The sequence below is a fragment of the Archocentrus centrarchus genome, chromosome 17, assembly GCF_007364275.1.
Source record: "Archocentrus centrarchus isolate MPI-CPG fArcCen1 chromosome 17, fArcCen1, whole genome shotgun sequence".
Lineage (NCBI taxonomy): Eukaryota > Metazoa > Chordata > Actinopteri > Cichliformes > Cichlidae > Archocentrus > Archocentrus centrarchus.
In genome coordinates, this window is record NC_044362.1 from 12,104,535 (window position 1) to 12,165,482 (window position 60,948).

Sequence of the window (60,948 nt, forward strand, 5' to 3'; positions counted from 1 at the left end):
TATTCCAGCGTGTACCGTTCATGTCTTTGTAGATCTCACCGATATGCAGTGCACCATGTTTATTTAACAGTCACAAAGAATCCAAGCAGTTCTGTCTGTGCAGCGAGATGGAAGACTGACAAAAGGTTATGGATCACAGGTCACGATAAGACCTGTTGATGCATTTATGCAATCCTGCATGTTCCAGCTGTGGTGATCCAGTCCAGGCAAAGTGAAGTTACAGACACTGTGGGGTGGGTGAGGGAACAAGAGGCCATGGAGAGACAAACTGACTGTAACTCAGACAGAAAGACAGTAGACTACACACCGCCTGCTGGAAAGTGTTCCCACTCCTCGGCTCTGTATCTCCCACCGTCTCTGGGCTGATTTAGAAGCTAACAGCAGCGTGAAGAGGGACACGAGACTTCAGATCCTCACTGGGTCTCTGGAGAGGTGGCATTCTGAGTCCCTAATGCCACAGCTGGGAGTGTTTAGCCCTTTTTAGATCAATGAGTTGGGAGTCTACATGAGCCTGTCTGCTGGTTCATTTCACCCCGGCTCTGTGGAGCTGTTTACAGCCCGACGCCTACAGCCTTTTTGGAGATGAGATGGGTGGAGGAGCTGAGGGGTGTAGGGAGGGGGAAATAAGAAAGAGCATAACACTGAAGGTCCTGAAGAGCTGCAGACTGACACAAGCCTACTGATATATATATATCTGTGTGTGTGTGTGTTTAGACAGCTAACCATATGTTTCTTCCTTGTTTAGCTGATTAAAGCCTTTGGTTTGTCCATCAGGCTGCATGTGTCTGCAGCAAAGAGAGCGAACTTCTTGTCATCTTCCATTTACATTGTTGTTCCTCGGCGATCCGGTTGTTGTTCACAGTTAGTTAAGTGGGCAGCCGCTCCAGCAGCAAGTAAAATCCCATGATGACAGAGGCGGTTAATACTTCAAGCGCTCACAGGAGTGGAGTGCAATTTTACTCCAAATGCTGTTTAAGTAACTGCTGAGGGTGGATGCAGATTGTTTTAGGGAAATATTTATCTAAAGATATAAGTAAATATATAACAGCTTATAGAAAAGAAGATCCCAGTGCAGAACTAACACCAGTTAACTGAACAGAATGCATGCTGAACTAAAGCAGGGAATAATTTGGGATAATTTGAGCCTTCATCTTATGAGCAACAAAACACACTAACCACAAGTGAGGTAACACCAGAAACATGCTTTGATATTATATAAGAGTAGAATATGGGATGTATTGATGGGAAACAGCACCTAAAATGTCTAAAACAAATAAATAAACAACCATCTAAGGCTAGCCAGTGAACTGTCTTTCTCTTCATTTCAGTTTTAAAAGTCACTGCCGGAAACAGTTTTTATCACATGCACTGCATAAATACGCATTTAATTCAAGGTTAAGATATTAACCTACCATCTTAGTCCAAACAGATAATAAAACCTGAAGAATCCTTCAGCTTCCCCCCCCCCCCCATCCTCTTTGTAACATACTGTGAGAAATCTGCAGTTTTACTTATTGAGTCATAATCAGCCTCATTAGAGACATACCTTACACATCTGTCACACATTTGGCTCAAACTCTTTTTTTCTGAACTTTGCTGTAGTTATTCTCTGCATTTGTGAGGCAGTGTAAATATTACATTGATTTCCCGTCTATTACTCGCAAAGATGTTTTTCTGATCAGTGAACTGTGGGTTCACTGTATACTATTACATCCTCAGACCCGAGCTTTACCCACAGAGCCTCCATAAACCTCTCACCATTGTAAAGAAAAAAAGGAAAGAAAGAAAGCTCCAAGCTCTCTGCTGTTTAGTCTCCGATAATAACTTCCTATTAGAGCTGCTCTCTCTTCTCCTGTGTGAACGCTGGTAAAATGTTCTGACCTGCAGCTTTAACCTGTCACTACCATGGTGCCTGATTGCAGGGGCGAGGAGAAAAACAAGAGTACAGTAAATCACCCTTGGCTCAATAAAAGACACCTGCGATGTAAGAGGAGAAAGAGGCTAAACACCAGGAGAGCCGCCTGATCACTACCAGACACCGAGAAATCTGGGGAGGTCCCCCCCAAAAGGTAGCAGGGTATCAGCTTGTGCCCCAAAGCTCTGCATGTATGCATCGAACTTTACTTTAATCTTGCTTGCATCGCACTGTTGACAGGCTTTTCAGATTTTCTTTTTCATCAGTCTGTCCAACAAAACACTTCAGGGTGTTAAACAGTAAAAACTCATGTCTTCTGGGACAAATTTGTAATTCTGGGCTGCGTCTTAAACTCAGACATTAACGTGCCATTCTCCTGACTCTCAGCTCTACCCTTTGTTTCTCATTTTCACCCTTCTTATTAAAAGTTCACGCACATTAAATGTATTTTGCTCTTGATAAGTGTCCTTTCTTCTCCTTTATGACTAAACTAATTTCACTCTTCAGCAGTTAGCGACAGCATGCTTAAACAATGTGAGGCAGCCGTGAAGCCAAAGGAGAAAAGGCTAGGAGGAGGAGATGTGATAAAGGGAATGAGATGATAATGAACAAATGAGTGAGGAGAATTAAAAATAGACAATGGGTTACTTTCCAGGGGAAAGGAAAATTAGAAAAAGATAATTGAATGGGAGAAGTCTGAAAGCAAAGATAAGGGCGAACACGAGGAAGCAAGGGAATGACAAAATGAGAGTGCAGAAAGAGAGCGCAGACTGAAGCCCGGTCAGCCTGTAATCCCATAATCCCTGGCAGGCAGGCAGGATGTAATTGCTCGTTAGTGCCAGTTTCCACTCCTTGGCCTGACACTGCTGGAAAACCACAGAACGCAGCTAAAATGAGAAACAGATAGCAGGTCCCATGCCTCGGTTCAGACAGGTTCCCCACAGAAACACAGTCTCCCCGCCTGTTGGTATTTTCTCGTAATCCTTTCCCTGCAACAAAAACATGAACTATTTTTGCTAATTTTTCACAGTTCCCACACACTCGCGTGCACATGCGTGCACACACACACTTGAGGCCACACAGAGGGGGCCGGGGTAATCAGAGGTGTGGACACCGCAGTGCCTGGAGGAGGATGGTGAGGAAAGGAGTGAATCTGTATGACCTCACCCCATTTGCATCTTTATTAACTGAGCGACAACATCTGAACCTGTAGGTGTCTGAGAAACTTTCAGACAGGCAACAGCTTTCAGCTATGGAAATGGGTGGTACAACAAGACAACAAGAAGGTCCTGGGTTCGAATCTGCCGGTCAGTTGGGGCTTTTCTGTGAGGAGTTTGCAGGTTCTCTGTGTGTTTCCTCCAGCTTACAGTCTAAACACATGCATGTTAGGCTAACTGATGATTCCAAATGGGGTGTATGTGTGAATTTGAGGATGAATGGTTGTGTGTTTCTCTGTGGTAGCTCTTCAGTAGATTAGCAAACTGTACCAGGGTGTACCCTGCCTTTCACCCTGGGATAGGCTCCAGTCCCCTGAGTTGGATAAACTGAAGAAGATGGATGGTTCAGAGTGTATTATTATGACTTAAATCTAAAATAAAATTTATTTAATATGCTGAAAATACTAGCTTTTGTCCTGCATCCCAGAGACTAATCAGCTGGTTTAAGAGAGTTTCTAATACCAGGTTCCAATATTTTCTTTGATAGTTGATATCCTTATCACCTTATGTGTAAACAGGCAGCTGTCTGCTCAGATATTGGCCATATGAACTTAATAGATAGTGATAATAATGTAAAAATATACCGCTACACTGAACTCTAATTTAGATCAAAAAGTAAACAACAGAAAAGAAAACACTTTACTGGAGCAGTTAAACACCTCAACCTGGGCCTCATTAGAAGTACCGGTTGGAGTTAAAATTATTGGCTGCCTAATAGTAAACCTGAGCGATAAGTGATTTATTTCACTGAGCCAGCAGCTTTCTCTAAAGCGAGGAGCTCCAGAAAAAAAAAAAAAAAAAAAATGGTCTAATGGTTTCTCAGCGCGATAAGTGGGATGAAGCACTTTTCATGGGGAACAATGTGTTTGAAGTGGAACAGTTCTGGATTAATGCCCTCACACGTTTAGGGTCAGTGTTGCCAAAAAGAGTTACTGCAGACTGTCAAAGTGCCGGGATCAGTGGGTCACAACAAGCACGGTAAAATGCATTTTTCTGCGGGTCATAAAAGTGTCATCCACGTCCAGGGTGTTAACCTCAAGTGGCAGCCCCGATGGCTTTATTACCCGACTGCGCGAAATGGGGGGAGAGCTGCCATCATCTGAACACCCAAAGCCACCTGACTCCATGAATGGAAACTTTCTGTCAGTGAAGTAGAACGCTGAGGCTCTAATAGAGCCTAAGGAGATGAAATTAACAGATATATTATGGAACTAAGCAAGCAAAAATGCAAAGTGACCACAGCGGAGCAGTGAAATAATATAAGCTGCTCAGATGTCTCAGACACGCCCTTAATATTTTCTGGCAACAGCCTTCAGAAATGCAAATCAAGTTCCTCTATTTGTCCTTACATGTCTCATATGCTTTCTACATGCCTTACCAATTACACGTTCTTCGGTAAATTGGCCATACAACGGATGCCTGACGTTTCTGTTGATTGCATGTTTACGTAAATCTGTCAGTAAGATTTCATTATGAGAAAAAAAAGGCAAAAAAAGCATGTCACTTTGTTAAACTGGTTTAAAGCCTCCAAGAGCCAGAAGTACAGTGATGTCTATTGATGTGTAAGAAAAAAAAAAGAAGAAGGAGTAAATAAAAACTGAAGGATGAAAATTTGAATTTGGGGGAGTTATTTTCTTCACTTTGACCAATATTTCTAATGATGCAATACTCACCAGAATTACAGATCTTTGTAAGCACTGTGAAAAATGCTCTGATATGAGGTTTTGATCCATTATCACCCACTGCTGCACATATGTCAATCTACAAATTATCGTGCATGTTTTCACATTCTACAGTATTCCATATTTTTGAAAGGGGATCAGATGACAAGTGTGCAGCAGACTTGATGGTTCAGCTGAGCAGCACAAAGTTTAGCTTTATTTAGCTAACTGTGTTGATCAAATCTTTCAATTTACTCTCAAGTGGCGGGAGAAAGTCCAGCATTCACTCCTACTTCAGCTCAGGTTTGTTCTCACCATCTGAAGGAAATTTCTGCTGCTCTAGAAGCTAACTGCTTCAATGAATTCACCCTCGAGTAGCTAACTTTGCAGGACACAAACATGACTGAATGAACGCTAATGTTTCTCCACATCTGTTGGGTATCTGGGTCTGTACAGCTGCTTTCCCAAGAGGCCCAAAATAATCAATAACACAATGCTTGAAAAACTGTATCATTGTCTGACAGCTTGCGTTTCTTCCGAAATCTCAGCAGTTAAACTGGCGAATGCCTTGCTAAAATTAACAGGAGACACAGAAAAACAGCGGCTTTTAGTAACTTTCCAGTATAATAAGCATATAAACCTGCTAGACTTTTCCACATTAACTGGAATTTACACAAAGTTCAACTGCCTCTGGACAAGATTAAGTGTGCGGGTCACTGGAAAGTTTAGCTAATGTGCAGTTAGTGCTAATTATCCACGCAGAAACCCACAGCGCATCAGACTCGTGAGTGCCCGGTGACCTGATCGGGTAAATTAGACGGGGCACCGTCTTCCTCTGCGCACGGCCTGTTTTCCTATGAGTTAAAGGTGGCCTCCTGATGCGACACATCTGTCCTCACCGTCTCGCTTCCCTTCACTTTGTTTCTCACTAAGGCTGCTTCCCAGTGTCCCTGACCCTAATAACCCAAATTCCTGCCTGATTAAGTTGGTTTTAAAAGGAAGCCACACAGAGAGCTGTCGGTTGAGCCTCACCTTAAATGGGAACACATTTTAGCTATGCTGGAGCGATGATCAGAGGGTAGGATTTCACTTTCCGGTGTTTGTGAGGACGGCAGTGCTTAAAAGGCCGCGGAGAGGACAGTGGGGGTGGGGGGGCAGAGAGGGATGAACAAGATAGAAAACACACACACACACTTACACAAATACAAACATGCATGCATTTGCCACAAACTCCTCTTTTTTCCTATTAAAACACTGTAAAGCTTATTATTCCAGGAAAAACTGGCAGTCCAAAAATCACACACACACACACACACACACACACACACACACACACACACACACACACACACACACACACACACACACAGAAATTTCTTGCCTCCACTGCACCCTTGCAACCTTTTCTTGCTCCAGTCTCATGTTGTTATTTCTCCAAATTAAGCCCACACTGTGCCTTAGAGTAGCTCTCAGAAAAGTGGCCATAAGTGACACACACGCTCTCTTTCAGTTTCACACATGCGCGCGCGTGCACACACACACACACACACACAGGTCATTATTAGTGTGTCTTGTGTCTGGTTGAACCAGTGCTCTCCAAAGTGTTTCCGTGTCACCCGCTCGCGCCCCAGACAGACTGGCTTTAATGACCTGGCCTGATAGTTCAAAGCGGCCCTCAGACGCTATGATTAATGAATCTGACCTGCTAATTTCAGAAGAATACAGCTTATTGTATCAAAAAAGCACTCACAGAGACACAAACACAGCGCTGGGCTAGTTAACATTCTTCTGTATTTGGAGAAAAAGTTGTTTTAAGGGGGAGATTTTATGATAAGCACAGGGGTTAGCTTTATGTTTCATCAGCGGCTCCAAACGTATTAACTTTTGCTTTGTTCTAAATAATTTAAACTGCTTGAACTTGAAAAAAGCCAAAGTGCTCGACAACAACAAAACAATTCAAGATCAGAGAAAGAAGTAATTCCCCGTGTACTTACACGAGATTGTCCAATGCTACAAAAGCAGGGACCCAGAAAACAGAAGTAGCATGGGAAGCATTTGTCTGAAGGAATACATCTAACAAATTGAAATTCCTTTATGTCAGATCATGCCTCCTTCAATTTGCCCTGAAGGAATCACTGTGGTTCGCTGCGTATTCTAAGCACTTCCAGATTGAAGTTGCCCTGTGGCACTTCACGTTGCATAATCAATCTCTCTCACTGCACTCTCTCCATTAGTGCTGGGACAAAACACGCCAGAGTAACGTTACACACCGACGCTGAGACGCAGATGAAGACAAGCCTCCCTGCCTCCCTGCACGGAGCACACATCCATCTTTTACTGAAGGACATCCATTAATCTGAAAAGACTGTGGTCTGGTGTAAGGTTGAATATTGTACTGCATCAGCCTTGCTGCAGAGTGGCTAAAATGTTTTAATCTGCTGCCTGTGGATACGAAGCCAGTCGCTGTTTTTCATGTGCCCAGTGAACAATGAGTAGTTTTCACCGCTTGTGATGGGAATCAGCATTTCTCTTGTTTAAAGTACCAGACTCTGGGCTTTATCTCATTTTTAATGTAAAAAAAAAAAAAAAGTGCTGTCAGTATGATTAATCCTGTAAATATACAACAATCCACTATCAGATGATTAAGCATCAAAGGTATTTAGGTGGTAGTTTAGTAGGTCATAGTTTAATTAGTTGTACTCACATTATTTTTTTTTAATTCCCATGACAGACATACGACATGAGTACTTGCAGATGCAAAGCTAGTCAATATATTTGGCTACATAAGCATTTTATCATTTGACTTGAAGAGATAAAAAAAAAACTATTATAATCATCCAATAGGAACGTATTTTGGAAAGCACATATTGCTAATTAATTAGTAACATTAATTCACTGAGTCTTTTGATAACAATGTTGCATCATTCTCATGATGCAGTTCTAAAAGATAAGTGTGACAAGCGGATTTAAATGAGCCAATTTAGAAATCTGTCATCTACAGTTTTTTTTGTTTGTTTGTTTTGTTTTGTTTTTTTTAGTCAAAGTCATTCTAACCTGAGCAGCTGAATTTAAACCATACATGCTGGAATGAAAGGTGTCTTTTTTTTCTCCTCATGTGCTCACACATCACATCATTTATGAGAAACGGTGAAGATATGAGAAGCAGGATGTTCAGGATAACCTCTGCATGTTGTTAAATTTCAGGTGGATGCTGCTGTAATGTTCTGTATTACATAAATATTGTTTATTTGGACTGAATTGCTGAGTTCTCACCTACTTTACAGTTTGGGAGTTCAGGACGTCTTGATGTTTTTACTTTTAACAGTTAACAGTTTTTCCCTGGTAAGACAGGTATGTGACCATGAAACTTCTCAACATTATCAGATAAGAAATACATTCAAAAGATTTATGGTTACTTTGTTTAAATGAGGAAAAGATCTCCATAAAACAACTCTTCCCTAAATTTTTTTTTTTTCCACCTTCTGTTTTTTTTTCCTCACTTCATTCCCCTTGATTGTCAGGAGAAGCAGAGGTTGTGTTTTTCTTGGCAAATTTGAGAGATGCAATCTTGCTTTAAAGAAATGAATGTTTTTATCCCCAATACATCCCGGAATATTAAATTAAACACACCACGTAATAACTGAGGCATCAGGCTCTACAAATGAAAGCTTAGTGAGCAATAAAGTAGGAGAGGAAGACAAACAGTGTCAAAGTGGATCCAAATCTATCGACGAGGATGCTTTCATTTAAATTAACTTATTATTTAGTTTTGATTATGAGTGTTTAACTGGCTGTCTGCGACCCCGGCCGGCATCAGATTGCGAAAGAGTTAATGCCGTAACACCAACAAATGGCACGCTAAATTGTGCAAAGCCACATGCCAGTTCAAAAGAGCCAGACCACACAACAGCAGGCTGCTGGTAAAAGAGAGCATGCCGGCCGGCCCTACCTGGCCCTCAGCAGGGCCACTGACCCCGTGACCTTTGACTGGAGGAAGTGAAAGCTGTGGCAGCATGACGGGGGAGTGTGAGATGCCTGAAGCGGAGGCCATACCCTCATGGGCCTTCTCAGAACAATCTGGAGATTTTAAAACAACCAAGAGTAAAGAAAAATAGGGCTGCTTTACGACATGTTTTCACACATTTTACAGACATTTAGCAGGGGACCCTGCTGGGGATGTGTGACATGTCTCAGGTGATGCCAGAGCTCTTGGACACACAGAGATTCAGTAAATACTGAGTGAGAAAAATAAAGAAAACACTGCTGACTCTCTCAGCAGCTCTGAACATCAGAGGCCTGCCTCCCTCCAAATGGGCCTCATCTGTGAGTGTGTGTGCGTGAGCGTGTGTGTGTGACTGTGAGAAAGAAAGAGAGAGAGACATTGTATGTATATGACTGCGTGAGTCAGAGGGTCATTGAGTCAGAGAGTAAGTATGAAAGTTCATCTACAAATGCGTGAGTCAGTTAGGCATCATCAATTTTTTTTTTGTTTTTTTTTTTCTCACATATTTGAGCAGACAAATTTTGACATTTCAGGATGGAAAGTACCGGATGCTGAAAATCTAAACGTAATTAAGAAGACTACCTGTTAATGCTGAAAAAGATCCTGAAACAGCATCACTGCTATAAAGCCAGAGCGATCAACACAGTTTCATCTGAGACTGAAAGGAAATATGCTGAATGTCACAACACCTGAAAGCTTAAAGACTTCATCTGGCCATGATCCTCTCAAAGCCTCTGGAAAAGAGGATAACACATGCAGCACTCTCCCTGTGTGTGTGTGTGTGTGTGTGTGTGTGTGTGTGTGTGTGTGTGTGTGTGTGTGTGTGTGTGTGTGTGTGTGTGTGCGAGTGAGAGTGTGAGAGAGAGAGAGAGAGAGATGAGCACTTTGATATTTAGATTTGCAGCCCACCACAGAAGAGTGTTACACTGGAGGACTTATGACTGCCACTGTTTTCTCCTTCTCTCTCTCTCTCTCTCTCTCTCTCTCTCTCTCTCTCTCTCTCTCTCTCTCTCTCTCTCTCTCTCTCTCTCTCTCACACACACACACACACACACACACACACACACACACACACAGACAGACACCTATAATATCACAGTCACTTCAATTTATATTTTCCACAATTCAGAGCTCCCCCTTCCCCTTCTCGCACCTTGTAAACACTTCTGACTATAAATCACATAACTGAACTTTGTAAACAGCAAAAGAACAAACGCATCCACTGCCCTTCTACGAGACTGCGTTTCATTACCCCCGCCCGCCCCTCCAATAAACAGTGAATTAAGCCCAACTCTGAATCCAGGTCACAGTGATCCCGAGAGTCAGAGGAGTCCAAAGCAGCTGGCAGGTGCGTGCGGGGAGGTTTAGAGCTCAGCAAAGAGCGGCTGAGGTAAAAGCAAATCAAACATCAAACGATCATTTCAGTGTTGTCACAGCAAACACGAAGACAAGAGGTCTGGTTTGCTTTTGCAGCAAGCATAAAGATATTAACACTATGACTAGAAATAACTATGACAATGTCTTAAATCACTACTTGAGCAACTTTACAGACTCTGAATGGCGCCTTACCAGCTGTCCTGCGCGCATTCTGCTCCAAGCGCGCACTGGCGAGGACAGGGAAGCCGCTTCTCCCGCGCTGGGTGCAGCTCATGTTTTTGGCAATCCATACGCCACGACGCGTCATGTTTTATAACGTGCTGTCACGGCTTGCAAATGTTCAGAGCAGACCGTCTGCTCCGGTGCTGAAGCAGACATAAAGAATCCATCTAAAAACGTCTCAGCTTCAAGGCGAGAGGCGCCTCCTCCTCCTCGTCCTTTATGTGGGGCCAAAATGCCTTTTTTCTCTGGCCGGAGTCCTGTCACGGCTTCTTGTAGAGTCTCAACACCCTGAACAAGATCAGAGACAGTAGATAGTAAATACACAGTAATAACCAGTGAGTTAAATTAATTCATTACGTTGTATAAGGGTCTTAACGATGGAATAAATTATAACCAAAGGATGAGACAGTTTCCCATCTTGTGGTTGCTTAAAAAAAAAAGCAGCTGTGAAATGTGTGAAATTTGTGTGAAGTTTTTTTTTTCTTTTTCTGTCACGTCACCTCTCGTTCCAAGGTATTTATTTCTAGAAACAAGTCTTCTAATAATAAATTCTTTGAAAAGTATTTTAAGCTGTCTAAAGGACATTATTTTCTGAGGTGAAATACGAGACCGAATGACTTGTCAAGAAAGACATTTTGCAGGCGGTTACAGCTATTCAGGACGAGAAAAATAAATTTTACAGCTAACTGGTGTTGGCAGGGCACAGCCTATATAAAATCTAATTAGGTAGATGTTTGTTTGCGGTGACATAAACAATTCGACACGGAGAAAGAGAAAGCGAGGACAGCCAGTCAAACAGAAGTGCAAAAAAATGTTTGCCCTCAATCTGCTTCTTGTACTACGTCTCTGTTGACACGTTCAAGCAGCGTTTAGTGAAATGAAGCCAGTTTTTCAGGCACGGCTCTCCTCTTCTTACCTCTAGTAACCTGTTCGGTCTTGTCTCCAAACAGCTTTTATGGTTAATGACTATATGTTTTCAAAGCACGCTCTGTGTCTCTTTTACGACAAAACGTCCGAGAAGAGACTCTGTGGGGTAATAGTGTAGTTCAAAATCACATGGAAAGCCCTTTCTTCTTCTTTTGTGGATGAGCTGGTTTTGGATGGATTTGAAATTTGAAGTTCAAACCGAGAATACTGCTCCTCTGTCGGTCAAAATATCTAACTCAAAAAAAAAAAAAAAAAAAAAAAAAGTCCATGCGTCACGCCTTTACGCAGCTACAGTCCGCATCTCCAAAAAGCGCGTATCTTGTTTTTTCTCTTGGTAAAAGCTTTCGTACTCAGGACTCCAGCATCCAGTTATGAGATACCGCTGCTGTGTCCTCTTCAGAAATGTACTACGCGGCTACTTAACAATGTCTACAATACCCTGCTGGACTGGAGGCTATGCGTAAAAACACCGCGCCACTCCGCCTGTCAGAGACTTTGTGAAACTGGAGCGCAGTGGCGGCTGCACAAAGTGCTGTGAGTTTTGTTCCTCATCTGCATGGCTCAGATGTCTTTTTGTTCCTGCGCTGGGAGTAGGGAGGGAGGGAGGTAGGGAGGGAGAGAGTGGGGGAGACTGTCAGACGGGATGGTCATGGAGCGTTTCTGGAAAAGTGTTCCAGTGGATGAATCCAGGAAGATACATCTGCCCTTCATTGTTTACACGCTGGGACTGATAAATGTCGAGAGTTTCATTATATTCCAGCTGAATACGCACACTGAGACGGTGAGCGTGGATAGACATATGCATAGGTGGATTGTAACACTGGATACACGGACACATTTGGGACCCCATCACACACAGCCTAAAAGAGGTTTGTCACTGTTTTGCACTATTTCCTTGACCCGTTATGCCTCTGTAGTCCACTGTCATCTTTCCATGCACACAGTCACCCAGATGTTTGCCACCCCGTTCCATGCATTTGTCTGGCCCTGGCCTGTGTTTATCCTTTGAAGGATGGGAGTAAGTGTGACACTCCGCAGATCCCTGATCACTGCATCACAAATCAAGTGCCTTTCCCAGTCCCTCTCTATCCTATAGGGTTTGTCCTATTCCTCTCTGTTACCCCACTCCACCCACCCGCCCGCCCGCCCACCTTCACACGGAAAGGCCCTAAAGCAAAGGCACTCCCTGCAGGGCAAACACTGTGGCCCGCCAAGCACAAAGACTGGGTAAATAGCTTTCCTCTGCAGGCCCACTCTGTCCTGAGGCAGAGACAAATGCAGGGAGGTTCCCTGGTCTATGCCACAGTACTATTAATAGTAGCAAACCAAGAAGGCAACAATGCGCACAGCTGATGTGGCTGACATGCAGGAATGTACCATCAGATAAGAAAGATGTGCTCAATAACAGGAGGAAAGGTAGACATGTCAGGATCGTAAAATTCTGGAATATTTGCTACTTACTGATGTGTCAAATATGTCAAAACAAGCGTTATAAATCTCAAAAGCGAGCTTTGTTTGACTCGTTAAACTTATAATGGAGTTTTTTTTTTTTGGGGGGGGGCCAAATCGAAGTGTTCCTCCTCAGTAAAGCTAGTCACCACTTCAGTTGCAACAGCAGGCAGGTGGCAGTTTCAGCAGAGGGCACGACAAATCCAAGTGTGTCTAACAAGTGCGTCCACATCATCCATCACTGCGAGCCGTGACGATGAACCTGTTCAACGTTTTTAAAGGAAATTACAGCATGACACTGTTTGTACACCCAGAGTGAAACTCCATGCAAGCAAAACACACACATTTCCAGGCCATACAAACACACACATGCACACACTGGATTACTACACACCTCCTCCTATCTGGCAAGCGATGACGTGACGGTTGTTGTGGGGGTTTATTTCATGGAATTTTTCATTTCCTTTGTAAGAATATAAAACTGAATTTACGACGACAATATAATATATATATATTTTTATATTAAAGTGTTTCTTGTGTGTCCAGTGAAAGCAGATCGTTTGCTCACCAAAACGCAGCCCTGTCCTTTTGGGATGTGCACATAGGTTTCTATGGAGTCAGGATGCAGGTTTCTATCGCAGGAGCTGCTGGGCCCAGCCACGTTCAGGACCGGGTGCATGTTTTGAATTTCGGGTAGTGATGCTGGGGGGGCAGAAGGGAGAGAGGAGAGTGCGCTTCCAGGTGTGATGTTAAAGAAACTCAAAAGGGTATTTTTGTATTCCCTCCAAGGTTTCTCTGGTTTCCTCTGGAGGCACAGGTCACTGCCCCTGTTGCCTATCCTTGCTCTCCCTCATTTTTTTGTGTTTTCTCCATCCAAGGGTGGCTCTCTTTTGGGCCTCTTCCCCACTTTTAAGTTTGTTTTCACTTTTCAAGTGGGAAGTCCCCTCATTCAGTACACTGCCCAAAGCCCCCAGGGCTAAACCTGTGAGACAAAGCCACACTGTAGCTCCAAGAGAAAAACACAGCGGACTCCATAACATCCAGTTTCCACATTAGCTCAACAAGTGAATGTAGCTCCGATAAATCTCCAGCAATTACCATTTCTGCATTCCTGTAGGCGTCCTCCAGATTTGTTGTATCATTGTTCATACAAACAAATCATAAAGCAAAGCGTCGGCATATGGTTTGATTGGGGCTGTTATTACGTGGAAGGATGGATGGAGCGTGTGCAGAGTAAACAGCAAAGGAGCTGCAGAAGCAAGCGGCGGTGAAACTTTACTGCGTCATTCTGGCATCGGTCCTATCTCCAGGAGGTCCAGCTGAAAGGATACGCTGAGTCATCAAAAATCAAACGACAGTGAAGTCATTTATTTAACGTCGGATCAGATCTGTGAGGTTCAAAAGGTGCAGAACTGAGCTGGGCACATTTTACTCTTTTCTGAGCTGATGCACAAAAATTCGATGACATATATACGGTTAATCGAGGAATCAGGGTCAGGAAATTCATATTTATGAATAATAAAATAGGAGTTCTTTTGAAGTGTGGACCCCCCCCCCCCCCCCCCCCCATCCCATCCCAAAAAACCGGGGGCACTAGTCTCTCTCTAGGCATAAACAATGAATCAAAAACGTTTCCATCTTTTACCAAATCTTTGTTAACTTTCAGCTGAAGATCTAGAGTGAGGCACAGCAGAGCCCAAGTTCAGAGGCCGACTGGAAAAGAGGAAACGTTCAACTGCGGGACGGGAACATGACACGGGCCTGTAGGTGCGCCACATCCAGGGACAAAGGTAACAGACACAGCGCGGAGAAGGGAATGTTGTTTCCCCCTCATCTCAGCTGACCCCGGCATTAAGTAAACAGGGGGGGCTGAATGGGTGTTTTCTCCTCCCTTTCCAAGCTTTTTTTTTTTTTTTTTTTTTACGAGGAGTTTAAATTTCAGGCCCGGAGGTCGTGGCCTCTCCGTTCCAAGTCTTCAGAGAGGAGGTGGGGCGGGGGAACCTGTCGCTCAGAATAAAAGCCCCGTCGGCTGAAGAGGTGCAGGCGTGCTCATACCCTTGTCTGCCGGACCAACAAGAGCGACCGCCTCCAGCCGGCCGGCCGGCCAGCTGCCTCGGCAAGATCCCAGGTGGCAAATATTCCTCCTGCTGCAGGGAGCGAGCACTCGATCCCACCCTGTAGAGGTCAGGAAATTTGTCGAGTCAGAGTAGCTCCAGCTCGGCGGTTGTGGTGACCGGTGAGGCGTGACTTACTGGGGCTGCAAGTTTCTGGCACCCCATTAACAGCAGGATGGGATGGTCTGGAGGCGCTTTAAGGGCTCTCAGCGTCTTGTCCTCCTTCACCTCACTCTAGTACAGTCTTAACAGCAGCTCACAGCTGTGCGGCTGGTTCATTCTCAGCAACGCTCCTTTGGTTTATGATCATGTTGCAGGGAAGTGAGAGTTTCTATGCTGCAGCTGAATAGTCCTGTGTACTTATTGTGTGTATCAAACGAGTCCCTCATGACTTTCAGTGAAACTAGATCCAGGAGCAGGTGACGAGAAAGAAACAGCGCAGAAGACCACAAAATAGAAAGAAAGAGGGTAAGAGAGAAAAGCGAGTCAAAAAAGGGGGGCACGGAGTGGAACAGGCATAAACGCACAAGAGAAAAGGAGAATACATTAGAGAGGAAGCCTGGTCGCTGGAGGATTGAAAAATGATTTCCCCTGGCTCTGCAGGTTGGAGATACAGAGTACAGAGCAGCAGAGGAAATCCCCCTTCTCCGCACTGCTCCATCCCATCCCTCCATCTCCACTGAGTTTCCTGCACTTTGTAACCCCTGAAAGAGGAGGACACGGACAGTATTCTGCAGCACATATCACGAGGACTGCTCTACTAGAGGCATACCAGACTGGAACACTGAGGGTCACACTGTCACTTTGTGGAAAAAAAGCTCGTACCTTTGGTGACATAAAACAGAAGGTAGACTAATACATCAAAAATATCTTCCGTGCAAGCTGAAAACTTAGTGTACAGACATATTCATGTACAATAAGACATACAAAAGGAAAAAAAAATAATGCAAAGACATTGGGGAAAAATGCATCTTGCTGCTCCACAGAAACAATTTGAATGTAAAACAACATGCACAGACAAACGTCTATTACAAACTTTTTTTTATTAGATAACAGAAAGCCTTTTATAAGTGTATATAAAATAAAAGAATTATTAACACTTGATCACTGACTTCCTGTTGATGCTTCAAAATAAAATTTTATAAATATGATGAACAGATAAAAGCAAATACATTCTGCTTTATTCTGAACAAGCTAGACAAAAAAAGGCGTTTTGGCTCTAACCCATATGATCTTCTCCAGCATTCATTAAAAAAAAAAAAAAAAAAATCCAAGAACTTTAAAAAAAAAAGAAAAAGAAAGAGAAATGTGCTCTTTCCAATTAAGGATCTGCTCAGATTCATAGCTTTGAAGAATATACTAGTAGTTCAGTAAGTTTTAGAGTACAAACAGCAAATATTTTAGATTTTTAATCATTTTTCAAAAGCAGCCATGTTCTTATCGGAAATACTAATATGAAATTAATTTATTTTTATTTATAATATATATATATATATATATATATATATATATATATATTCATTCCCCTATAACATCCAAAACAACCAGTACAGGGCTTCAACTCTCTCTAGGATTGTATATAATGTACATACAGTACATACATGAATTGGACTGGTCCCAAACCCCTGTAATGAGACCTGTCCTGACCTGGAGCTGCGCCTACACACTGGATCAGCTGCCTTTGCTTTCTTTCACAGCTGTCTCACTCTTTCATTACAGCTTCCAGGTGATGAGGTGTAAGGCACTGGCAGCGCCTCATGATAGTGCAATGCTCAGATGTTCGCTGTACCTTTGCTCTCAAGAAAGCCCCAAACAGGACCCAGCTTTCCCAAAATGTATCCGTTTTTCAAACCCAGGAGAACCGTTCCGATGGGACTGGGCAGGACATGCGGCTGCATGATCCCGGCAGCGTGCGTGGAAAATAATGAACATGAAGGAAACGCAAAAGAGCAACACATCATGTGTCAACATGTATGTATGTATGTATGTGTGTGTGTGTGTGTGTTTGTACAATCTACACTCCCAAACAAGAAGTAAAAGTGTAAAAATAAAATCCTGCTTTGGTGAAGCAGTGTTTAAAATGCACCATCACTATATAAAGCTGATTATTGCATTCATATAACACGACGAACAGATGTGACATTCTGTCTTTTTTTTGAAGGAGAAAGAAAGGAGACTGTGTGTGTGTGTGTGTGTGTGTGTGATAAAGAACACATTAAATGTTAAAACACTGAAATGTGACAGAACCTTCATCTCAGAAGTGTGAAGATCTCAGCAGCACATTAATTTCATATTGAAGGTGGGATTCATCACCCATAAATTCTTCAAACTTAATTTTACATTTTTTTTTTGTGCCCACTGTGACAGAAGAGCACATGTATTGTGTTAAACACTGCATAAAAGAACTAAAGGGGTGCAGACATTTAATACTGAGCCAATTTCAAGCAGATTCAGTCACATGGCTGCTTCTGCCACAAACTTTGAACACGTGGAAGCACATGGTGCTGAATTCTAAATCACAAATACAAACGTTTTTATGGAACAGAAAGCAGGCCTGCCTGTGACCAAAACACTGGGACTTTGTAACAAAATAAATAACAAATTTTTATATATATATATATATATATATATATATATATATATATATATATATATATATATATATATATATATATATATATATATATATCCAAGATTTCACCATTTAGTGAAGAACAAAAGAAAAGAAAAGAAAAGAAAAAACAAACTGCAGCAACATGAGGTTGGAAAAGGGATCCCACATACATCCCGGATCACTGTATGTCTGTGCTGCTGCCTGAAGGCGCACAGCTGATGAAGACAGTACATTGACATGAATGAAGACAGGATTAAATTAGAGGAGATCCAGTGTGTGAGATTTTTACTTTGTGGCTCACCCACCAGCGCTGGTCAACTTCAAAATAAAATAAAATCCACAAAAGTAACATCTTTACAGACAAGCGGATGAAGAGTTTAGATTAAAGATGTTACATAACTTTAATCTGTATTAGTATTTAATATTTAATTTTTTTTGGTGGTGTCTTACCTGATGCAAGCAGCATGGGCAGCTGCATGTTTATGTTAGTGTGTCAGTAATAGTAGTACCAAAAATTACTGGTAGTAATACCAGTCTGTATGACAGGTGGAGGTCAGGGATCATCTGGTGGAGCAAGTGTCAATTTTTAAGTCAGGTCAGAATGGAGGGGGTAGGGTGGGTGGGAGTGATGAATTAACACACAAATGACAGGTGGGGGTCAGAATGCTGCTGCAGCTTTTTAAAAAGCACAGTAAAAATTTTTCGTATTTACAATGAGTAACAAGAATACATTCAGGCAGCAGAAGGAGAGGGGGGTGACCTCTTCTCTGTACGAGGTACATTTGGCACTGCTAATATTTACCCCATCCCCACACATTCTTTTACAGTCCTGCTTTTTCCCTTTGTCTTCTGTCTCTTCACCAGGGTGAACAGAAAGTCCAGCTCAACTCACTTCTGTGGGTCAAAGTGTCACCTCTCTTACCACTCACTCGTGTGATACCCAGGGCTTTGAAGTGGTAAACGCTGCAGCGTGGGGCCAGCGGAGCTTTCCTGCGACTGTCTTTTGATAAGATGCGAACTAGGCAGATCCAGTGCTCCCCCATGCTCGCTCCCCCTGCTTCAATCAGCAGGAGTCTTTGGTTCAGAAGGCACGTGTGTGCGTCTCTCCACAGAAACCCTCCTGTATTTTATTTTTCTTTTAATATCCTTTGATATAAAAACCCCAGCAGTGTGCAGGCCACCCGGATTCTGAGGGGTTTTTTTTCTTCTGCAAGTCCATCCATTTCCCAGCTTCCTGTTAGTAGTCCTTTGGGAATGGTGGAGGGAGACTGTGGGCGGGTGTAAACTTAGATACCATTGGTCAGATCTGTGATGACGTTGGCCTTGACCAGCTTACGAAGGAACTCCTTCTCCTTGGATATGTTGTGTGTCCACGACTGCAGGAGAATCAAAGGAGAGAACAAATTCAGACTGATACATCATCACAGATGAAGCATGAAGATAACTTTAGCAGCACATTTTCCAAACAGCACACACTAAACTGTATGTTACTAAATCCCCAGTGTCTATACATGTGGGTGTTCAACTGTGCAACAATAGAGTATGTGTTAAGCCATGGGGGTCAGTTTTCTTTCCTGCGGCGCTATGGGAATTCAGTCCAGTGGGACGGCAGCAGGCGAGAGCTGAGTGGTGGTTCGGAGTAAAAAGGAGAAGGAATAACCAGAGAGCAGATAAAGGAGGCACAGGGTGGAGGAAGAGACATACAAGAGAGAATGAGGTCTGAAAAAAGAAAAAAAAAAAAAAGTGGAGAGCTTCAAGACTCCTACAGGGTCTGGCTGTGTGCCTGTCTGGGTCAAACCTCCTACAACTGCATGATGAGAAACACCACAACATGAACAATAAGCTACAGTTTTAGTAGAGACAATACAAAAGAGGAGGAGGAGGAGAGCAAGAAGAACAAGGAGATGCTGACAGGTGCAAATAAATAAATCACAATTTCTTTTCAGCTGCACTAAAAGTCTGTCCATATGCAATCTCGTTGTGCCCTGGACACACACAGGAACATAAGCACTGATTTGAAATCATGTCTTAACTTCCAAATATAACCGTAAGATTTTATTCTTCTTACAGTTTTGTTTTCAGCGAGAAAGGAAGTGACAAAAAAGTTAAAGTTACAGCCACAAAAATCAAAACTGGAAGCTGAGATGGCTCCGCAGCCTCAGGTGATCACGCTCTGTGGGTTTGAACTACCGTTCACTTCATCTACTACTGATCAGTTTTAACTGGATTATTTTCAAGCACAGCTTTGTGATAACATAACAGAGGATTAAAAAAAATGCATACATCACAGACGATTTTAAATTTATTACATGATTCCTGTGTGGATTTTAAACATCCACCCAAACAGGTCTGAAAATAGTGTGCGGTTTCAGAAAAATCAAACAACCTCAGGCACCGGCGGTGGTTAAGCTCTCCAAGCAAAAACACTGCTAAATACATTCACATTAGCCACGTGTGGTTGACGATGACAATGTTAATGAGGATGATGATAATAAATGCCAAAAGGTTCACTGGGAGTTTAGACAGAGGTTATCATCATACTGAGCTCATGGTTTACACATGTCGGCACATTGGTGACATCTCTGACTCAGCTCGGATTCAGTGTAAACACGCAGATGAAGACTCGATTGAGAGAGCGTTTAGAAAACGATCCTTTAAGTGACTGATGAAAGACCCTTCCCACTTCAATCTAACCATTTATTTTGATGACTTTCATTTTTCATCATTAATGAATTTATTTTATCATAAATTTAAGTTCTAGCTTCGTTTATGGTGTAATATATATGGGTTTGTTTCCTTTTTAAGCCATTTTCTGTGGTTTTATTCTTTATTAATATTTCACTAAAGTGCTCCTGATTTAATAACCCTGCAATTTTCCAAGTCGAACGGAATATAAAGTTACAGACACGTGACAAATTAAGGCAAATATGTGAGCCTTGAACCTCAGCATTGACACGGCTGTTACTCTGTTGTGGGAGTTTTGGTGTCGTGCTTTTCCTCTTTGAAGTGTCACTCCAAAACAAACTGTTTAGGGATTGCTTTTATCTTACAATGCAGCATTTCCTGATCCTGATGGGAGTAGCCTTTTCCAGGATGACAATGCGCCCATCTGTAGGGCACGAGGGGCTGCTGAATGGTTTGAAGAGAATCAAAATGCTGTGAATCATATGCTGTGGCATTTACAGATCCTAACCCAACTGAACAGCTATGGAAGGTATTGGACCAGTTAAGGTTAACAGTCCCGTTAACTCTTAAATACTTGTACAACAACCATTAGGCATCAGCAAAGAGCTGATCAGCACTAGTTAGTGCACCTACAAATTTTTTTTTTCCCCACAAGCTCAAAACTGCCATAATTGTGGCTTTAAAGAAAAATTTAAAAAACTGGAAGAAATTGAACCCCAAAAGAATTCTTGGACTAATATTACCATAAGCCCAAACAGTGAATGCTTTGTAGTGAATGTATTTTGGCTAAAGGCCAGTTCAAGTCCCCCCCCCTCGCACTCCTTCACAGGAGTGGTGGTCCCTCCTAATCAAAGGCTACAGTTATTCTTCTGTGGCCAAAGGGGTAAGAAGCAGCCAGAATATACTGTTCTCATTAGCAGCGAGACCATGTCGCTCCATATTTCATTTAAAGAAATCTTAAGAGTGCCTCGACTGCTGGATTACCCTGTAGTGAAATACGTGTTGATGTGTGAACGCTCACCTCTTTAATGGCGGACATCTTGACAGACTCGTAGTAGTGCAGAGGTGCGTGGGGCTTGTTCATGTCGTAGCCAAAACCAGCCACCGCCACCTCGTCACAGTTGTGCAGTGCCATCGTTATAGCAACTGTTCCCAAAGTTGGAATGTTCTGTGACGGAAACGCAGGCACAGTTATAGCACGCACACACGCACTTGATTAAAATGAAAAATAGGGATGACAACAACAAAAATAAACCTACAGAATTATTTTAAACTTATCACATCACCTGACACTGATGCAGAGACAGATCTCTTCTATCACTCTCGTATCTGCTTCCCTCCCTCCACCCCCCCTTGGTACTTCTGCCTTTGTTCTGCTCCACTGCTGCTAACTGACTCTGAACACTTGGTGATTAACCATTACCTTTAAGACATGATTCCTGTAGACCCCTGCTACGACACGGTGATCTACACGGTTGAAACTGTGCTTCCTAACTGGCCTGGGGTGCCAGGGATCTGGGATTTTTTGGGGGGTGGGGGTGTTACAAGGGCCTCTGTGTGTGTGATTGTGTTTGAGGATGTTGCAGAACAACAAAGTCAGAAAAAAAAATGCAGGGTGCAGGAGAAAGAGTGGAGGGGGGGAGGCCCCATTTAAATCATTACCCTGATTTGCAGCCCTCAGGGTAGGTGGAGCTGAACAAGCAGCTGGACAACCCCCCACCGCATGTTCTAATAGAGATTATTTTACACACATGCAGCCACACACACTCAACATAAACACCAGTATAACAAATAGTCCTCCTCATTAATTTCCATGTACATAAACATACACTGTGATGGTCAGAGGAGAAACGGTAAAGTGTTCCTAGAGAAAGAATGTGCCAAATCATACAACTCTGCAGCCAGACAGCGCTGCAAACACCCAAACACAAACGTGCACACAGATCATCATGCACACTCTCTCCTTTGCACAAGCAAACACACACACACACACACACAACACAATTCCCACATGTTCAACACATGTTGCAGAACTGAGTTCATGCAGGGGTGTTCTGGTGGCCCCAGAGGGTAGTGTTAGGGTGATACTCTCCTCATGTCCCCTCCAATTCCCCCTATTCCCCCCTTTACTTGCCAAGCATACACAGACACAAACACACTGTTTGCATCCACAGCTATACACACTTGCACACCAGTATTTAATTTCAAACAGGCTGATGCTTAGTTTGTAATTTTTCTGCTCTACAATCGATTTGATTGTCACCAATTTAAATTTCATCGCTTTTTTTTCTTAAACTAAATATTCTCTGGTCTCTGGTTGAGAGATGACACAGCAGACAATCAAGACTGTTAAACAAAATACATCAACATCCAAAAAAAAAAAAAGTACAGCAGAATTCAGACAGTCAGGGTTGCACCAGGTATTCAGAAGTACTAGTTTAAGTACTAAGTAAAATGTAGTAAAAATTGAAGATCAGTACACTTCCATGGCTCCCTAATCAAAGCTCCTGTTACAAGAATGAATAACACTGCTCATATCTTAAAGCAAAAAGTCCCTAAAAGGCTCCAGAAACAGCGGATTATGTAACATTTGTATATTTTCTTCAATTAGTTATTTAAAAAAAGACAGTTGTGTAAGCAAGGCACAGAGTAGTGGGCCTGTAATTATTCTGTTTTTCAGTTGGAAACACAACCCCCCACCCCAATTCTTTCTGGATACTCAACTCTCACGAAAACAGATGCATACCCCATCTATTCACACACTGCTGATATCTGATGTAGCCGATGCAACTGGCTGATGCTGTTGCCAGCATTTATATTTGTATGGTTTGCGTTGACAGTAGTTACATTTCTAGAAAGGTGCATGTCAGGCTACATCATAGGTTGCAGCGCAGGGTTTCAGAAGGGTCTGCAGTTATGACGCAACTATGGTGGAGGTTTAACACACAAGTACAGCTCCACTGTTACTTACCCCTTTGCCCATGAGGCCATTGTTGAATGGCAGGCCAATGAACTGGAAGGCAGCCTCCTGGATGAAGTAGGGGTTGAGGATTCTAATCTCCTTCGGCTCCCGAGGCACAGACTGAGCCACCGATTTCCAAAAGCCGTCTGTACCCCTCTGAAGGTAAAAAGATGGGGAAACAAGCAGAAAATTGTAAATTTGTAGATCATAAACATTAATTATTTTTACACTGTCAGATTAGAGTCATGTCACAGACGTGCAAAGGCAATGATGGCTCCTTCTGCTCAGGATAATCAAATGAAATTTACCAAGCAAACATCAACAAAAGATTATCCTCCTTTAACAAACCAGAAGCCAGGCTCTCTCTACACTGATTGGGGAAATGACTTTTGGACCTTTAATGGATGACCTGTCTGACCCGTCAGAAGGAAAGTCTTTGTGAGGGATAAAGCTGCCCTCGAGTGGTAACATGGAACTACCTAACAGTCACCCTCTTCAAAAGTTTTAGTGAATGTAGAGAAAACACTTTTGGAAATAAAGTCACCTTAACACATAGTTTAACCTTATATTTAGAGAGACTTTTGTGCAAGACATGGTACTGGGAACTTCTCCATAGCCAACATCTGTGGCTATATATTAGATTAGAAAGGAAATGGTACAAAAATCACACCTTGACCTAAGGGTGTTCTCAGAGACCTCGGGTCTTTTTACACAAGGCAATCTTCATCAGTCGCTATGACAAGTTGTCAGACAGGCTAGCAACACCAGCTGAATAAAATTATGCAATTCTAATGAAACGCACTTGTTCAGCTTAGTCATTCCAGAACAGCCGATGGATATTAGTAAACTGAGACACAGACAAAAAGGCACCCTTTTAGAAGTCTGTACATAATGCAAGTCAATCCTGAATCCTTAGAAAAATTCTAACCAGATTGCACTCAAAACTCAGTTCCCTTTGCTGCATTAACTCAAATGTTACACTAACACATAACAAATTAACAGTGCGTGATTGACTTGTCTTGACAGCGCAACTTCCTAAGATCCATGAAGGCAATGGGAATCACCTGTTCAAACAATCTAACACCCAGCTGGCCGCCTTTGATACAGCAATGTATGGTGTGTGTGTGTGTGTGTGTGTGTGTGTGTGCGCGCACATGTGCGTGTGCTGGCAGAGGCAGTAGCAACAAGTCTGATGGCTTTGTGGGTTCAACAGTGGCGGCTCTTTTTGAACGCGAGCCCAGCTCTGTGCCCTCGGCAAGCCGCGACAGGAACAGCAGCTCATCTCTCCTGTCAACACAGCTTGTGTTTGCCAGAAATCTATTTAGCGGAGCTGTTTGGATGTGTATGCTGAATAGAGAGTGATGCATTTTTTTTCTTTATTCTAGGAAGGAGAGAGGCTAATGACACACAAACACACACCCCGTGCTTTACACAGCAATGACCTGACATGTACATAGACACAAATGTCACAGGGTGGGGATCTCTTTGAAGATCAGACAAGTACAGGTGGCTTTGAGAAACGTATGAGCAATCCGTATGTAAGGATTCAGGATTGTAAGGAGGGATGGGAACGGTGGTTACAGTTAAGAGTTTAGGAATGTGGGAAGTTGCTTGCAGCCCTGTTTTCCAAAATGTTGGATCACTTTGTAAAATGTAAACAAAAACAAAGCAATGATTTGATGCCAAACTTTGAGAGGTAAAGATGGGGCGGAGTTCATAATGCTGTGAAAACTACACAAGGAAAAAGTTTAGACAAAAATTTAGAACATTTTCAGCATGAAGCAACAAATGTTTTGACGATCATAAAACAATTCAGAGAATCCTGAGACATTCCTGTACACAAGGAACAAAACTGAAAACAAGTAATGAATGGCTATGATCTTCAGCCTCCGGCAGCGCTGCATTAAAACCAGACAGTTCTGTAATGAATCAATGCATGCATGCTCAGGATCACTTAGAGAAGGGAACACATCAGAGCATCAGGAAATAAATGTTAAAGCTCTATAATGCAAACAAACAAACAAAAAGTATATAAAAAGATAACAAATTCCATCAACTTTTGTGTACCTGAGAGATCATTTAAGGTGAATAGAGGGGAAGTGGAAAGCTGTCCTGTGTCTCTGGCACAGGTAACCTGCATTACTTTAGAGGCGCCATTAATGCTAAATATTATAGATTGCTAAACCACATGAATTACTGCAGTATGGCTCTGTAGTTAAAAAAAAAAAAAAAAAAAAAAAATGGTGCGTAACTTGCTGGCCTGCAGTAAAAACCTGCCAAAATTTGGTTCATTATAAATGAAACATCTGAGAAATGGATGCAACAAACTGCTGAGCACAATGAGAAAGCATTTCACCTAAAAACAAGTGTAGTTAAACATGCTGGTTCACTGAAATGACGCTAACAGAATCCAGTGGTTTTTTTTTTTTTTAATTATTTAAAAATAAACTTAAAAATAATTTACATTTTACACAAAATCCCAACTTTCCAAAAAAGGAGCTGCAGATTTAAAAAGTCTCCAGATCCATTTTTTGCGTGTGAGGATGAACAGGATAGGCCCACCACCCTCCTTAGACAAGATCCACCAGAGATCTTGTCTAAGGAGGGTGGAGGCGATGAGCAAAACATTTAGTTTTCAAAATTTTCCAGAAGAGTTGCATGTCGACAGCAATAATGAATATTAAAAGGACGTAACCTCTGTTAAAGAAGCACTGAAAAGGCTGCACTTACAGTGACGAGTAACGTACACTCAGTACTCAAAGCTCTGATAGGCTTAATGGAACAGGATGTGGTACCCACTGTGGATTAACTGCTACCCTCTGTGTGAGCATGCATTTGTTTGTCAAAACAAAGTGCTACAACTTTGGCTTCGACAGTATAGGAAGCTAAAGAATGGGCCTTCACGCCACTTACCAAGAACTGACACACACATGCTCAAAAGGTGAACACAAGTGTGTAAGCTTTGGCTGGTTGGGCTGTCACTTGGCTGTGGTCAGAGAGGAAATGACTGTTTCCTTTCTCCTGCGACAGCTTTATGGTTAAATTGGTTTAGATTATTAGATTTAAGTGTGCGCACAAGGCGGTGTGCTCCAATAAAGCACCTGTTAAAACAAACTTTAACTGGGTGAGTTAATTATTTGCAATGCAAGGAGATATATATCCTCGAGGGGTCAACTCAGAAGAACTTAAATCAGTGTGGTGCCAGCCAACCAAGGCTGAGGAAGAGGTGAGGCAATTCTCAAAAAAAAAAAGTCAAACTTCAAACAATTTGCAGATGCAGCCTACTCTCCCTGTCCATTAACATGTCCTAACCCCAGCTTCCACTCAGCTCGCAGCCCCGTTAGAGGGTGGATCTCAAAACACAGCAAGACTGGCTGAACTGACTCTGGATCAGCAGAAAAGAGGTAACTCATAGATTCAACAATTCCTCACCAAACAACAGAAACAGCAAGCTTATACTTGTACTGAGCATTTACTCCAAGAAAAGACTCCTCACTGCAGCTACATCAAAGCACAACATAAAGCTCATAAAAAGTGAGGTTAAGACTGGCTGAGGTCTTAGTCTGAATTAGTCTTAACCTCAAAGTCTGAATTACAACTGCTTGTCCACTATAGCAACATTCACAGCATTGCCTGAGAGCTAATTATAAACATTGTTTACCACACAACGCAGAGAGCTGGAAATCTAGTTCTAAATGTATACACTATGTGATACAGTCTTTAACAACAATGCAATCAACATAAATTACTGTACAATGATACTGAGATCATAGTTGTGTAATACAGCTTATTCTGTAGGAAGAAAAGGATGTACCAATAAAGTATTAACGCTGCTGAGATTACAAAAGCCTTATTATTGATTCCTCTGGAGCCGGGAACAAAAGGATGCACGATTAAAGTGTATATGGCAGCGAGTACAGATAACCTGTCAACTTGAGCTGAAGCCTTACAAAGGATAAGTGTATTTGTCTTGTGATTTCAAAGCTGTAGGAAAGAAATCACACTACAAAAACCATTAAAAAAAAAAAAAAAAGCCTGAACCAGAGGATTAAAGGGTGCCACAGGGTGGGGAGAAATCCTACTATGAGCCAAAATATGGCAAGGATCAAACAAATGGAAAAAGTTATTGAGACACAGAAGGTTAAGAAATGACAAAAGGAAAGCTTCAATGGAAAAAGGTGATTACCAAAGGAGCTTAAAAGGTCATAAAAGGTAACTATGATCAAGAGCTGGTGAGATACCTAACTTAGACTGGCCATAAACATAATGGTATATATCCTGTTCCCTTTACATAAAAATGCTCAAATAAGCAACAGCTTTGGTTTAGAGCCTTGCATTGAGAGTTTTTAAGTGCAGTTTGGTTTCATTGTGGCTTCAAGCGCAAGCCAAAAACTTTGCTTCACTTAACACAGAGAAGCATTTTAGTTTTAAGGTGAGCTGACAGCTCAGTTTATAGCTTCTGGGGGACTGAGTGAAAAGTGTAGACACACTGAACAACACTAAAACATGAGGGCTAAGTAGAACAAAATGTTAGGGTCTTTACCCACAATACAAAGCGCCTTGAGGCAACTGTTTGTTGTGATTTGGTGCTATATAAATAAAATTGAATTGAATTGAATTGAATTGATGGCTCTACTACAGGTGGCTTTACATCCCTGCAGTGTAAACCACCACAAACAAACTTCAGGGTTCCACAAGTAGTGAAGCCAAACCATCTTGTCACCAGAAACTGTCTGTTTTCACTTTCAGCCTACATATGACCATTCTCCAGAATAATCTCATAGTACTGCTCTAATAGCACAGATGGCATTCCTTCCTTGACAGGCAGCCATCATACAGTTTGGAGTTTCTCAGTCCTGTAAACTACCATGTGAGGATGTGGTTGTATTTGATGTTTGGACGGCTCAGACGAGATGGACTGAATTTCCGGAAGGCCGACTTAAAGCAATTTAGAGAACGTAACGGCAGCCCCAAACTGCGAACAATCACAATTAGGGCTGCCTGGAGGTCATTAGCACTGTGTACATGTTAGGCCTTTGAGTTTACAAGTGGTAGTGTCTTACCACATAAGTGCTCCTCTGAAGAGGAACAATTTGAGAAAGAACGCCTGAATGGGAAGTGAAGTAGGAGGTAAAAACTGAAGGTGCACAGCGGGGGATTACAGTTAGTGAGATCCGCAGTGGTAAAAACTGGACAGCTTTGCTTATTTTATTCCCTGTTGTTAGGGAGGAATCTGAAGCATTCACCAATTTGTCTTTTGCTTTTCTTGACACATACCACGACCCCTGCCCCCACTGAGGTCACAGTGCTTTCTCAGTTCCTGCCTCTCTGAGGTTATTCAGTGTGTGAAGTGCACATCTCCACACTCCCATGGCAAAGATGAAAATCGTGCCAGTGCTTAGCAACACTATGATCTTTAAAATCAGCATGTGCACCACAGTGTCTGGGAAATAACAGGTGACATCTTGAAAGGTTACAGGAAATGTCACAGGATCTGCCCGTATCTGGTTTAAAAATAAAATAAATAAATAAAAATGAGCCCATCCAGCGACATATCAAAGTTCTCCTTAAACTTTCATAAATACTTCATTACTCATCGTCCACTGCATCCGAATACAGCACTAAAGGGACCCGGTGTACAGGTCCCAGTGTAAATCATAACAGGCTAGGTAGGTGACTCATTTTTTGAAACACAACACTCGTGGCAATCAGTGACATCCGGACACCATGTTAGTCACTTGGTTCACATTCAAAAATCCATGTTTACAAGTATGTAAATGTTTATGAATGCATGTATGCATGCAACTTGGGGCTTCTCCACAGATGTTTGGGCTTAAAAAAAAAAAAAAAAAAAAAAAAGCAAAGCCATATAGGTTCCTGCAGTTCATCCACAGTGAAAGAGTTGCAATAAACTTTTTGGGATAAAATGACAGCTACGTAAATCTGGGCATTACCCACAGCAACACAACTCAGTGCTTCATACCAGTATTTTAGTGGTAGGGAATTCACTTGGGAATTTCTCAATGATCTGGAGAATCTTGCCATTTTGGCAACTCACACTCGATTTTTTTTGGCATTGCCAAAGAGATAAAAATTGGCTTCACAACAGTATTTTGTTAATTCTGAATAAGAACCCCTGGCATCATTTCTATTAAAGGAGAAGTGCTTTCTTCCACAAATTGTCTGCGTCCATCATTTATCTCTCTACCCCGCAGCCAGCAGCGAAAGCTCCTGTAAACAAACAGGAGAGATAGAACACCGACACTCCACCTTCAAACCCCGTGTTTACCACCGGCTGTATATCTTTCACGGATCTGTTTAAAAATATCCCCGCATATACAAACAACTGTGTGCATGAACCGTGAGTTTGCGCTGTGCGTGAGGGCAAAAAAAAAAAAAAAAAAAAAAAAAAAAAATGAAAATATCAGCACTCGTGGAAATCGTGTTTGAGCACACGTGTAAACAGCATGTAATGTGGCAATCAACCAGGGCTGTTGGATATGTGGGGGCTGTTTTTAAGGCACAGCGAGAAAGTTAAGTTGTAATCAGGCAGACCCGTGACAACGAGGGGAAAGGAAAATTTGAAGCCTTGTGATGCTTTGGGAGTGTAACTGTATCCATTAAAGGACAGGCACAATTAGAAAGAAGGATTAGATCGGCTCAGGAATGGATTTCTTTGTGTGTGTCTGCGTGTTTGTGGAAGTGTCCAAAACTCTAAATAACAGATTGGGAAACCATCTTGCTAATTTGTATTCTGGCCAGCTTTCAAATGCTGCACTCTAGGCATATGAAAATCTACAATAGTGAAGGATAGTCCGGCACATTTACCACTGGCTAGATGAGTCATTTGGAACTGCAAGTGTGTGTACCACCCACTAACATCTTAGAAGAAAAAAAAAAAAAAGAGCGAGAGAGAAAGAAGAAGTACATTTGCTTTCATAACCACAGAAGGCAAGTGAAAAGGTTTTTCCATCCCTTCCAGCTGTACGTGTGCAGGCTACACAAAGAAATTCCCGGCTGTAAAAGCTCCCAAAGGACAACTGTCCAGAGTTCCATTAGGTTTCCCTAAATGAACAAAATGGATGGAGTAAAGGGGTGCAAGGGGCTTACGGCTACTTGATGAGGATTTCCTGCAAATATGATGTTCTTTACCTGATGGTTTTATTGCTTCAAATACCTGTTCTGTGGTAAGAAGAAAAGCAATTTTTTTTTTTTTTTTTTTTTATTTAATCCAGTCCCAGTTACTGGAAAAAATTTCCAGAGACAGTATATGTGCAGCTAAAAACATCTGTTTACTCCGCATTTGTCTCTGCTGGCAGTGAGTGAGATACATCGAAGATCGGATACGAGTATTTTGACAGGATTTCGTTTTTTTGTTTTTTCCATGTTGTAGTACAAGTAGTTTCATGCTTCAAAAAAGTATATACGGCATCCACATACCAAATAGTTTGATGAGAAAACAAATTAAATGCTTACGTGACGCATTTTTAAATAAGCGCATAAAAGCTTATTGCAGACAGTTAATTTATCATCTAAATCAATGTGACACGCTACTTATTATACACAATGTTCAAAACTAGTGTCAAATGAAAGTATTCCCAAAACACATCAGCTTACAGACATAACTCCTACCACCACTGAGACTCCGAAGGAGCAATGGTCAGCACTAATGAGCAAGGCAGCCCATTTCACATCTGGACCAAAGCAGTTTAAACCGACAGATTGCACAACTGCCCAACACTGCTATTCTTGGAGTATGGACTCTTAATAACCTGACTGAAAACTCTAAGGGGTGTTTTTGGATTGTAATTCTATAAAACACAACAGTTTTTATGTGCCATTTTATACTGATACCTGTTTAGGGACTACTTTCACATTGAGAGTTTCAAGGGCACAAGTTGCCAAATAAAAATGAATCAAACTGTCCAGAAAAGAGGAGCATAATGGCACAAGATTATATGACAGCAAATCAAATGCAGTACATCTACAGTGCCATTCCAGCGCGCTCTTCACATGTGTCAGTTCTATTCTGCCACACTGTCATCAAGGCTCACACCAGAAGACACGGATACTTGTTTCCTGATTATTAACCCATATGTTGCATTCCTCCTTCCTCCGCAGATCAAAGAGGCCTGAGTCAGACGCTGGGGGCCAGATCAATTATCCAGGCAGCCATTTTCACTGTCCTCTCCATCTGCCACACCAGAAAAAAAAATCTGGGCACTATCAAAAGGCTGAAGAGACTATCAGCCAGCCAAGCAACTATTTTCTTTCATTTTACTTTACTATTGTCTTCCACTGCTCATTTTCTTTCCCGTAGCTATTATCCCTTTACTCCATTTTACTTTATCCTTTCCATCCATTCGTTTTTGTTTGCCCTTTAATCCAAATTCACAGTATTACTTAGTTTCAGCTTGTTATTCCATACCCTCTGTCCCACATTTTAACTATATTGTCCATTTCCTCCTCACCCCCACCCACTCTGTTTTTTTTTGTTTTTTTTTTTCCCCACTCACGACTTTCTATTTTGACAAAAGCCGCCTTGTAAAAATTCCAGTTGGGTTACGGTCCCTGAAATTCACTCAGCTGAGAAAATAAAGCAGGTTTCCCAAATCCTGTGTTTTCTGATGAGACAATAACATCTTGCCCAAAAAGAAAAAAAGAGGAAAAGATTATTTGGTTATTTTGAATGTTTAGATTAAAATGTCTTATACTAAAGCAGTGCCCACTCTGACCTTTACTACAATTACATGAGAGTTGCATTCGGAAAGTTGTGCAACTCCACCATAAAAGAAGGAAAAACTATCTGATTTAAATTAAACTGTTATCCCCATGGAAGATATGTCTGTGTGCACCTTTGCACCCTTTCCTATGCTCCCATGGTTTATAGATTGCTCCCTGGAAATCCCAATCTGACCACCTGCATGCACCCATTTGAGATTTCCCCCATAGACTTTAAACAAACATCAACTTCTGTGTCAAACAGATGCAGGTTTCATGTTAAGGATCATCACTGGGTCTCTGGCTACAACCAAACAGTAGTAAGAGCACTGGAAGTGATGCAAATGTGCACAAAATGGTGTTAAAGGGGAAACTGTCCAAAATTAAAATCAGTTTAGGCTTTTTTCTCTTTATGGCTGAAGTTAGGGAACTTTCTGATCACCCCTCTCCAAAGCAGGAGAGTTTGTTTTTACAATCATTTAATGCAGCCATAGGTCTTTATTAGTTTGTTTACAGACTACAAAAAAACAAAACAAAAAAAAAACAAAAAAACACAAAACCTACAACTGAGAGATGCAATTTACCAAAAAAACATTTAAAAAGTGTGCAAACCACTTATAAACTTCACTCTGATCTTACATATGTGGAGCTTTAAAGAAGCAGTCAGCAAGATTGCAAATTCCTAAAGATATAAACTGCAAACATGCTAAAAAAAAAAAAAAAAAGCGCATTCCTTTGAATACTTGTATTATTCTACGAAGCTTCCCTTTGTCCTTCAGTGTGGACTGAAATTAATCTCAGCCAAAGAGATATTATAGACTGTTCAATAAGAATAGAATGAAAGTGCTTATGAGAGCTTTTTCCCCCCTAACAAAGGACACAGAGAGAAGAGGAACCATTAAAAATAGCTGCCTTCTGTAATACCTTTAGAGATAAGGTAGACATAATTGTGCCCTTCAGTCTGACCCTTGGGATTAAGAGGCCAATTCATAACCTGCCATTTAACTGTGGCAATAATATTCCACAGGACAAGCTAAAGATTTGTTATACGGTAAGGGGTGGGGGTGGGGGGGTTCTTGTGCATTAGCAGCTGTTTTTTCTAGACTGTCCTTTCCACATTAGGCATTTAAACCATCTAAAAAATTCCCAATACATGGCACAGATTTGTGTAAAAGATTAAATAAGAAAACAAAGCGGTTTACAGTTCCGCAGAAGGGAATGAGCAGGATGTGATCAACGATTATATTGTTATGCGAGGTCAGATGCATTCAGACATTCAGAGGAGAAATTCTCTGCATTTAAAATTCAGCTGGGTGCCAACCAAACCCAGAAATGCATGTAGGGCATGCATTCCTGAGAGAGGGTAAGAAAAATGCTGAAATGAATGAAAGAAGAGAATGCAAACATTAAACTGCTCTCGTTTAGGATCCATTTATATTTCAAAGCCCTCCACAAAGTTCAGATATCTTCCATGTTGTGTGTGTTTGTAACTTTAATTCCTTGAAAAAAATAAAATAAACAAAAAACAACCCCACCCCTAAAATATATCCTTACCATTTTCTCCTTGAAGACCATCTGTCTGAGCCACTTGAAATCAAGCGGTTTGAAAGCAGAAAGAACAAAAAGTGAGTCTTTTTCATAGTTTTCGGGTTTCTGGATAGCTCCCTCCGGATATGTGATCCTCATGGTGGTTTTGGTACCTACATCTTTGCCATAACCCTTTACCAGGGCTTCATTCAACCTGTCAACACAAGAAATGCACCAATGAGTGGAATTTGGAATTAAGGAAAGCCTTTATGCTCATGAAATGCCCAGGATTTTACATGAATCATGTTAAGTGGGTGCTTAAATATTTACTTTTTTAAAAACATATTGTTTCAAAATCAAAAAGATTAAAAAAAAAAAAAAAAAAAAAAAAAGTTATCCTTCCTCAAATGTTAACGCACAGTTTTATTGCAGTTGTCAGGACTAAATTTATTAATTTTGTCAAAAATCTTCAAGCGCATAATAGATTCTCAAATCAAAGTACCCCGTTAAAAGCGGTAGAAGTTAGTACGTTTATCCTTCTCCACTCTGTTCCAAGCACGTTAACTGAGCGGTACAGTGTGCTGGAGGCAACTCAGTATCCTTTTACTTTGCTTGCCTGTTTATGGACTTTTTGTGTGAGGATCTAAGAATGACACTGATGCCTACAAAGCAAGGAAAAGATGTGTGAAGTGTGAAATGCCATTTAACGAAAAGTGCTGAAGACAAGATCTAAAATGTCCAGGAAACTTTCAGATAAAACAGCACGTCTACAAACAGAGAGAAAGTTTTTATATGAAGGTTCAGCTGACTGAGGAGTGGTAGTGCCCTGTTCCACTGTGCAGCGCTGAAGCATAAACTTGCAACCTCATCACAAGAGTCAACATCCGATGTAAGCAAAGCAACATCTGAGTAAGCCACAGTTGTTCTGGAAAAAGGTACTGTGAAAGGAGAGTTCAAACTGAGCTCTTGGACACAATCACTAAAAGGTAATATTACATCCTGTTTTATTTCGGAGTTTCCCGTTTTCATCTTCAGCTTGTTTAGCTGATTATAGGGCTGCTGTGCTGAGCCTACGTCCTTTATTCAGCACGCTCCCTCTTTCCCTTTCCGCATCATGCTGCCCCAGCACCGAGGAGATGCCCTTTATATTCTCTTCATTCATTTATTTTAACCATCATTCATGCATAAAACTTCCATCTTGATATCACGTCCATTGTTTTAGACTAAAGTATAAAGAATGAGACGCAGCAATTGATGAAAATAAAAGAAAATGATCAAACCATCTGAAGTCAGTCACAGACTCCTTCAAGAAAAACAAACTGAACCTTCTTGACTGGCATTCCTACTGGAAAAACGCTGCCCACAAAAAAGGCATGTCGCTGAGTCCTGCCTAAGCAGGGAGCAGAGATTCTCCACATTACTATCTGGAAGACTCTTTTTATACCTGCTTGATGCAGAGAGCGTATTTACTAATTTCCCTTCAGAAATCAACTAATTATTAAATTTGTCCACAGCTCCCAAAAAAAAAAAAAAAAAAAAAAGTTTAAACACACTTAAAGGGTAATGTCTTAAAATTATTTTTGATGCATTATGATATCTTACCTCACCACAACATCATATTCATCTATACGGGACCCCAGAGACCTGTTGGACAAGATTCCACCATTACCCACAACGATGCATCGTTTACAGCCGAGACTGGAAGGAAGGACAGTCAGACATTAGTCACATTAAGAAGAGACGGACAGGCAAAAGCACACTTCACTCTGACTTCAGTGAGTAGATGTAGGTACCTGTCTAGCTCCTCTCCCAGACCGTAATTTTTCGTTGTAGTCAAAATGCTGTCTATTATTCTCTCTGCAGAGGAAAACACAAAAAACAAAGAAGCATTATGAAGAGGACAGGGCTAAATCGAGTCTTCACCTACACGTTACAATAAAAATCACTACTGAAAATTCTTAGATGAGTACATTAAAGGTAAAATCTGAGTGAAATTAATTGCCAAGTTATTGTTGTGTTCACTGGTGGATAATTCATTTCTTCAGTGAAGGATGCTCCTAGCATCAAACATTCAAAAATACTCCATCTAATAATCTGACACTAGAAAATGTAGCTCTACCTTCAGGGTCAACACACACACACACACACACACACACACACACACACACACACACACACACACACACACACACACACACACACACACACACACACACACACACACACACACACACACACACACACACACACACACACACAAGCTGATGTTCGCCAATAACGAAAATAAAATATCTGAAAAGCTTAAAGTGGGGGAATCACGCTTTAAAAGCTAAACAGACTGCCAAGGATCTCAACATACCACCCCAGATATAGCAATCTAGGTGGTCTTAAAACAGGAAGAGAGAAAACCACTCTCCGTTTATTGACCCATAGATAAGGATGAATGACCAATGAACCTGTCAGAAATAGTGGTGATGGGATTATGGAGGGAGAAGGGAAACAAAAAAAAAAAAGAGGGGGAGAAAAAAAAGGTGTTGTATTCTGGAGAGGAGTGAAGGGGAAGAGTTGAGGATGGTATGCGTGCATATGTAAAAACTCTCCCATAAAAGCACTCGGAGTGGAATGCTGTTTTCAAACAACCACATTCTCCTGGTTAAGTGGGCGATGTTGTACTCGTCTCCTTGCATGGCTAACACGCCTCTGATCACAGGTTTAGAAACTGGGATGTTTAGCCATAGCGTACATTCCTGCCATGTTCTACGGGCTATTGTGCTGGAGTCATACTGCTAGCATTAGATCTTGCATACATTTCTTCCTCCTCCTGACCATTTTTAGACCTCTTATATTTGTAATTCATCCTCTTCAATGTCACAAATGTGCAGAACCCATTACAGTTGCACCTATTTTTAATCCATGTTACATTTGCAGTAATGTGCAACTACTTGGATGTAACAGCTGTGTTGTTAAGAATTTCCTTTATTTGCATCATACATGACAAAGAGTCAATGTGCATCACTTTTTTTTTTTTTTTTGGAAACCAAGTCAGGCAATACTTCATAGCACTCTACTTCATTTATAATCATGATGTAGCACACTGCCTGCAAAAAGAGGCCAAGAGAAACAGCGAGAGTGAGTGAGAGACTGCCCGAGTTTAGACTGGGGTCTCACAACCCAGTTTGTGAGCCATATTACAGCCCATCCACCATGTCTAACAATTCTAATGATTAACCTACTGAAGGCGAGCAGCTCATTGTTTGGATGTGGTGTCGATGTCTGGCGTCAAGTATCACCCCGAGCAGCATAAACACAAGGCCGAGGACCACACCTGGATCCAAGCGGGTGAAAAGTGAAAAATCACAATGGGTAGTGCTCTCTTTCAGAGGACAACATGGAAGCTAATTGCCGTAAGTACCCACGGTAAACATTTCAGCAAAGTATGTCTTGTGGTAATGCCAAAGACAAATGATTGCAAGTGCAAGTACATTAGTCCAATGTGGAATTCTTGAAATGTTAAAAATCTTTACTGGCAACACAGAGGAATGGCAGAAGCATCACATAACACATAAACACAGACACTTTGCTGGAAAGAGTGGAGACTAAACACTACAACAAATCCTGTGTTGAAAGAGAGATGATGATCGCAAAAAAGAAAAATAATTTATCTGTAATACAAAGATAATTCATTTATCAAGGATACTAAAAAAAGAAAGAAAAAGAACAGAACTGCTAATGACTGCAAATGTGAGATGTGTTTAACTCTTTGGCACCAGCTCACAGTCTGTGTGGCTCAAATAAGCTTCCTCCTAACTAGGTGTAAAGTTGCATAACGGTCTGTGTGACTTCATTTGGAGGACATGCTGGGAATGAAAACTGCACGAATATCATTCCTTTACTTGTGAAATTTTCAAGTCTGCTGATGAGGACACAGTTTCATTAGTTTGCTAATGAGCTGCAAACACTACACAATGTAAGGGTTCTAATTCTGAACGCCACTATAAAGTGACCACTGAAGTTTTATTTCATCTAGTGTTTTATAATCCAGTTTCCAAGAGTTAGGAGAAAGTTTATCTGCCAAACTAAATATAGCAGGTGGAAACAACCATGGGTATGTACTGAAGCAACTCAACAAATCATGTCTTTTCTCCCAACAGGTATTCCCACAAATAGCTCCGCAAGGAATTTATAAACTTACGCTTCACACCCTGACACCAAAAAATTCCTCCATTCATATGCAGTTCAGTTTATCAACTAAAGTCACAGCACACAGTAAGGATATACTGTCAGTTTGGCTGAAACAAAAAACATTTAAGCTCAATGTTTTCATAAAAAAGGGAGACCCTTTCACTTTAGACTGCAGAAAAAAAAGAAAATAATTTGATTTAAAATTTAAACTCAGTTGCACATTTTGAGCAATGACTGACTGATCCTGCACTCAAGTGTAGTTTTTTCTCCTCTGAGACTGAACCAGCGCAGCTTAACTGTTTTTTTACAGGCTACAGCTGATGTGTGCCAAAGATACTTCTTGGCAGAATAAAAAGTAAAAATAAAACTCCCGCCCACGAGCACTACTCCACCGTCTCAATTTGGAATCCTTTGTGGAGTTCTATTCAAGATCCACACGTATCATCTCTCCACATGAGTACCACTAAAAGGGAAACCCCACTGGCATCACAGTCCGTGGAGAAAACAGAAACCAGGTGTAACACTCGCACAGGGAGTGCTCTATTGATAGCTGTGACTGCATGTGTACGTGGGTGTGTGTGCATGTTCAATTGACAGTGGAGAACTTGTCAGAGCACAAAGGTAACATTCACTTTACCTTCTGCTTATAAGTATTGGAAAATATGTGACAGAGCTCGGCAATGAAGACAGATTAATGTTATCACTCAGGTTCCCATGGTACTGTGTACTGGTTCGATATCTGAAAGTGCTGGGGTGTGTTAAGGTCAGGAAACAAGTGCAAGCACTGTGTGTGGACACGTTAATGTTGGAGTGTTGGAAGACGTCAAATTTTCCGGTCCTAAAGTAGAATTAATTCCGTAAACAAATGTGCATCACTTGAAAGGTCACGACAAACAGAATCCTACAGAAGCTCGACAGAATGCCTGAGAAGACTAGAAAATATATCATATGCTTATGAATGTTGCACTGTAAGAGTATTAGATTATGCTTTGCTGGCTGAGAAGACAATAAAATAGTTCCACAGGAAAACACATGAAATTCAAATTGATATATTCAATGCAAAGCTACAACGGCCCAAAGAATGCTAAAAAGAAAAGGATGGGTTATTTCAGTTATGCTGGTCTGTAACTCCCCCCATAAAACAAATGATTTGGTTTATAACAGCCAAATTAGGAAATGTGTTATACTGACATGAACACACAGCTGAGTTTACAGTTCCAGCTGTGCGGTGGTAGACACACTGTATCCACTTGTTATCAAGGAACACAGGTAGGGAAGTGGACTTAGTGTTTCCCCTTGACTTACTATTTTTGTAATTTGCACGGCATTTGTTTAAGTGCTCTCATGTGATGAGGCAATTGTGTTGGCACTGTGAATTGAACTTTGAAAATGGAAAATCATAAAACTGTGCACATGTATACCAAATGTATAACAAGAATGGAAAACCAACCAACCAACCAACCAACCAACCAACCAGCCTCTTGACCAGTTATCCAGTTCAGGCTGGAGCCTATCCCAGCTGGCACAGGGCAAAAGGTGGGATACACCATGGACAGGTCACCAGTCCATCCCAGGGCGAACATATAGGGGCAGCCATACATTCACAGTCACATTCACACCAATGTGACACCAATTTAGAATCTACAGTTAAGGGCATGTCTATGGGCTGTGGATGGAAGAGAACCCACGCAGGTACAGGGAGAACATGCAGACTACACACACTCTGCATGTTCTTCTGTGTTCTTAAACATTTTCTTGGGGTAAAGTTCCCCCATTTTTTTTTTTTTTTTTTAGCAGTTTTGAGACCTGTTTGCAAGCTGAAAGCTTTGGGGCGCTTTGCCATCTGGGAGTCAGATCTAAAAATGGAACGAGTCCCTAATGAGTCAAACAACCACCAAGCACAGATGATGTGAAGTAGCGATTTGTTAACGTCTTGCTTTAAAAAGAGGGGAAAAAAAAAAAAAATGCAACTACTACTGAAATTGCTTCTGACTATTGCAAATGGCCATCCACAACCTTTCACTAACAAACCCATTCTGGGAATCTATAAACACTCCCTGCTTGCATTATTATTTGATGACTACAAATAATTATCAGCACTCACAAAAGATAACGTAACAAACCTACGAAGAAAGATACTCTGCCAAAAGTAAAAGCTTTGTGATGATGGTAAAAAGTAAAAAGTCAATCTTATTTTTCTTATATCTCAGAATTTCTCAATTCGTCATACAAACAAACCAATTGGAAATTCAACGTGAACATCTTCTTAGAAGATATTTTGAAATGTTGGTTGGTATGTACTGACTGTAGCCAAGTACAAACAGTAAGAGGAGCCAAATGATAAAAACCTGATAAAGAATGTCATCACTTCTACTGATCAAAATTGCATGTCGGCAAATCAGAAAACAACGTTGAGCAATACCGAAAACATGCAAAGCTTGTTGGGTTATATCTGAGATACCAGGCACTGCAGGCACAAAACTGCACCAGGTATCAGTCTCCCGCCCAGCCTCTGAACCCGGCAGAAACACTGGCAAAACGAACATATGCTCAGTGTTGCTTTAAATGGGCACTCCACCAATCTTTAAACATTAAATTCTGCTTCTACCCCCCCCCCACCCAAGCAGACGTCAGCTGCTTGACCTTTTTTTTTTCCTTTTTAAACAGAAAACTACAATAAAACTTGTAAAAGTCAGGATATCTCTGCTTCTTCAGTTTTCACAACTGTGGTTTTATAGGTCATTTGTAATTCCCCCTAAAACATATGATTTATATAACGCACAGTAAATGTACACATTAGTGGAGGGCCAACTGTAAGGAATAGCTTTACCTTGCGTTTTGAAACCAAATGGAGGTAAGTAATTGTTGACTTTCGCTAGCCGTTTGAAGTTCCGATCAAGAAACATTGGCGCCGATTTCAAAAACCTGCAGCAGAGATCAGACAGAAATGGAGACAGTTCTCATTAGTTGAGATACAGAAGATGAAAACACCAATGTTGTAATATTCAATGTTCTTAACACACCAGCTCCTGTTACAAACTTTGTGATTACAACTTATTTATTGTGTTGTTTTTGTCACTCCATGTGAGGGTCCGGCAGGTTCTCGTGATCTCTACTACACATAGGACGTTAATGCTAATGCTCTGGGAAACGTTTATGTCACAAAGAGGTGATAACTGAATCTTAATGCACCGCTGGTCATTAAACTTAAAATCTCATTTTCCTAAAATGAGAAAAGCCTGCACACACCTCAGCAAAACAGCTCAAATCTAAGCAGGTGATGGAAATTAAGAGGAAGGGAGGAGAGACAAGACAGTTCCGGTGCATAACCCATCAAAATAACCTCTCCACCGGGGCCTAAATCACAGCTGACACATGGTGTTGTCTATAACAACATACTCATGTCACAATACTTTTTCCTTAAATGATCTGGAGCAGGACTGAACTGGAGTGAAGGATGTTGCAGAAGAAACATCATAAAACATAAAACTTGAAAAATCAGAGATCTGTGCTTAAAATGTCTGTTTACCTAAGACAGAGAACAGCCCGTTGAAACCCCTTCAGCAAAATGCCAGTCCCATTAGAAAACAAATTAAGTCTGATATCCAAAAACACCCCTGTGGCCAATGTTTTTAATGACCCATGACCTGCTACTTCCAGCATCGCCTCTTCCTCATCCTGTGTGTCTATATAAGTATGCACGCGTGTCTTTCTTTGATTAACTGCAGCAACGATATCAAAAGAAGCCATTTCCTCTTAATAACGCCTGTGACCCGAGTGCTGGGTTATGTGCTGCTTCTGCAAGTGCAGCTTCGGGATGGATGTGTGTTTTTATGACCTGCTGTCAAGCTTGAGGGATGCAAAGGCAAGAGGAAAAGGAGCTGTTCTTGTTTCTCTTTTGATGTTTACGTGGATGAAGCTCTATGGATGCACTGTCCTTTAACAAGATACCTAACATTTACGTGTTAGACCTGAAAGATAATCATGACACACTTACAGGGAAGACAATGCTAGATTGCCTGAGGAGAGGTTTTTGCAAGCTGGTGCACATCCTTTTATTTCTGAAGCAATACAGATTACATTACAGAGATTGCTTATTTCCCCTTTTCCTCAGAACTACACCAATAGCAATATAACTGTTGCATCCTGCTGATGCTTGCTGCTGCCCAACACACACATACACACAGGGTTGAGTTTTTTTTTTGTTTTGTTTTGTTTTTTCCTCTCAGCAGCCATAATTTATTCCTCCTGCAGCTGAGACAAAGGCATTCAAACTGTGGAATCACAAAAAGGCACACAAACTTGATCACACCTCTGTTTCTCAGCAGGACCCTTGGATAACTTGTTCCCATAACATAACACTGCCACCGGTTGACATGAAGTATGTGGCCCATAGAGACTCAATGACCAAACATGGCTGACATTATTGGAAGACCTTCCGGTTAGCTTCAGCCTCTTCCAAGCATGGTAATCAGTCTTTGAAATCCTCATTATTCTCCAGCTTTAAAGCAGAGAGCAAGCATGGAGAGGTAGTTATGTATGGCTTTCTCTTCACCTCACCTCACCTGACAGGGGCACACACATGCAGAGACTTGTGTCCAGCCAAAACAAATGGAGATTCATTAAACCCAGGCCCTTCTGAGGCCATATGGGGCTATAAATAACACAGGACCATTACAAGTCACTGAGCCCTGACCAGCAGTCAGTCACTGACATCCTGACCAAGCAGAGACACAGGGGGCTGCTTGTTGTTAAGACGTGAGGGCTCCCAAAAACAGCCAACAGGCAGGGATGCATTGTGCTCATTTCCTTTGCCTGGTCCATCTCTCACAGGCGATATTTTCATAACCGTGCCACTTCAAGTTCACTGCCAACACTTGATTTAGGGCTCTAATACAAACAGTTTTAGGGAAAGCAGAGGGGGGGGGGTAAAATAAATTGGAGCTTCAGAGAAGACAAACATGGAGGAAGCAGGAGATGATTAGATGGAGAGCCATAGGACCTCACTGCTAGAGGTTAAGCAGGTTTTCTCTAACAGCTGAACTGTCGGCCACACCCACGTGCACAAACTGTTAACAAGAACATTTTAATGGATTTGTCTTTGCCTGGTAACCATACAACGCAGGCAGAAATAAAGAACGCTAACAGATAAGATGTTAAACAGCTGACTTCCTTCCACACAGGAGACAATAAATCACAACCAAACACATACATGGCACAACTGTGTACTTTCAGTTGTACACTTACGCTCATTCATACAAACGAGCATACAGACAAACTTACACTAAGTGCATCATTAATAGTGCTTATTGACCTGTGAGAGACTGGGTTGAAGGTGGTAGTAATCAGTGGGCTCCCAGGGGTTCTCTGTGTTGAATACAACTTTGATCCGACACGTGCAGCTGATTAGAGGAAGTCATTACCAGGGAGGACGTTGTTAACACATAGCCTCTCATGTCTATCTTATTAAACAGCATTGCAACTTACAGCCCACAATACACAATAGGCCGACTTAAATACAACTTTTTTTTTAATTAAAAGTTGGAAAAATATGGCACAGTAAAGGGACAACAAGACACTGTGACTGCTAAGGATGGGTATCAAGAACTAGTTCCAAAATGTTTGGTCCAGTGGAATGATGCTGGTATGTTTCTGTGACAGTTCCCTACTGCAAAACAATGAAGTGAAACTCATATAAGCCCTCCCACTGGCTCCCCATAAACCCGTCTGTCAATACCATAATTTCTATCACACTGAATACTCTTAAAGACAAAAATACCACAAAAATTAAAAATCAATCCACGCTTTTATTTTCTTAGTGCTTATCCAACTTAGGGCCGTGGGAAGCCTTTCTCAGCTGGCACTGGGTGAGAGGTAGGGTACCACCTTGGACTTGTTGCCAGTCTATCAGAGGGTGGACACAGAGAGAGAGAGACAACCATATATGCTTACATCTACAGCCAATTTACAATCACCAATTAACATGCATGTTTTTGTACTGTGGGAAGGAAACCTTTGTGACTGGAGGAAACCCCACACAGCCACAGAGAGAACATTTAAACATAAAATCTCCAAATGACCAGAAGGGTCGAACCCAGAACCTTCTTACAATGAGTCAACAGTGCTAACCTCTGTACCACCGAGATGGCCTGAACAAAAAAAGAAAAAGCACAACATAAAACAAGAATTTATTGCTGAAAAGACAGATTAATCTCTTTCCATATATAAACCTCTGTGCTGTTAATGCTTTCAGGCAATAGATAAAGCAGGTTCAATACTCTTGCCTAAAAATTGGGTTTGCCCAATAACGTAGGTCAAGTAGTCATTTTAGTGCTGGCAGCTATTGTTCAGCAACATGAAAATTGCCATTGTACAAGAATGCTAATAGAAAAATGTCCAAGAGCTGAAATGGATGGCAAATGGTAAAAATGAAAAATCAAAAGAGCTAATGACATTAAGAGGGTCACTGGGGATTGTATGGACTGTGTAGGCTGGATATCAGAGAACCCATGAGTCAAGACAGGAAGTTGGTTGGTGTCATTCACAGAGAACTACTCTAAGGCTCTTTAACATTACAGGGTATTGATGTGAGACCTTCTACTCAGGCGACAAAAGTTCTCTTGTTTAACGAGGGGATGACAAGGACACAATCGAGGTTTTGTGGTGGGGAGAAGATGATAGAAACATGATTGAAACTCGGGTAGACTGGATAGGAATGTAGAGGCTTCTCTGTTTCTGACTCAAAACCCTTAAGGCCTAATTGGCTTGAGGCGTGACATCATGCATGTTGGTATGCTCGAGTAAAAGCTTTTCTCTTGCTGACATCCAGTTAAAATGATCTACTCCTAAAGCTCCTGATTTTGCATGTGAAGTTAGTTCTTAAAGTAAGTTTAAAAAGGGTTAGTCAGCACCCACTGCATGTCCCAAACACAGAGCAACCTTTCTCACTTAGGATAGATGGTGGCCATCTTAGCTGCTGCGTATCCTGGCTTGCACGTTCCTTCGCTGAGGTTGCCATACTTATATTCCAACTCCTGTGGCCTGCAAGTTAAAAAGAACAGAGCGAGAGATTAATTAAACATATCGTGATAACTGACGTTAATTCTAATGACAAATTCAAAGCCTCAAAAACTGAGTTTGTCAAACAATCTACTATGGGGATAAGTGCTGCAAAATTAACTGGGAAGTCAGAGAACTCAGCAACAAGTCATCATATCACCTGTGTGTGGCAAGACGAAGCAGAGAAGCCTTGTTTAAATAATCATACCGGCACTGCTAAAACGCGAACCTCCCGATTACTACCAGGATCATTAATAATGTGATGTATGCTATGATTCTACTTCAAATAAACAAGGAGAAAAGAGAGGGGGGCCCATGTCTTTGCACTATGTGAGGTCCAAAAATCAAAGTTGGCTGGAGAAACTGTTTGACTGGAGCTTTCTTGCACATAATCTGAAGGTCATCTGTGCCAACATGCTTTATTTCAGTCCTCTTCAATCACTTGCACTACAGTGGGAATAAAATTTTAAGGAATTTCCATCAGTTTGTCTACCTGTGTTAAGATATGACCCAAGTCACAAAACTAATTACTAGCTGGAAGATGAACTGCAATAAAAAAAGCTGCTGCATTAGATTAAGTAAACCCATGTGAATTCCACTTTAAAGCATGTGCTGACACAGTGCTTACAGTGTTCAGCAGTATGAGGACTGACACGCACCAAGAGGGCCTGTGTGGTGATAGTTCCTACATGGGAATGTAGGGCTAGAGAAAGTACCTTGCCTTGGCAGTTTAGAGCCAACGTGTCAAACCAATTCAGAGAATTATACACATAACAAACAGAGTGACACAATGACAGCTGCATAATGATCTATTGTAGCATGTTCTTACTCTGACAAACCACAGCCAGTATAAACAGAAAACACTAACTGACCTACATCTCAATTAACACTTGTTTCAAAAGTTATTACTCAACCACCTATTGTATCTGTGCTCTTGTCACCATGTGTGTTTCCTACACTGTGTGTTTATTTAAAAAGAAGGGGGGGAAAAAAAAAAAAAAGATCAGATTAGATTAATTGGCCGAACGTTTACATTTTCATGTTTTGCGTTTCCCCATTGATCAACCCCAACTGCAGTATTTTGTGATAACAGATGTAAAACATGTCTAAATTAATGGAGGCAAAGTCTAAAAGGGAACTGAGTTTTGGGAATCCATCATGTGTAATGTGGCAAACGATGATGGAGAATAGCTAAATGTGTTATAACAGATGACATAAGTGTTTACTAGAAAGAGATGTACTCACAGTTTTGTGTCCAGATGCAGCAGAAAGCCTTGCTTATCATACACTGGAGACAAACATGGAAACAGAAATGGAAATTATCCATTACCACAAGAGCCCACACAGTACTTGGATTTAAAAAAAAAAAAAAAAGGCAAAAAAAAAAAAAAAAAAAAAAAAAAGAAAAAGAATGGCATCTTAATTTAGTCATCCAGTTATTTCAACTATCAGCTCAGCAGCTGTAGTTGTAAACAACCTGTGCAGCTTTCACAGTGAAAACATTATGGCAGATGCAAAAGTAAAAGCATTAGGATCAAGGATTTGTGACAGACAAGCAAGGTTAGGGAGAAGCCAGCCAAAACAATCTGTTGAGTTTGAAATAAAGTTAGAAAAGAAGTCAAAGATCACCTATGGACAACCAAAGGGACAGCCAGTAGGTGCCTGGTGAAGCGATCAGGTAGAAGAAAGAGAAAGCACAGAAAACCAGGAGGAAAATATTTAAAGGTGAAATGAAAGCCTTGTTTCCATTGCACGCTGACCCTTTGCAATAAAGCTGACTGGGTATACAAAACAATTGCTATAATAATTTCAGATTGAAAAATGCTGTAACTGCATTAGCATGACAGAGCACTGGATGGAAGTAGGAATAGTGCAGCATTACTCCCACAGTTGCGGATCTTGTCATCAAAGAGAAGCTGGAGAACAAAGATAAGGAAAATAAAGATAAAGAAAAGGGCAATGGGAATGTGTGGCCATTTGATAGGGAAGGATCCAAGCACTGCCCTGGAGGAAGGGAATTTAGCCATTGCAGCCAAGATGACATGCTTCTGCTGAGTAGCAGCCAGAGGGCCGAGTCGAGGAAACTTACTGCAGGTTCACAGCCACAAAGTAAACCTTAGTCTTTTAGAAACTTTACAGTATAATCCACCAAAACCAGAGCAGACTGGTTCACTGCTGTTTGTTACCACACTGAGACAACAGAGGGCAGTGTTGTATTATTCTTCATAGGAAGGATGATGACTGAGCACATGTTTAGTTCCTCAGTAGCTAGCAGGAGTATATTTTCTAAAAGCAAAAAAAATGGCTTTTTTTTTTGTTGTTAGGAATGGATCAGACTGACATCTTTGCAAATGCTGCTAGTTTCCCAAACTAAAAAGGGGATGCTGTATCCCAAGGTTTTAAACACTGTCTTTTTTCTTTAAATGGTGGAAGGACAACAATGACAGGTAAAGGTTTGGCTGGTGGGGCTGCAGATGTACCTGAGCCTACTATTGGTCCCACGCTGTTGTCCATTTCCAACTCTGAAACAGAAAAGGGTCAGTTAGCACCATTTAAAGTCACTCAGTCATGGCAGCATTGGACTTGAAAATAAAGCCAACTGCAAATGTCTGATGTTACACAGTAAGAAAAAGAGGGAGGAGAAGGAGAAGTTAATGTCTTTAATCCCAGTAGGCTGAATTATGATTGTGAGTCTCAATATTTACTCAAAGACAAAAAGCCCAATGAAGTATAAAATTAAACAGCAAGAAGTCCCCATTGTGTTTATGGCTGTTTTGACACTGGCACATTGAGAGGTACTCACAAAGGCTGAATGAGTGATTAAGCACAAATGGTTTGGTTAAAATAAATAAATAAATGTTATGAAAAGCGATCAATGTGAGGTTAGCAGAGATTTATGTAAATGCAAAATCCCTCAACAACCCAATCTTAAATACGTAAATAAATAAATTAAAAATTAAAAAAGCAAAACGCTTCATAATATCCAGTATATGTCTCCAGTGCCTCTACCTGGAATTCTTTTCACTTCAGCACCTTTAGCCTGGGCTACAGTTGGCTCTTCTGCATCATTTTCTGTAAACAAAAGGGGTTAACAAACTGAAATAAGATCACCATCAGTGTAGAGCTGTGGAAGAACCATTAACCCAACAACCAATAAACCATGACCAAAGTATACTGGTAAAAAAATAAATAAATAAACATATGCTTTTGCATCAACAAAACACAAACAGTGGCTACACACAAAAATGGATGCACAAACAAGAGGCAGCGACAGACATGAAAGGAAACCAAAACATAACCCAGTCCTCCAATGCATGTCTACCATCACAGGAGTGGCATACACAGAATATAGATAAGATGGATGTTTTTTTTCCTTTAAAGACAGTACTTGCAATTCCAGTAGGCTGAATTATGATTGTGAGTCTCAATCTTTAAGCAAAGACAAAAAGCCCAATGAAGCGAAAATTAACAGCAAGAAGTCTCCATTGTGTTTATGACTGTTTTGACACAGGCACATTGAGAGGTACCCAAATAGGCTGAATGAGCGATTAAGCACAAACCCTTTGGTAAAAAAAATGTATTTATTTTTTTTAAATAACAGAAAAATAAATGTTATGGAAAGCAATCAATGTGAGGTTAGCAGACATTTATGTATATGTAAATCCCTCAACAACCCGATCTTAAAAAAGAAAGAAAAAAGCAAAGCGCTTCATAATTATAACCCAGAATATTTCTCCGATACCTCTACCTGGAATTCCTTGCACTTCAGCACTTTTAGCCTGGGCTACAGTTGGCTCTTCTACACTGTTGTCTGTAAACAAAAGGGGTTAACAAACTGAAATAAGATCACCATCAGTGTAGAGCTGTGGAAGCAACTATTAACCCAACAACCAATAAACCATGACCAAAGTATTTGGAATAGATTAAAAAAATATATACATATATGCTTTTGCATCAGCAAAACACAAACAGTAGCTACACACGCAAAAAAAAAAAAATGTATGCACAAACAAGAGGCAGTGACAGAGATAAAGGGAAACCAAAACATAACCCAGTTCTCCAATGCACGTCTACATCGCAGGAGTGTCATACACAGAATATAGAGAAGATGTTTTGTTTTTTAAAGACAGTAGTTGCAATCCCAGTAGGCTGAATTATGATTGTGAGTCTCAATCTTTAAGCAAAGACAAAAAGCCCAATGAAGTAGAAAATTAACAACAAGAAGTCCCCATTGTGTTTATGACTGTTTTGACACAGGCACATTGAGAGGTACCCAAAAAGGCTGAATGAACAAATAAGCACAAACACCCCCCTAAAAAAATAACAAATAAAAATAAATGTTATGGAAAGCAATGAATGTTAGGTTAGCAGAGATTTAAGTATATGTAAATCCCTCAACAACCCAATCTTATAAAAGAAAGAAAAAAAGCAAAGCGCTTCATAATTATAACCCGGAATATGTCTCCGATGCCTCTACCTGGAATTCCTTTCACTTCAGCACTTTTAGCCTGGGCTACAGTTGGCTCTTCTGCATCTTCATCTGTAAACAAAAGGGGTTAACAAACTGAAATAAGATCACCATCAGTGTAGAGCTCTGGAAGCAACCATTAACACCCAACAACCAATAAACCAGGACCAAAGCACTCGGAATATATCTAAAAATAAATTAATAAACACGCACACATATGCTTTTGGATCAGCAAAACACAAACAGTGGCTGCACACAAAAACGGATGTGCACAAACAAGAGGCAGTGGCAAAGATGAAGGAAAACCAAAACATAACCCAATCCTCCAGTGCACGTCTACATCGCAGGAGTGTGGATTTTTTTTTTTAGACAGTACTTGCAACATTGATTAGCCTGCAGTAAAACAGACTTATAAAAAAGTCTAACTTCTTTTCTCTGAAAATAACTAGAAGACAGCTACCATGTAATTTCCTCCAAATACCAATAATTGACAAAATAAGTACAATTCTGCAGATGATCAGGATATATATGAACAGGGTTCTAAATTAACACCCGCCAACCCGCCAAATGCGGGTAAAAAAAATCATTTTGGTGGGTGTTAATAAAAACTTACTAGCCGATTTTGCCAGTGATGCAAGAGGCATTACATGCATGATACATAAGGCTCCGTTCTCAGTCATTTATCCCCTAGCAGTACTTCCTACATTTCCCATGAACACTATATGCCTTAACGCTACGTCATGACATTATACACCCATTGGCTGCAAGCAGTTTGTAGTGAAAATAGCACAAGAAACCAAGGAAATGAATGCTAACACCATTGAACAGACTTCAGAGAGCAAGACAGAGAGCAACTCAAGGTAGAAGTGAAGTAAACAGGGCCAGAACTAAACAGAGAGCACACTGAAAGAGGAGGGAGTTAACGTTAGCTTAGTAAAAACTTTTAAACTAAATGTGGCGGTGGTTGGGACTTGGACAGACTGGGGCAGCTGGGGGGGAGAAGAGGAGCGAGAAGAGGAACGAGGCAGGTGATGATAGATAGATTGATCCCAAACCTGTTTGCCCTTTCTGTGTATATTTTATGGTATGTGTTGTGTTTTTCATGCTAACAATGTTAATAAAATTATCAAATGCATTCAGTGGCACTCATTTCTCTTATTTTTACCGCATAAAATTTGGCTAGTGGAAATTCTGATTGGCCGGTAACTTTAGAGAGTTACCAGCCACATTGGCTGGTGATCAAAAAAGTTAATTTAGAACCCTGTATATGAAGCGCTGAAAATAACAGCGAGAGGATCCAATTTTAATATTGATCTCCCGTTTGCCTTCAAAACTGCCATCCACATTCAAAGTCACTTAAATCAACCTTTTCTCCATTCTGATGCTCAGTCTGAACTTCAGCCGGTCATCTTGACCACATCTATATGCCTACATCCATTGATCTGCTGCTATGTGATTAAGTAATTTAATATTTGCATTACTGTGCAGTTGAACAGGTGCAGTGTATATACTTATAGATTTGTGAGCAAAGTGTAAAGACACTTTATGAATGGCTTAAACAGACAAAACTGGGTTAATTCCAAGACAACATTTTCAATAGCAACATTGGTGTTTTTATTCATCTAAATGAGTTTGGGGTTTTAGTAATCTGTGGCCTGTTGGCTACTGCAATTAGAGAAGAACTGTTAGCAGCTCAGCTGGTGCTGCGCAGTCTCTCTCACCCTGCAGACGTTAATTTCAAGTGTGATGTAACACCCTGAGGTGGTGTTCTTGTTACTAGCAAGGAACCCAATTATAATTGACCCTGCTGTTGGTAAGCTCCAAATTCAAAAGAAAGTTAGCTGCAACTACATTATACATCATAGTACATAGTATAGGAGCTCCACTGGGGACTGATGTCTCCATTCCTGTTCACCTAGCACACCTCAGACTTTCAGTACAACTCCAGCTCACACCACCTCCAGCAATACTGATGATTGTGCAGTGGTTGGATGTATTAGAAGGAAGAGCACGGCTGCACAACCCGTGTCTATCCTGGGACAGGATGCAGTGAATGAATTCATTCAAATGCGTGCAGTAAAATGATGAAAAATTTCTATCACTCACTTGCAGTGAGTGCAGTGTATTTTGTTGTGGTCCACAAGCGGAGGCACATCAGAGCTGGTAGCACCAACACACTATATGATGTTATTAGGAGGGCTGGTTGTGTGAGTGGCTCCTGCTCAACGTCAGCAAAACAAAGGAACTGATTGTGGACTTCAGCAGGAAGCAGCAGAGGGACTACCATCCACTTGTCATCAGTGGTGCTGAGGTGGAAAGAGTGGACACTTTCAAATACCTGGGAGTGACCATCTCACAGGACCTGTCCTGGACTCATCACATAAACATCACTGTGAAGAAGGCCAGACAGCGTCTCTACCTCCTCAGGCGGCTGAGAGACTTCAAGCTCCCACTCAAGGTGCTCAGGAACTTTTACACCTGCACCATCGAGAGCATCATGCGTGGGAGCATCACCAGCTGGATGGGAAACTGCACCAAGCAGGACTTCATGGCCCTAAAAAGGGTGGTTCGTTCAGCTGAACGGACCATCAGAACCACCCTCCCCAACCTGCAGGACATTTACACCAAGCAGTGCAGGCTGAGGGCCATGAAGATCCTAAAACAGCCCAGCCACCCCGGACACTCTCTCTTCTCCCTGCTCCCATCAGGCCGGCGTTACCGCTGCCTGAGGATTAAGACTGAAAGGTTGAAGAAGAGTTTTTACCCACAAGCCATCCGTCTGCTCAACTCTGAGCCCTAACTGGACCATTATTGCACAATGTAAATATTATAAAAGTGTGTATAGTGTATAGTATATAGAGTATAGTGTGAATTACTTTTTTTAAATTTTTATTCTTCTTATTTATATGTGTGTGTATATATGGTTGCAGGTACAAAATACATTTCACTGTGCATTGTACTGTGTATAACTGTGCATGTGACAAATAAACACTATCTTAATCTTAATCTTAAACTGGACACTATGTAAGCTGTGGTGGAGCGAAGGTCATCATTTCAACTGCTTTATCAAAAAAAAAAAAAGAAAATCCCAAATATAGGATATATAAAGTATCTCATTTATCATTTATTGCTGACCTTGAAGAAAGGCATCAACGATTCTTGCTGTGTTGCACTGAGAAAAGTCAAATCAATGTTTTATACTTTGAGCACAAACAGAAATCAATAACAGCTGCACTGTGCTCAGTTAGACTGATAAAGTCATTACACAGAGGACTGGGGGTGCAAGCGAAAGTTTAGCTAAATAAATACCCATTATGTCTGGCCACACACACATCAATGCTTCACTTAGTTAACACAGCAATACAGCAGGCTCTGGATTTACTTCAAGGCTGCACAACATTTCATGTTTTCTTCCTGACCTGAAGGTGATAGAAAAACTGCCACAGATAGAAGGCAGCTAATGAGCCATGTTGGGCCAACCAAAGGATATGGACATCAGGATCCGAGATGGTGTAAAACTAATTACCACGGGAAATACTGCCAATTTAAAAACAAACAAAACGAAAACAGAAAAGTACAAGACAAAGAAACAAAAGAAAAACACACAAACCTTTGGATATGGTGACCATTTGGTGGATTTACAAACCAAGCTCTGTTCATAGTCCACTATAAGCACCAGAGGCATGCAGTTCAAAGAAAGGCTACAGGCTGAGCAAAGCACCTTCAGGTTTAACCCAGGATTTGCAGTTAGGAAGTCACTTCTTACCCGGGTAACAAAACTATGGTTACATATGCTGCAGACCTAGGTATGAAGGTATTACTCAAAGTAACAAATCCTCAAGAACAAAACCACTACCTAATGACCAACACATTTTCTGAACATAACTATTGTTTGAAAGATGTCATTAATCTTGGTGCAGGTTAATGAGCACTACAGATTCACATGAGCAACTTTATTCATTATTTTATTTCCTATAGGCTACAAGTCCTATCAAAGTCATTTTACGGTTTTATAACCTTTAATATAACCATAAAAATCATAAGCCTTGTACTTGTTGATGTTTACCAAAAGAATACATTTTTAAAAAATTGCAAATAGGCCAGAAGTTTGAATTCCATTTTTATATTTGTTCTTTGCTCAGACCATTTAACATCAGTTGAGCTGCAGCTGGAAGAATACTTTACTTTAGGTTTGCAACAGCTTATGGAGTAACTCAATTATTTAAAAAAAAACAACAAACAAACAAAAAAAAAACACTTTCGTTTCGATGCTTCTTTTAATCTGTAGCACTCGCACATCACCAGAGCGAGTGTTTCACCCACATTTGCCACTAAAAATAGACCTGCGATAGAAACGTATTTAGGAGCACGCGTGTGAATAAATAGCATTACAACGTTAAGCATGAGTAGGCCCCAGTTTTTCCACAAAATGACTGCTAACACAACAGCAGCAGTAAAGATGATGCTGTGACAGTACAGCATGGTGTCTGTCTACACACACACAGAGCACAAAGCAAAAAGGTGGAGCTGAAACCGAGACGGTGAACTCAGGTGGAGTGAAAAAAACTTTTTTCTAGCATTCAAAACAGCAGCACTTGTTCCTGTAATCACCATCGAAACCTTTACCAGGAAAAAGCTGGCAGAGTCTTTCATCAAACCACCTGCTCAACAAGTTCCAACTTAAAGAAAGGAGAACTTATAGCTGCTCCCATCAACCGCTGTATGTTTTACACAGCGGAAATCTGCAGTAAGGCTACCGAAGCTAAAATATGCAGATGAACTGTTAACTTCAAGTCCGATACAATGTTTAAAGCAGGATAGCTCACTGAAGGCTAAACAGCAGCTGTCCTGCTTTATATGGCAGCGACACCTGCAGCAAGCAGGGGTGATTCTGAAGGGGGGCACGGGGTGTATTAGACCATATTTATTTCAAGGCGTTAGAAACATTATTTTGTGGATTTATATTCATATAAAATATAAATAAAATATTAAGATTTATAAATATAAAAAATATACATGAGCCAGTAAAACTCTGCTGAGGTGCAGACCTGCGGCTGTTGGGTTGGACACTGAATTATTGCTAACATTCATTTTTAACAGCCACACCATCAGAATGTCTGTTTTCTGTAGCAGCAAATGTTGCATCACAGCACAGGACACACCCCACGTCGGAAAATATTGATGTGCTCACTTTTTTTTTTTTCTTCCCCCCATACTCCTTTAAAGGCTTACAGACATGCACACTGACTCATTCACTAGCACAGTTAAACATGCAGACACACACGTACAAAAAACACAGACATTAACACACACCAAATGACCTCATCCAGGAGATTCAACACGGTCAGAACTCTTTTTTATTTTTGCTTCCTGCTAATGTAAGAAATCATTCCCAGAGGACGGAGTAAAGACTGTTTTATTGTATGCCTTAGTTGAGGTTGTTTGTGTACCTCATTGTATTTTGGCATTACTTGTGATTATTTCTGCATTTAGGAAAATATTTTCTTTAAAAAAAAATATGTGATTTTAATATGGTACATAAATACATAAAAGGGTTTAGTGTTAAACTAATAAAAACACTGCAATTTCTAAAACGGAAACCAACGAGCAGTTCATTTGTGTTCTTCCTCTCTTGAATACTTATTATTGCTTATTAGTAAGAAAAAAGTATTTATCATCTCATTACTCGATTAATTGATGGAATAATTGATGGAATACTTGATAACTAAAATAATCAATAGCTGCAGCCCTAGTTTACTTAAATCTACATACCTTATTAATTTAACAGAATACACAGTTGTAATTACAGTCAGACCCCATCTCTTACCTGTAGGGCTATGACAATGATAAGTCTATTAATGGGGAAAAAAATAACAAAAATCAACCTTTTCTTTTCCTTCCTGGCTTCAGATACTTTATTTATAGAGCACTTTTCTAGTCTTACTGATCACATTCTTTAACCTCTCTGTATTTTTCTAATATTTTAATAACATTTCTAATATTTCTCATATTATACTTTTCTCTCTGTAAAATATGCTGTTCTGTTTACCAGTGCACCTTTCTATGTTTGTAATCGGTCATATGCTGCAAACAGACTCCCTTTCACTGACCAGGAGTGGCCCTCCAATCTCATTGTACATCCTGTATAATGACAATAAAGGCATTCTATTCTATTCTTTTCTTTTTTGTGACTGAACACATTACTAGATAGTAGGTCAGCACAGAGTTGTAGTGAGTTAAATTTATCATCATGTGACTACTTAATGGGATTGCTTATGGTAGGATGAGTGAAGCCAGACAGAGGAACAGCTATCCTGGTTATACAGATCTTGATTCACAGTATAGGCCAAACCTCATCTGAACAGGCGTGTGAAAATACCGACCAGAAGCCTTCTTGCAATATGATCACATGAGCTGAGATACGCTGAAAAAAATGATTACACCCATGTTCAAACTCACCCTTCACTTTGATAACTCCACTGCTGTAAAGTCCTGTCACTATATCTTCTACATGTGTACTACAGTGTTTGCCCTCAAACAGAAAAACTCACGTGGTCAAAACAACACAAGCAAACTGGTAAAAGAACCGATTCTTAATAAGCAATATTATATGGCAGTTCATCCCAGCTGAAACTGCAAGAAGAGTGCACAGTAGTTCCTCTAGTCAATGAATGCATAGCAGCAAAAAAAAAGAAATTAGAAAAGTACAGCCTATTGGTATTAATGAAGTTTATAACATTTCCTCATGGTGCAAATGTTGAGTCCTCCACTGTAAGCCAGTAACGAGGAAGACATTACTTAGATGTGATTCTCTTAACACAGCACAGCTTAGCTGACCAAGATAGAGGGCAGGGGGGAACAATCCGCGAGTTCTTTCCCCTTTGCCCTCTATTTAAGCCAAACATCTGGCACCACAGCACTGACTGCAGAAAGCCAATATTTCTCACTGCAATTGAAGCTCCGCTCCTTTTTGTGTGCTGCTGAAGTATGTTTCACTCTATTCACGTCATGCAGCCTTAAAGTAGCATTTAAAAAAAAACAAAAAAAAAAAAAACGCTGCTTTCCATCCCACAGGGGTGACAGCACAAAGCTGAACACGTTTTATCTCACAGCTTAAGATGAAGAATGTTGATGTTGAATTTCAAGAAAATGTGAGGCGTTGCAACAGAATGCAAGAGCCTTGTTAAGAGAATGTACTGCGATGTGGACCACAAGCAAGATCACTGGCTGATCACTGATGAAACACACAAGGGAGAAAACCACATTTGGACTCAGGGAGCTGGGCATTTGGCAACTGGATAAACTACAAACTAATAAGCAGAGGGGCTGAGAAAGGTTAAGTTCGCCAATAAAGACAATGGAAAAAAACAAAGTTCGTTCATCAGCGGTTCATGCGCGGTGGAGTGAACAAGACACTGACAGTGACTGTGCTGAATGATACAAGAACATACACAAGGGTGAGTTAAAATAATGGAAGGCAGGGCAAGAAATCAGGCCATCATGTATAGAGAATCTGAGCACAATACATGATTTCTCACTGAGATTTTCCTTTAGGCCATCAGTAGGAAAACATCAGCAGCAATGATGTGTCTTACACAATAGCATGGATAAAGTATTATCTTTCTGCTTTCACACAAGGTGCCATAGTATTCTTCCAGCCAGAAAACCTGTGCTGTCAGAAGTGGCGCCTGGAACACATGACAGGGGAAAACTGATGCCCTTTTATATTAATCCACTTCTCTGGGGAACGTTGATACTAAGAGGAAGGGGAAAAAAAAAAGACCAAGGAAGAAGAATATTCTCACTTCTTCTCCAGCCTTCCTAAAGTGGTTTCTTGTGTTGCAGTGTAGAGTTAATGTCGTCAGCATTTAAGGAGCGATTGAGGTGAACAGCTTGATCTTGATGAAAGAAGTAAAAGCAGATTGTTAATAGCCAACGATGATAAAGCGCTGTAAGCTAAATGACAGACACATTGGTGGTTTAAGTGTCAATCACTGCTACCTGAGAAGGTTTTCTTCAGGATACCAGAAATCTTCTAGCCCCCTCTGCTGGACTTTAACAACTGTACTGGAGAAGCCACAGGTACTGAACAAGCTGTCTGCGAGTGACTTATAAAAACTTTTCTCACTGAGTCAAATAGAAACAGGTTTATTAGCATTACATTTTTTAAGTACTGAACTTAAAAAGGAAATCGTACTGTCTCACAACCAACCGCCAAACGCAGTAGACATAACTTCTGACTATGTTACAATGGGTGGAGTTAAACTAATTTTCAGTTTGGTTTTGAGGCATGATCACCACATGAAACTCTGAATGCCACATCCTCCTAATAACAGCATGCAGCATAAACAGCATAAAGGAAAACATGTAGGTCACTGTTAGTTTAACACAAAGGCTTTTAACTGTAGCTTAGGTAGAGGACTGATTTCCATTTGTGAGACAACCAATATGGGTGCATCTGCTGCTTTGATACTAGATGTAGAAGCAAATCTAAATAAACTGTCCCCTCAACATCCAGTGCTCTGCAGAAGTGAATGAAAAACTCATTACATATCAGAAACGCATGGGTTTGAGACAAACACAAAGCTTGACATTCTGTTTTTCTGTAAAATAAAAATAAAATAAAAAAAAACAAAATCAGGCATGCACGTAGCGGACAGTCAGGGCAGAGAAGCAGACAGAAAAAAAAACAAAAAAACAAGAGATTTCAAAAAGACTTGATAACAGATAATACATGCAATGTTTCAAACAGCAATGACAGATGGATGATGAGGTGATGGAACAAACAGAGTCATAACTGGAGATGTCACTTACGAGACTTCTGGCCCCACACGGGTAGATGCAGCTTCCCGGAGGAGTAGTAAATAAAGCCCAGGACCAGCATGGGGCACAGGATGAACAGCAGCTTGTGTGTGGGCTTCATTTTCTTCAGTCATTCACATGGCACCATCCAGGTCATCACCTGTAATGACAGGAGGACAGTGGGATGTTTTATTTACACCTCTAAAGAAAACTAAAGCAATCTGTCAACAGCAAGAACACAAAATGGATTAAAAACAGCAAGATAATTTGGGAGTGGAGAGTAAAAGATCGTAACTAATGACAGGTTGGAGGCCAGAAAAGATAAGAGGAAATGGGTAAAAAAAAAAAAAAAAAAAAAAAAAAATGTTTTTACGTCAAACATCAGATGAAAGGTAGTTTTAATCAAGACTTTTTAAATTTAATTTAATTTTAATCCAGCTCCACAGAACTCAGATCTCAGATATTTTCCCTTGGCTACAAAAAAGTAAACTTAAAAAAATAAATATATATTAAAAAATAAATCACAACAATTAAGGAAAATATTGGCATTAGAAGTTTTTTTTGTTGTTCATGTGGGGGAACTTTGACAAAAAATCCCAAGTACGAGAAGTTAAAATGAACGATAGACAGCCGGGGCCTGAGGACATTTTGTTTCAGTGAAATAGTGAATGTGTCCCTAAGAAGTGACGACAGCAAAGCTGCAGTTTATCAGAATCTGCTAAACACCTCGCTCAAGCAATCTTCCTCTCTAGCTGACAGGAAATCTCACACCCTGTAGTCAAACTCTGACAGCTGCAGTGTGCTCTTTTTTAAAAGTTCATTCAGTCAACAGTTAAAACAAAGTTACTGTTCAATTTAGTCACTGTTATATTTCGGTTAACCTTGATCGACTTGTCCCGGGAAGCATATCATAAATTCAGTGAATTGAGTCCAGTCTAGAGGTTATCTGACAGAAGACTAAACAGCCCAGTCATGTGTGCGACCTTGTCTCTGCTCTGAACAAACTCTGCTGGACACAGATCTGTGGTCTACTCTTTTGACCCCTGAGACAATCTACAGATTTCACTTTAAAGAGGAAAAAAAAAAAAAAAGCATGTCAAATGTGACATGCTTCAAAATATTTATATCAAATCTGTATTTGAGCCTGAGAACCGAAGGCAAACAGAAATGAAGGCCTCAGCAACATCAGCACAGGAAGGTGTGAGCACACTTGAGCTCTGATAACACCGTAATGCCTCTGCCAAAAACAAAAAAACAGACCTTTCAAAAACTTCATAATCCTCACAAGCCAACAGATGCTGACCTCTATATTTAAATGCAAGCACCGACCTGTGTGGTTATTGACACCGCGCCGACCTTCCGACATAAAAAGTAACCTATTAAACCATATATACGTAAACTGTGAAAGCTTTTCTACCAGACAGCTAGGTGGACATACTGATCAATATATTTGACTACAGACTCGCAAATAAATAAAACACCTAAAATGAAATAAAAAATTTTATTTAATATAGGCCTAAAGAACAACTGTTACTAACTGCAGCAAGAAACAACCCCGAAGCGGTTTAAAGGCAACACCATGTAAAGGTAGACGTATCAGTTACTCACCTCAGCTCACCCCGTTAACCGTTACTCATTTCTGATAATACACATTTTCAATCGTGTTGTATTTGAGGCCATATTTGAGGTTAAGTCTCTACATTCAGGTGTAAATCACGTTATTTACCTACTTAAAGCTGAGACCGCAGGGAGATCCGCGGCTAGCAAGAACAAACATAACGGTACTCTGTTCAAAAGTTGTGCCTCAGCCTTTCATAAAACAACTGTTAATTGAAACGTACCTGCCCGGGGTTTGCCTTAGTGTAAAATCTCTAGTGTAAAATCAGCTTACGCTGATGCCGTCGTACCAAAAGATTACTAGATATTTATAAAAACGGACACTAAGCGCAGTAGAAAAGACGACAGATATGAAGCAGCTAACTGTTGTCGTTAGCTTTGGTTAGCCAGCCACTATGCTAATAACGCTGCGTTGGCACAGGGGGATTTTGCCTTGATCCCGTCGGCAGGCCTGCAGCTTAGTGCGGCGCTGCTTGAGACGTTTTCACGGTACAACGGCAAGCTTGGCGAAACAGGCCGCGCAGGTAGTATGAATAAATGGCACGTAACAACAAGGGAGTATACCAGAGTCCGCAGTACAATACTGAGGCGATACAGCTGATGCTGGGAGAATCACATACCACTGCTTTGGATATATTACCTACCACCGCGAACACAGTCGAATTAAAAAAAAAAAAAAATACGGTTTAACGACGTCTCAATACAATTTCCAGTGGACGGGTATAAACGTAGGCTTTACCTTTCTGTTTCCTTTGAGTCCTCCCGTGAGAAACAGTATCAGTCTTAGACTAAATAAAGGTTTGGTCGACAAAACGATAATGTTCCCCCACCTCTCCAAGCCATCTTGACAAAATTTTGCGAAAATCAGAAGATCTGTAAGCAGAAGACGAACAACTCGACTGCGTGCGTCTGCGGAGGCAGGACGCTCCTGCTCCAGGCTCTAACGTGCATCAAGTGTGGCCGAAGGAAACAGCACTCTCAACATCATGATCATCAACAGTAGCTTGCTTGCAGATTGTCTGCGTCGGTCACATGAGGTTTTGAGTGAATTAACATGCGCCCCCTCCCCCTGTTTTAGTAGGGCCCAAGATGAATGTACCTTTTCATGTGGATATTCACGTGGTGCTTCTCTTTACTCTTCTGCTGTTAGGATACTGTAGCTGGGTTTGAGTATTTGCATTAATAGTTCACATATACACCAAAAGCAGTCCCTGTTCAGCAGCGGTAACATCGATCCTGGAATGTGTGGAGCTGCCTGTCTTGTCACTGTAATGCTATGTGTTTGGCCAGCATAGCGTATTTTATTTTTTAAATTGACTTCGTGAAGTGTGGATGTTTTCATTCTATGGGAAGGAAAAGCATTTGACAGCCTGTGTCTACATTTTGCTTGTGGTGTTTGTCATCTGTATGATTCCTCTGGTTTTGG

The 60,948-nt window shown here is 40.9% G+C and overlaps 2 protein-coding genes across 10 annotated transcripts in view; both read right to left on the reverse strand.

Moving 5' to 3' along the window:
* LOC115796425 (artemin-like) overlaps window positions 1-11,491 on the reverse strand; it is a 16,950-nt gene extending 5,459 nt beyond the window's left edge. The window contains exons 1-2 of the mRNA XM_030752831.1: window positions 11,312-11,491; window positions 10,366-10,683 (exon numbers count right to left, since the gene is read on the reverse strand). Of these exons, the coding sequence (XP_030608691.1) occupies window positions 10,366-10,480 (115 nt within the window). The 5' untranslated portion in view covers window positions 10,481-10,683; window positions 11,312-11,491. The remainder of the gene's footprint in view (window positions 1-10,365; window positions 10,684-11,311) is intronic.
* Window positions 11,492-18,113: 6,622 nt separating this feature from the next.
* st3gal3b (ST3 beta-galactoside alpha-2,3-sialyltransferase 3b) lies at window positions 18,114-60,526 on the reverse strand. Of its 9 annotated transcripts, XM_030752329.1 has the most exons (16): window positions 60,262-60,526; window positions 57,918-58,065; window positions 49,113-49,175; window positions 48,378-48,446; window positions 47,645-47,707; window positions 47,116-47,157; window positions 45,881-45,923; window positions 44,525-44,617; window positions 40,407-40,501; window positions 35,188-35,251; window positions 34,997-35,092; window positions 33,572-33,608; window positions 33,422-33,454; window positions 23,156-23,302; window positions 21,206-21,352; window positions 18,114-18,875 (listed from the first exon to the last, which is right to left on the reverse strand). In XM_030752329.1, exons 2-16 carry the CDS (start codon window positions 58,024-58,026, stop codon window positions 18,786-18,788), a joined length of 1,191 nt encoding a protein of 396 aa, XP_030608189.1. In that variant the 5' UTR covers window positions 58,027-58,065; window positions 60,262-60,526; the 3' UTR covers window positions 18,114-18,785. The 9 variants fall into 9 exon arrangements, with proteins under 9 accessions (XP_030608189.1, XP_030608186.1, XP_030608183.1 ...); XM_030752326.1 differs by having other exon boundaries at window positions 33,422-33,608; window positions 60,353-60,523; XM_030752323.1 differs by having other exon boundaries at window positions 33,422-33,608; window positions 60,262-60,522.
* Window positions 60,527-60,948: the final 422 nt, after the last annotated feature.

Coding starts and splice junctions, on each gene's coding strand:
- st3gal3b (XM_030752326.1), bottom strand. CDS start 58,026: ATGAAGCCCACACACAAGCTGCTGTTCATCCTGTGCCCCATGCTGGTC. Junction 49,176..57,917: donor CGTGTGGGGCCAGAAGTCTC/GTAAGTGACATC, acceptor TTTTGTTTACAG/ATGAAGATGCAGAAGAGCCA. Junction 35,093..35,187: donor CTGGGAGAGGAGCTAGACAG/GTACCTACATCT, acceptor CCTTCCTTCCAG/TCTCGGCTGTAAACGATGCA.